The 57,887-nt window shown below is 39.5% G+C and overlaps 2 protein-coding genes across 5 annotated transcripts; one reads left to right on the top strand and one right to left on the bottom strand.

The window, feature by feature from the left end:
* Positions 1-14,256: 14,256 nt before the first annotated feature.
* sc5d (sterol-C5-desaturase) lies at positions 14,257-51,279 on the top strand. Of its 4 annotated transcripts, none has more exons than XM_082549423.1 (5): positions 14,257-14,363; positions 48,529-48,746; positions 49,262-49,394; positions 49,472-49,572; positions 49,684-51,279. In XM_082549423.1, exons 1-5 carry the CDS (start codon positions 14,261-14,263, stop codon positions 50,146-50,148), a joined length of 1,020 nt encoding a protein of 339 aa, XP_082405549.1. In that variant the 5' UTR covers positions 14,257-14,260; the 3' UTR covers positions 50,149-51,279. The 4 variants fall into 4 exon arrangements, with proteins under 4 accessions (XP_082405549.1, XP_082405552.1, XP_082405551.1 ...); XM_082549426.1 differs by lacking the exon at positions 14,257-14,363 and adding an exon at positions 29,645-31,717; XM_082549425.1 differs by lacking the exon at positions 14,257-14,363 and adding an exon at positions 46,965-47,055.
* Positions 51,280-51,740: 461 nt separating this feature from the next.
* On the bottom strand, positions 51,741-56,547 carry plekhb1 (pleckstrin homology domain containing B1). The gene is made up of 6 exons (XM_082549431.1): positions 56,350-56,547; positions 55,202-55,354; positions 54,785-54,887; positions 54,659-54,698; positions 54,462-54,552; positions 51,741-52,484 (listed from the first exon to the last, which is right to left on the bottom strand). The coding sequence occupies exons 1-6, from the start codon at positions 56,384-56,386 to the stop codon at positions 52,351-52,353; spliced, it is 558 nt and encodes a 185-aa protein (XP_082405557.1). The 5' UTR covers positions 56,387-56,547; the 3' UTR covers positions 51,741-52,350.
* Positions 56,548-57,887: the final 1,340 nt, after the last annotated feature.

Below are 57,887 nucleotides of genomic sequence, written 5' to 3'. Positions count from 1 at the left end.
CCTTTATAATAAGTGCATCCCATGCACATGTTAAGTCTCTAAACATGTGCATTTGAAGTTATTATTAGGATGACCAATTATATATTCATGAATTTATACATATTTAATAATAATATAAAAACAGTTTTTTCTTTGGTCTGCATAATCTGAAAAGATAATGCACAGTTATTGTGTGATTTCTTTACTGTGAGCTTTCCTTGAAAAGAGAACATTACTTTAGTAAATTCATGGCTAATTAGTTCTTTATTAAGCCCAAGGCAAAAGACAAAGATAAGAAAAACGGAAAACATAAACTATCTTTGTTTTTTCTGCTCGCTTCAATCAGAAAGCAGTGCTTTATTTAACAGCCGGTGTAGATTCATTTAACAAACACTCTTGGGCAGTCATTCACCTTTCCCTTTCCTCAGCCTTCTTCTTTCCCAGCAACCTTCACTTCCTTCATTCTGTTGACCAGTTTCTCTCTATAACTAGTGCCACTCTGTCTTTATTGCATCATCCTACTCACTCACTTCTTCACAAAGAAACCCCATCGTGCATCATGGGAGATTTAGACTATTTTAGGATATTGCATCTTGGAAACAAATTAGAAAAAAAAAAACCATACTTTGAGCAAATTTAGCTCCAGGCAAAACAACCAGAGCATCTGAGTAAATCATAAATCATGATCATTCCACTCAAGATAATGTTAAGATAGTCTGGCAAAGTAGCAACTGCAGTAGTGCTAACATCAACCAGAGCTGTGGTTCAGTTCATTGCAGCAGATGTATTTTAATAAAATACATATATATGTGTGAATGTAGGTAATCCATTACTCCAGAACCAAAGGATTTCTCATTTGTTTCACTACTTCTGAGCTCTTTCAGTAATCAGTGAGGAGCTCCACAGCTGAAAGCAACTGAATAATTCAGTGTTATTATTCTGTGTACTGAAGATGACCAGAAGAAACAGTTAATATGGTAATTTTTTTTTTTTAAAGACACACACCAACACCTTATTTGAGGGTGTCAGGTTCTTCTGTCAGATGCTGCTGGCATCATGAGGTGGTGTTTGGTGTTGAGGCTTTGACACACCAGCTGTGGCATTATTAGACACTCACAGAAACCAGCCACATCTGCAGACTGCAGGGTGGTTAAGTTTCATCTCAAGAGACCTGGGTTTTTGGACCATTTGCCCTGTCTGGTTGTTTTCATGTAACTTCTGATCCTTGGTTAAGTACAGTTTTGGGAAGGTTACTTTTAAGATGTATTCCACTACAGATTACAGAATACATGCCCCAAGATGTATTTTGTAATGTTACAATTACTCATTGAGAGTAACCTATTCTGAATACTTTGGGTTACTTAATATATTATCATGCTTTTTACAACTTCATGAATGTACTATTGCCGTGTGATTTATTACTATTACTGAAGGCAACTCGCCATACCAATAGCAACTAGATTTTTAAATCTTAATATAAAATGAGTAACAGCAGGGTGGACATTAGGTAAGGCTGCACTTTTTGCAACGATCTCGTATAGAAAACTATGTATATAAAACAGGTTCGCAGCTCCGAACCATAGTAAAGGGACCGCTGGCTAATAGGTCAGGTTCCATGTTGGGCTCGTAGCAGAAAACTAGCTTTACTTTGTTGTGTGGGTCAACTTTGCTAGCGAGAGACAGAGAGAGGCGTTGAAAGGCTGCTCCAACGGAACTTGTTGTTTCCGAGGAAAACACGAACACAGTGTACAGCCGAGTCTTAATAGCTTACTTACAGCTGGGCTCGTCAGGCACTCTTTTTGGCTGCAGTGGTTATTATTATATTTACATGATTCCAGCTCCCGTTTCTGCTCGGTGACAACTCGTACTGTTGGACTCTACTTTTTCTCCCTCCTCGCGCTCACAGACACATGAGGGGTATGGCAGTGAATTCTCCCTGCAGCACGGACTACACTGCCCATGAGGCTACATTCTTTAAGGCGATGCCTGTAACACTCTGCCTATTGCCTTCATATTGAATAATTTTTTGAATAATAATTTTAAAAATATTTCTTCACGTCATTATGCGGGCCGCAAGTCGGGGTGACATGGGCCGTGAGATTGACACACAGACATGAGAGCCTCTTAGTGCGTGTTTTGTTTGGGTTTCCACCAGCGTGGAATTGCCAAAAATAGAGAGGGGACAACTTAACAAATGAAACAGGAAAAGACCGCCGTGGAATCCATTCATTTCAACAAAGTAACTGTATTCTGAATACTACCTTTTTAAATGGTAACCGTAACAGAATACAGTTACTCATATTTTGTGTTTTAAATACGTAACGACGGTACATGTATTCTGTTACTCCCCAACACTGGTTAAGTGTCAGAAGATGGTGGTTTGGAATGAACCTGTAGGTGATGCTTGATGAGTGTAGAGCATCCCATTACAAGCGCATCCCAACCAAAAGTAGAACCAGAGGAAATGCCCTGGAAGATGTGCAGTCATTCATCTATCTCAGACGTATCATCATCAATCTTGGGGGCACAGATGCAGATGTCACAGCAAGGATTGGCAAGAACTCAAGAACATCTGGAATTTCTTATTTTTGTCACAATGACAAAAAAAGAGAAATCCATCGTCTGAACTCCAACATCAAGTGAGTGCTTTTATATGGAGCTGAGATATTAAGGATGACAAAGACTGTGCTCAACAGAGTGCAGACGATTATTAATAGCTGTCTGAGAAGAATCCTCCAGATGTCATTCCCAGACAAGAGTAACATCTGCCTTTGAAGAAAATTCTCAACAAATGCCAGAAACCGGAAGAAGAATGCAAGGATCGATTGGGCACACGCTGCAACCAGCATCACAAGACAGGCCTTGACATGTAATCACCAAGGACAGAGGTCAAAAAACACCTGGCCAAGATGCCTCGAGGCAAATACCAAGAAAATGGGCCTTACTTTGGGCCAGCTGGAGGCAAGGGCACAGGGCAAAAGACTCTGGAGGGCTCGTGTTGCCACCTATATCATGTAGGGGGTGAAAGGGTAACACATGTGTGATGAGTTGGGAAAAACAGTCCTTTCCATCTCTCTCTGTGCTCCTGTGAGTCACAGCCCTGACACCACAGGAGCAGCGGCTTTAAGCAGTTTTTGATTTCCCAGGAGAAAATATAGGCTGCAAAAGTTCTTAAAAAAAAAGAAGCATAAAGTCATACTAATGTCCTCATAATGTTGTAGTCCTCAGTGTCTAGTTCTTTAGTTCTTTTCCACTCTTTTAGTACTTCCTTACCTATTTTTACCTATTGTTTCCTGGTCTGTTTCCATCTTTTCTTCTGTATGTACTTTCCATGTCTCAGTCGTATTCTCTTCCTATTATAGTCAGGTCATCATTTGGTCATGTCCATCTTTTTTATCCCCTCCACCTTTAGGATGACGCTTCATTTTCACCTGTGTTTTATTATCCAGTTGCATCTGTGTGTATATAAACTCCCATCTTCTCTCTTATCTTGTTCGCCAGCCTCTATGCAAATCTTCTTTCCTGCCCTCCTATATTAATGTTAATTAAGGTTTTGTGTGTTTTCTCCCCTTGTTGGAATTTTACACCCATACAGTTTTTTTGCTTGGAGTATTTGGTTATTAATCATCATTTTAATGTGATGCATTTTGTGTCTTTAAAATCCCACATAGCATAGAAAAACACACCATGATGAAAATCTTGATATTTCTGAAGTCTTGCCAGCAGCAAGCCAGACTTTGGTCTGTCGCTACCTCATGAGTCATTACAAATTGTAAAACATCAATTATAAGTGCCTTTTAGATTCTCTTGTACATGTAGAAATGCTTGTAAAAAGCAAATTGGTCCACATGGAAGAACATACATGGTACTGTGCAAAACTCACAAACCACCCCTCAGTTGCTTGTATTTTGCTTCCAGTGAGCATTAGAATTTATTAAAGTAGATTTTCTTTAGACATTGGCCAATTTTTCAGTCATTTATTGTCCAACCCTCATTTTCATGAAGGGTTTTTTTTTCTTAAGCCTCTTAAAGCTGACACAAGTTATTCAAGCATAAAACACCTAACTCAGGGAATCACCTCGTGTTGTATCTGCACATGTAACAGTAAATTCAGCAAAGAACCAATTTTAAATTGTATCTTTTGATACTTTGTTAGTAGCAGCCTGTCACTAAAACATATAATTATATATTTTAGCTCCAACAAGATGATTCAAAATGGAAAGCAGACAAGTGAAAGACAAAACAAGGAAGGTCTGAACAATTATCTACAGCACAATAAAAGCATCTTAAAGTCGCGTTCTGAAGAAATAGGAAATTCACTTCCAGTGCAGTAAAAGGATACCTGGATAGAAAAACGCACGATTGAATATGAGTCATGGATTGCCCGCCTAAGAGCCTGGACCTCAACATTAATGAAGCATCATAGGATCATTGTGACAAAAGCCAAAACAAAAGAAACCAACATCTGAAGAAGAGTCATTGTTAGCCTCCAGAGCTACTCTTGAAGACTGCTTTAAAAAATTACAGGAAAGCTGCCAATGAGAGTTCAGACCGAATACAGAATCTCAAGCTCATTAGTACAGACTCTGCTTTTGCCTTATATACTGTACTTCCATGTATGTTTGCACATGCTTCAGTAAATCACTTTACCTAGTTCCCATTTCCTTGAAAAATATAAAGAAGCGTTGCTCAAATTGTTTGCACATTATTTTTAACCATAACTGCCTAAAGACTGGCTGTCTTTAATGCCAGTGAAATTGCAGCTTTTATGTAACTGAGTCAGTCATCGAGGTCTTGACCTGTGTAGTTTTTTCATTTGTTTGTTTTAGTAAACAACTAGATTAAAACAAAAACAAATCACTGCTCTAAAATGAGCACATGCTTCATTCAGTTCAGGCTTTTGTCGTGTCTGTATAGTGACAGAGGGCAGAGGTCAGGTTCAGCTCCTTGTATCATCAGCACTTTCACTTCCCTCTGTAAATACGTTCCCATAAACAGACCAAACATGGCTGCTAGCAGCTTTGTTAAAAAAAGGATTCATGATGAAGATTCAGCTATTTATTACTATTGCTATTTTTAATAACAGGCTTAGGTTAACTAACCTTTCACACAATGGCAATGACAATCAAAAAACAGCACAAATGTATGATAAGTTAAACCCAGCCACAGCCCTGAAGCTACCAGTAGGCATCAACAGAGTGTAAATTTGTTGCAAGTTGTTCTTAATCAAACAGGAACCACCTGAGCTGAAAAAGGTCTTAAATAATTAGGCTCCTTATCTTAAAGACCTCATAGAACCTCATAGTACCATTTTCCAGTTCCATGCTGTTTCCTGTTTTATTTTGAAAGTATGTGTCCTATGTCGGTGTAGTCGGCTCGCCTTGTGTTAATTCTAAGTCCCGTTTCACATTCTGGTTTTGATCTGCTTTTGGGTCCTTTATTCGTAATACATACAGTCTGCTTCTGCAGACTGTGACAAGGACTGCATCAGGTGACCCTGAATCCTTCCTTTGTTACACCATAATGTAGTTTTTCTTCTTTACCCTTCTTTTTTTTTTTTTTTTTTTAAATTGTTTTTGTCCTGTCTTATTATTAGGTATGTGTGTTTTTGAAGGGATGCCAAATGCTATCATTTTTTCTGTAAAGCAAATTTACCTTGCCCCTATGGGTATAAATAAAGTTACCTTGACCTAGTCCCCACACCCCCCAACCAGTCACGGCAGACGGCTACCCCCCTCTAAGCCTGATTCAGTTTTGTTCCAGTTCGAAGGGAGTTCTTGCTCTATCTTTGAGTCCTTATTAATAGATAGATTGTTGGGTTTTTATTTCTCTAATATTGTGGAGTATTTACCTTAACAAAACAAAGCGATTTGAGGCAAGTGTTGTGATTTGGTGCTATATAGATAAAACTGATGGCTGGTTCCAAAAGCTGTAGCCTATCACTGCCTGATCAGCCTCAAAGCCACTACTAGAGTTACTGTACTGGACCTCTCAACGATGTTTGTGTCATTGGTGCCTTGCTGCTGTGTGGTGCAGCCCATGTTTTTGTTTTGTTTCTGGAATTTTTTGTTATTTTAATTGGTGTGTTAGTACTAATTAAAAGGTATTTGAAAGTGATTTACACCTATATATAGATTAAAGCAAGATTTTTAACCACAAAATTTTTTTTTCTCCTGGTTAAATAAAGTTTTAAATGTAAAAAAATAAAAAAGAATCTCAAAAAGAATTTCCAAATATGGACATTTTTGGCTCCACAAACCAACATGGCTGCAGCTTCAAAGCGCAGACTATAAATACGCAGTGGGTGACGGCTCCTCGGCTACATCCATCTTTTTTTATACAGTCTTTGGGCCTCATTCATCACAGGTGCAGCAGTGAAGGCACCACCTGTTGGTGTGTAGTTAAATTCATAGACATGAAGTCGGTATCGATCGTGTCGGCCAACGAGTGAAAGAGAACAATGATGCCTGCTTTCCTCTTTGCTCTTGCTGGTTCTCTCTTTGTATTTTAAATCCATTCACCTGAAAATGTTCCCACCTTTGTCACCATATCTGGAAAACAAAACAACTTTCAGTCACTTTTGATTTCAGACATTGTTTAATGCATTACCCTTCTGTCACACGCATGCTTGTTTTATAGTTTAAATATAACTTCCATTCAGCCACAAGTCCCTTCTCTTTGAGTTGTTGTCATTGTTGGATTTGTGAGCAATAGCCACTTACTGGGTAAAACGGCACCTCTATTTATTTGACTCCCCCAGAAAATTGCTCTGTGACATTCAGCGTTTGTTATGATTGTTTTGTTTTCAGCTGCAATTTGTGCTCAGTGGGTCAGTTTGATTTTCAGGTGGGCATCTTTAAAATTTATATTTTGTATTATACTGCAACAAAAAAATCCATGTGGGGCTGGTGTTTGAGTCCCATTTCTTGTCGATGTGTATATAAAATGTGTTAAATAAATTAGATTATGAATGCAGAAAGCCTTGCTTTGGTTTTATGTTGCTCAGTGACAGCTGGGCTGTTATTGGATATCTGTCTACATCTCTCTGTCGTGGTTCCTATCTTTTATGAAACAGCCAAGTGAGAAGAGCTAAGCTGGTTACTCGTCCAGTCTTTATGACCTAGCACCGACCCTGGGTGGCAATGTTAGCGCAGTGATGATGTGAAGGAGGAAGGGGAGGCAGGTTGTTTTCAAGTACCAGACAGTGTTTTGTTCATAACGCTGTGAATCACTAACATTTTTTTTATCAGTTTTATTTTTTATTAGTTCTTTTATCCCCATTTTTCTGCCATACCTGTGAGGCAACATACTAGAGCATCTCAGAATATTATGAAAAAATGAAATATTTCAAACCTTTTTATTGTTTTAAGTTTGTTGATTTTGATGATTGTGATATTTAGCTCATGAAAACCACAAGTCAAGAACCTTAAATTAATAGAATAATTAATTTTGAGTTTTAGTAAATTACTGTTGCAGCAGTATAAGTATCTTCAGTACATGCAACCACAAAACTGCTGAACTGGCAGTCATACAGAAGATGAGCAGTGACACCCTCCAGAAGGAAGCTAAAACACAGAAAAGGCTGGTTGGTGTTCATTCCTTCAGTGACCTACCTGTGAGAAACCATCATGCAACTGCTACGTACTGACTGGAACAAATAAGTTTGATTAATATTAGCTTATTCAATGAAAATGACTATTTTATTTAGCACATTTCATACTATAAGCCAGTTTTGGAAGCCGAGGATCAGAGCGGCAGGACCTCTGCCTCTGACTCCCACCTGAGGATGCCCATGTTGCTTTTTCAGACTGAGTCCACGCGAGCAACATGTGCCAGAGCTTGGCCACTAGATGTTTGCCCTTGAGACTCTACCCTGGGACTCAACCAGGACCAATCTGCTATGGAAGACCCTACCAGGGGAAAGTCGCCCCAGAAAACATCCTGGGATCACTGGGACACACAAATCCCTCCACCAGGCTAAGATGGCGATTCGTGGAGGGAACGAGTCAGGGAGGAAATACTGCCCCAAGTGGATGAGTATAAGTATCTCAGGGTCTTGTTCATGAGTGAGGAGAGAATAAGATGCGAGATTGATAGACGGATTGGGGCAGCGTGCGCCAAGTGAGGCCCATTTTCTTGATGAAGTGTAAAAGTAAAACTGTCACTTTACCAATCAATCCACATTCCTACCCTCACCTATGCTCACAAACTCTGAGTAGTGACTGAAAGAACGTGATCACGGATCCAAGTGTCAGAAAAGAGTGGCTGGGCTCTCCCAGCAGAGACAGGTGAGGAGTAGAGCCGCTGCTCCGCCACATTGAAAGGAGCCAGTTGAGGTAGTTCAAGCATCTGATTAGGACACCTCCTGGATGCCTCCTAAGTGAGGTATTCCAGGAAAGTCCTACCACAGAAAATAATTCAAGTTGTTTATTATGATTATTTTTGTTGGGAATCCTGTACGCCTCAATGATAATTTCAGAGAAAGCAACACCAGAGCAGGGACTCAAACTCGCAACCTTGTCATCGTCTCTCTCAAGTTTCAGTGTGACAATGAAAGGAAATGTTAATGACTAAAATACTGTCCACTTGCTTTTAACTCCTCTTCTGCTACTTTTAGCATCTGTAACTTAAATGAATTACGATTATCATAAAATCCCGAAAGAAATGCTCAAAACAACGACATGACCAATGCAACTTGCCCTTCACTTTGATCTTTCAAATATAGCTTATTATCATCTTGGGGCACTTTTCAAAGCCTGTGTTAAAAAGTGCTTCGCACGACGCAGCAGCCTCATGAAAAGCTGTCTTCAGTGAAGCGTAACGTTCATAGTTCAGCTGTGTGTTTAACAAATCGCTGAAATTTCATAACATAGCTGCACATTAGCAAGTTATAGCACAAGAGAAGGAGCACAGCAGCCATTTACTCAAAGATGGTGCAGTGTATCCTCTGCTATAGAAGGTAATAGAGGAAGCACTGAAGCACCTTTCTTAACAGTTAGAGAATTCGACCAGCTCTTTTTATGACTGCCATTTAGACACTTTCTGGTCAACCTTACCGGTTAGAAACCTTCCTAAGCAACCAGCTATTCCACCGCAACCATGACCTCACCGCTAACACCCCCAGATAATGGTATTTAAATGTTCATGAAGCTGTGAGAGCAATATCTTTGATACAGTAGACCACACTATTCTTTTAAACAGACTGAAACACATGGTGGGCCTCTCTGGTGCTGTACATAACTGGTTCACTTCCTATCTCTCTGACAGAACTTTTATGGTGAGTATGGATACATGCTCCTCTAAGATCCATAAAATGACATGTGGTGTGCCTCAAAGGCCCTGTACTTTTTAATTTGTATATGCTCCCTCCTGTCATCAGGAGGCATGGAGTGAACTTTCACAGTTACGCTGATGACACGCAGCTGTACATCTCCGTGTCTCCTGATGACACCAGACCAATGGATGCCCTTTTTAACTGTATTTTAGATATAAGATGTTGGATGGCAGAAAACTTTTTACAGCTTAACCAGGACAAAACTGAAGTTTTAATCGTCGGTCCCGAGGCTCAGAGAGAGAAACTCTTGTCTAAATTACAGGCATTTTGTCCTTCGCTACAAGTGAAAAACCTGGGTGTTATTTTTGACTCTGAGCTTGGTTTTATCCCACATATTAAACATGTAACCAAAATTGGATTTTATCATCTAAAAAATATAGCCAGAGTCCGCCCTATTCTCTCTCGGGCCAACACGGAGATGCTGATGCATGCTTTTATTACCAGTCGCATTGATTACTGTAATGCCCTGCTCTCTGGTCTTCCTAAGAAGAATATTTCAACTTTACAACTTTTGCAAAACTCGGCAGCTCGTGTGCTGACGAAGACCAGAGGGCGGGCCCACATTACACCGGTTTTAGAATCGCTGCACTGGCTCCCCGTGTGTTTCAGGATCGATTTTAAAGTTCTTTTATTGGTTTTTAAATGTCTTAATGGTCTTGGGCCTTCTTATCTCTCAGATCTGCTTTTACCATATGAACCCTCGCGGACCCTGAGGTCCTCACGTACTGGCCTTTTGATTGTCCCTAAAGTCAGGACACATACTCACGGAGAGGCAGCTTTTCAGTGGTATGGTCCTCGTCTGTGGAACAGCCTGCCAGAGGAGCTCAGGGCCGCAGAGAACGTACATGTTTTTAAGAACAGGCTCAAGACCCACCTTTTTAATTTAGCTTTTACTTAGCGTTTATTTATTTTATGCTTATTTATTCTATCCTGTTATTCTATTATTAATTTAGACTTTACCTAATATTTATTGATTTTATTCTTATTCATTTTTTAATCTTCTTACTCTATTTATATTTATATTTATATTGTATCCCGTTCTTATTTATTTTATCATTTTACCTTGTATATATCCTATTGTGTCATATCTCCAGTGTTTCCTCGGAGGGGGCTCTCTGCACCGGGGCTGTGATCGACCGTGGCTGCTGGGGCTCTGGGGTCCTCTCAGCCTGGCTGGGGGGCTCCTTTGCCTCCCTCCTGCTGTGTGCCCAGCCTGGAGGCTGCAGTCTGTGACCGGCTCCCGGTGCAGACGGCTCCCTGTTATAGTGTTTCCTCACTTGGCTCATGCGAACCCAGCCCAATTTTTACTCTTTAAGTGTGCGCGTGTGTGTGTGTGGGGGTGGGTGGGGGGGATATGTGTGTATTCACATCATTTATGTTAATGAGAGTATGGGGAGTGAGTTGGAGGGTGGGGTGGGCTGCTTTTAACTATGTAAAGCACTTTGTGCTACATTTTTTTGTATGAAAAGTGCTTTATGAATAAAGACTGATTGATTGATCTAATAGTAGTAAATATATATATACTCTAGGATGGGTCCTGTCGACTGCTTTAGTTATTCAATACCACTGGTGCTGCTATAACCTTAAAGGCACCCTGTGGAGTTATCTTCAGAACAAACAAAAATTATCTTAACATTTAGCTTTGGTCATACTGATGTACTGCCTGATGATGTTAGCAGCGCAGAGTTGTGCAAACCTTTGTATCTGCTACTGAATCCTTATGACCTCTACACCATCATAATACTTTGCTTTTAAAAGTTTTGCTATTGCTGTATTTTTCCCAAAAGCTTGCCAGAGTGCAGAAATTCCCTGCAGGATTCAGCTGATTGTGAGCAGGGTTGCGGTCAAATGGTGTTCTTGCAATGAAAGGTTTCTGACTATGTGAATTATTACAGAAGTATCTCAGTGGCAGTCATGATAAGACCTGGTAAAACTCTGCTTTGGTGCTTAATTTCTGATCCCCTTGAGGAAGATACACTGGACCGACGTCTGTGAAGGGAAGCGAGATAATACATTTACACATTCGCTGCTGAAGCGATGTTTAACAACCTTCATTACATAATGACACAGCCTAGTGTAAGAGCAATCGGATTTTCTTGAGTCTCCTTGTGAACTTCTTTTTCACTTCAGCTTGATGTTTTTCATTATGATCAAAGAAATGTTTTTAGGAAAAGACATGGCATGCATTTTTTATAAACATCCTTCAAACAAGGTCTCATTGACTTGTAGTCCTCCACCGTGCCTCAAACATTTCCAAGACTTTTAGTGATAAAATGCTTTGTAAAATATCTACAGAACCCAAACTTTTGACAACTAAAGTTTTGCTGAATGACACAACTGGTTTTTTTTTTTTAAATTATCATTTATTTTTTAAGGGGTTTCTCCCATCTGTCTAATATTTTGTGAAGATGCCTCAATTTTGTCTAATGTTAAAGGTTTTTTTTGTCCTTTTCTTTTTTTCTTTTATTTCATCCAGGATCTGATGTGGCCCTTCTCATTTGATTGGTTCCCTTGTTGCCAGATTAGGGAACACAGCCTGGAAAGGTGGAGGTATGCACTGGAGAGAGGAAGAAAAAGCAAGTGGTGGAGTGGGTGGAGATGATCTCTGGGGTGATTTGTGACATAAGGGTATGGCAACAGTGGAAGGGAAGGTTTACAAGATGGTAGTGAGACCTACTGTGATGATGCTTCGGTGATGGTGACACTGACAAAAACATACGAGGCAGAGGGTTGAAATGATCCGCTGTGGCAACCCCTAAAAGCAGCACCAAAAGGGGAAAGATTAATGTTACTACCATGTGCAAATTTTCCCTTTTTTTTCAGAAAAAAAATGGGTTTTTTCCAGGAAAATCATGAATGTATGTATGAAATGTATGAAATCAGGAATGTAACAATTAAAAAGATATAATATTATGCATTGTACATCCTCGTGCTGATTAAAGATGCAAAACGATACATATTTAAGTTTTGGACAACATAGTCCCCTCATATCCATCGCTGCGGCTGGGTTTAGTGCAGCCTTCTAACAGTTTAAGACTAACAAATTACTCATCATTTGCTGTGCACTTTAATTTGGAGTTACAAACAGATGATGTGTGAGACATTTGTGTTTATTTTTTCAGTTTAACACAGAATAAAACAAACTTGAGGCTTTAATCACACTGCATGCTGTTAGCACCACTGCCTCGCTGTCGAGTCTTTTGATTCTTTATGTTCTGAGATTTGCCTCTCTCCTATTTATCTGGGACCAGAACAAGAACCAACAGGACACAAGCTTCTGACCCTCTGAGGGTGTATGTGTCTTGAATTGTTTAAACGTAAGGCAAATAGGGTTAACCACTACACAATCATAGAGCTGCTATGCTTTAATGCATCTCTGAAATGGTTACGGAGCTGTCTCCTAATATGTTCATGGAGGCAAAATGTCTTTTTACAGTTAAAATTTTTACACATTTTTCAACCAGTTTTAAATGGTTTGGTTTCACATTTTCCCCTCAAATGTCAGACAAACTCCTGGTTCGCTGCCGATCAATTATCTCCACGAGGCTTCTACATCAGGTGGAGTAGAGTGTTTGTCCTCCTTTGTGCTGATTGGGTAGGCGCCTGTGCACTGGTGGCTCAAGTGATATGGAAGTCGGCATCTCCTAATTTTAGCAGTAATGGATATCTGTCGTCTGATTGCGATTGTTAGAAAGGATGCAAACCACATGAGCAGCTGGATAGGCTCAGATAAGGGTTCTTTCTTTAGCTCTGGCATTTTTGAATTCCAACTTTTGTTTCAAGCACTTTGTTGCTCTGTGGGTAGTAAGTGCTTGAGATTACACGATTAAACCACCAAGTTTAAGCAAAAGCTCTAAAATTCCTAAAGGGAAAATGCTGGTAACTGTGAATGTGAGAACATACAATAAAAATTTACAGAGCAAAAATCATGAGCAGAGAGTCTAAAGGAGCCAACAGGTGTTCACTTTGTGTTGAGGTGTTATGGTGCCGGGACTTTTGTGTATCTGAGTTTGATTTTTTAAGAAATTACTGAATTTTTGATTTCTGATTTTATATTCTAACCAAACACATGTAAAACCCTGCCATCTTCTCCCTGGTCAAACCTGGTCGCTGTACAAATTCACAGATGTACAGATGTTGTTTTAACACACAGAAGTTTACAGTCGCTCATAATGGGCAAAAATGTCATGGTATTGTTGGGCTCCAAAATAAATAGATTTGTGCAACCCAGTTCTTGTTTGTTAAAGTCATTAAAGATACACGCATTCCAACCTGGAAAAAGAACAGTTCAGAGAAATTAACGAAGGCCCCAATTTACTACGATGGTTCTGCACATAAAAGTGCGTGTAAACCATAATTGTGGATTAGATGTTGCATCACATCGTGTTTTACCAAGTGAGTAATATAGATCAGATTATTTCAAAGATGGAATGCATTTGTGAAAATGTTTTTGTCTTTTTTTTAAACATTAACAGCGAATGTGCTTATTACATGGCTGCACATGTCTTTTCTACATACAGATAATATTAGTAAAAAAAATAAAAATGCTATTTACAGTTTTGTACATCTAAAGTCCATTTAATTTGTTAAATGTTGGATGTAATATATCAAACTCTTACAATTAAGTATTAAAAAGCTCCGGAATGTCATTTTTTCCATATAAACAATTTTCTCCTGAAACTAAATTGATATACTTTATTTTATTTTATTTTAATCAATTCTTGAACACAAGCTTTCTCTTGCTTGAAAGTCTAACAAAGACATGGAAGCGATGTTTTAGGCTACGTCCACACGTACACGGGTATTTTTGAAAAAGGAGTTTTTCCGTTTTTGTGTTTAAAAAAAAAAAAAAAAAATCCTGTCCACACGTAAACGCCAAAAACGAAGGAAACGCTGCCAGAAACATACCAAAGCAACAGGTGGCGATATATTCCTAACCGTGTAGAAATGTTGGCCAATCAGAAGTCTAGAAGCTGGGTGGGAAAGAGTAAACAAAGATGGCGCATAGAAGCAGAACTGAGTCCTATGTGTGGAGGGACAATAACTGTGTGTAAGTATTTAAACACTGCAGAGAGTAAAATTACCAGTAACAGTATTTTGTCTTAGTTAGCCATTGTAGAAATTCATTTCACCGAAACAATAACGTGGCGCACAGTGTGACGTCAAAAAAGGCGCACATCTTTGGCGTTGCGTTTTCTCCGTTTTCCTCGTCCGCACGTAAACGCAAAAACTGAGTTTTCAAAAAGCTCCACCCTGGCAGGCGTTTTTAAAAATCTGCATTTTCAGTGACCGAAAACGCCGTGTACATGTGAACAAAAGGTGCAAACGCATAGAAAAATCTGCATTTTCAAAAATACCTGGGGATGAAACACCTTGAACAAACGGTGAAGTGACGTACACGACACTGGCTCCACTTTCATTTAGGAACTGTTTAACCACTTAATAGTTTATAATAATTACTCTGAATGTTGGCAGGGTTTGAGTCCCTTCCCAAGACTTGCTTTATGGTTTCTTGTAATTAGCTTTGTGGTTTCCAAAGTATTTATAACTGACTTGTCTGTTAGTTGTCGTACCATGTTTTTATGTGTATTCCTTCCCCGTCTCAGCTCTTTGTTTCATATTCATGTCAGTATTCACATCATTTTTTTTGTTCTGCTTAATTTGGTCATTTTTCTCAAAGGAATCTTGTTTTGTTCAGTTCTAGTTAGAGGTGAAATACTTTATACTAGGTTTTTCAGGTATTTTACTTTTTTTCTCCTTTAGGATAAATGCATGTACTGTCTACTTACATTTTTAAACAGGTTCATTACTGTAGTTTTTAACACAACCGAGGGGGAGTTATTGATTATTTCTTCCAGCATCAAACAGATTTGTAAATGGAGGAAAAAGCAATACATTAAAGATAACTTTATTGGTGGATTCACCACAGGAATTTGTTGCATTAACTTATGTTAATCATACAGAGATAAAAAGGAAAAAAGGGGGGGGGAAATGTTGGAAACAAGTGCAAAGCAAAGGCATGGTGACAGAAAATGACACTGGACAGCTGGCCTTGCACCAAACACACAAGTATCTGTACTTCTACTTGAGTGAATATCCACATCTTCATCGACTTGTTTTATAAACACTTGGGATCTAAGTATGTAAAGATAGTCATGCCTGCTACTTTATTCTTCTTAATTTTTTTCTTCTAGTCTCCCTGTTATCCAGTATATGTTCTTTATGTGCTAGCCATGTTTTTCTGTGGTCCACGTCCACTTCTGGATTGCTGTTATTAGGACTTCATGGAATAAGGAGGGAACTGAACAAGAGAATCCAAACATTGGGAGGGAAAAAATTAAATATAAACTCACTTGAGACTTGCAATAGGGAGAAATAGGCCTAGGCTACACACAATATGAGGACGATACAACAAATAACAAGTGCAGACTGCAGCAATATATGCACACGTATGATAACAAGGGGATCGATAAGAGGTGGGATACATGGCTGGAGACAGACATAATGAGATGGGGGAAGTAAAGTCAAAAGAGACTGAGAGAACAACAGTTACCGAAATAAAACAGGAAAACACCACTGACTGGGGAAGCAAGGGTTAAGTTGACACTGGGGAAGACAGAAAGACTAGACATCGAAACACTAAGGGATAAAAGACAAACAGAGATAAGACAGAAATAGAAGCAGAAAATGGACATGCATATGTGATCTAACTAAATACAACCCGAGGGTCACACAACTAAAAACAGAAGACTCAAATAATAGGACTAGAAAACCAATCATGAAGAATACAAAACATGAGACGAACAAGACTTGTCAACACAACGACAACAGAAATAGCAAGAAATCTAAATATGGACTAACCAAGAAATACAGAAACCCAAATCACAGATAACCTAAAAATGAAGGAATTCAAACAGGCTGGGGAAAAAAAATACATTTTTAAAAAATTACGGTACTAAATTTCAAAGGTAACAAAACATATCACAGAACTTGAACATAAATCACTTTACAGGAAATAAAGAACAAGAAGAAAACCCCAAACCAAGGGATGAATATATCGGGTCCTTTTATCTTACAAACAATCTAATCTATCCTACTATTTTACAAACCCATGCAGTTTCTGAGTAAACCTTTTCTCTTTCATGAATGCCAGTGTTCACATTATAGACCAAGAAAACAGGTGGTTTCAGGAGTAGAGGAGGCTATCTAAGTCCACTGTGAATGGCCTTCACTGAACAGTGTTGGCAGCTTCCAAGACCAGCTATCAGCCACCTACAGGGCAGTCTTGAGATCTCTTCCCAGGTGCTTCAACCCTCACACCTTGCTTCAGGTGACCTAAATAGGTCACATGATAGGGTAGGGCAAGGTGTCAATGGTTTTTGGCCTAGCCCTCAGTGATGGTAATAAACCATGCTCACTTATGTGGTGACCCCCATGATCAATAGTGATTTAACAACCACCTCCAAAGGGAGCAACCCCCACTAGGGGTTAGATACCTGGGACTATCCACTTTTTGTTTTGGGAACTAAATAAGTCTCTTGAGGTGAAATGTCTTCACAAACGTAAAGAAGTCCAGTTTCCCCCTTTTTTTTCAACCTCTTAAAATGTACCTACCATTTCAGAAACGTGTGCTCAAGTTTTACTTACCATGATGTTTGTTGTTTCGGTCTTCATTTAAGCATCATACTTTAAATCAAAACAACAATGTTAAAGATAGTGAACCATTAATGATTGAGCATAGACATTTACATTTTTATTGGTCTTTCTACCATGAAAATGGTAGATGTAAGTGCAACGGCTTGCGGCTGGTAATTTTTTTCTCCAAGGCATCAGCATTTACAAGATAATGTACAACTATATTGAACAATGATTGTACAAATTTGCTCCGTTTTTAGAGCAATTTGTTAAATTGCATTTACAGTTTTTCAAAAGAAAAGCTTCAGTACTTAAGATCCTGTGTGTGTGTGTGTGTGTGTGTGTGTGTGTGTGTGTGTGTGTGTGTATATATATATATATATATATATATATATATATATATATATATATATATGTATGTATGTGTGTGTGTTTCTTAAAAGTGTGGTGCTTGCAAGATATGCTTTGCACAGCCTATACTCTTACACTCACTAAACAATAGTTACATCAGTAAGAACCAAGTCATAGAGTAGCACAGCCCTGTGGCAAATATTACCTTTGTTAGACTAAATATTCTAAATTTGTTGACACTCTGTCTGAGTAGGTTTATTATGGAGCCTGGAATAAGTGTTGGTGTTGTATTGAATTATATTGCAGTGCACCCAGTGTCCCCCCCCCCCCCTTACATAAGGGAAGTGTGGGTGCAGTTAAAGAGACAAAACATATGAACATCTTAGAGTTGAAAGCAATTACACGGTGTCTTGTGTTAGACTGAACATGTTCTCACCCACTGAAAGTCTAAATTAAGCCGAATGGTCTTGGTCACAGGTATGAAATAAGGCTGTACAGTTCAGTCAGTGCCATCTGTGTGTTTGAACTGCCTTTATGGAATTCAAGACAGCTGACACGGTCTTGAACATCCATGTTTAATCCATGGATTTCATTCGCCCGTGGGTTTAATATATCTCTGCTCCTTGCAGTGGGGTTGCAAACAAAATGGTCCCAAAGGTTGCGATCCTCACAGGAAGTGTATCTGTATTTGTTGCATACAGACTTTTAATGATATAAGTCATGTTAAAAGAGCACTTTTGCTGTTATAGAGAAGGAAAAGAAATCCCGAGACATGCTTCTATGATGTTGGAGTGAGATGTAGTATTTAACCCTCAGGTCAAACTTAATCCAACAACAAGTCAGCTGTCAGCAGTCTGTCCTGAGGGTTCTCTTAATGAAGGAAATCTGAGCTACTCTGTCTACACTAATTGAAGAGGAATCTTATTTAAGCAGATGCAATTCCACACATTAGCATGGTTAGCCAAATGTGTCATTCTGCACTTAAACTCTCATTGATATCCCTCCAAAAAGGAATAGTTCCTAATTGCTGACTGAACCTTTTGTTTTTTTGATGTGAAACCAACTAGACAAATTACAAAAATGACCAAGCAACTAAAATAAACAAAAAATGCAATTAATAACAGCTGTAGCAATTAAATGCATACCATAATCTTATTTTAATTAAGAGCAGTTGCTGAGGCTTTTTCCCTACAGTTTTCCTGTGAGAGATTTTACCTGACGCTTGTCATTAATGACCCTATTTTTCAGGGTTTTTTTTTTTTCATTTGTATTTTTGTAATGCCCCATCTAGATCACACCTCTGGGATTTCATGTCTGCTAGATTAGGGGAATTATTTTTTAAGAAAACCTCTGTGTCTCCAGTGAAAACACATTGTTAGTGTTAAACTCAGTGGATTGATCAGTTTGAATAAAAGTAGATATTTTTAAAAAGTGGACTAACTTTTAAACACAGCGTACATTTTGGGACCTTGTTGTTTTCATCTGGTTTTGTTCAAATGTTGCAACCCTTCTTCTGCCTGTTAGACTTCCATATGAAATGCTTCTCCTTCTTTGACTCACAGATTTGCTCTGAAACAGGCGCTAGAGTGCCTTTTAGTGGACAAGTAGGGAAGTGCACAGCTGTGCCTTCACATGGATTAAATGTTATATCTAAAGAAGTATGGACAAAGTGGGGGAAAAAAAAGATCTGTGCGAGGTACAGTTAAAGCATAGCTCTAGCTTCAGTTTGATATTTAGAAATGCACAGCCACGTATCCCACCAAAATTCGGTGTAGTGATTGACATTTGAGAAAGTGCCATTTTCAGCACTAAATTTGTCTTTTTGTTTATTACTTGATTTATAGCTTTTACCAGCACCTCGCAGAAAGAAAAACCTCAATCTGTTAATTACCCACTCTGAAAATGATTGTAATTTGAGTTGAACATTACTAATTGGTGTCAGTAAATGTAAAGATTTTCATTAGCTTGGGTGTAATTAACCATTTTGAGTGATCTAGCAGATTTTCTTTTTATTGACATACAGCTGAAAACATGAGGATTCTGTATATCGATCCAATGGATCTTATTAGCCGCGTCCTCTAGACCAAGGTGAATTAATCAAAGCATACTTGATTTATATACCCCACCCCTTCCTTTCTTCTTCCACCTCTCTTCCTCTCTGTGTGTTTCCAGCTCTCTCGCTCTCTCTCTCACGCCGAGCTGGGGATTCATTTGTCTTGCTGATTAATGATGAGAACCATATCCTCCACAACACCAGTAAATTAAAAGAGATTGGGGACAGAGAGAAAGAACATCAAGGTCCATTCATCCCAATCAAATTTCACAGTAGGTCCAATTCATCCTAAGCTTTATTTGTATTGTCTGCTATACAAACACAGAAAGCACCAGTCATTCATGTTCTCCTCCCAGACTGTCTCTGGCAGTCTAGGGATTTCATTTGGCAACTTTCCAGGTGCATGCTCATTTTTTCCAGCCTTTGGGATACAACCGTACTCATTGCTTCAGTGTTTCTGTTTCAGACAGCAATTGTTCGAGAGCTGCAGCTTTGACTGGCTGTCGATGCTGCTATCTGTACTGGACGTGCAGCGTGCTTGGATTCATGACGCCATACAGTGAAGAACTGAGATACATGTAGCGTCCTGTTGCACAACGTCCGATGTAAAGTTGTACACCATGGACACATTTTTTTAGACCAAAAATGAACAAATTCTTTTACAGTCAGATGAAACATCGGTTTTTAATGCAGACCTGAGAAATAACCCAAACTTTGATGTTTTAGTAAATTCTTCTAAAACCCTTAAAGTACGTAAATGTAACACAGTCTCTGCAGATGAAGAGGTTGTAGCCATGATGTCACTCATTGATTTGTCTTGAGATTGGCATTAGGCCATCACTATTTGCATTTTTTGGAGGAAGAAGTTATATGAGAACTTGGACACTGTCCACATCCTTTCGGTGCCTACTTACAGTATCAGTCACAAGGTCACCATGTTCTAAAGTAAACTCTGCTTAATCATCTCTAAAAAATTACAAAATGAAAATCACTCTTAGTTGGAAACATTAAAGGAAGTTTTTCGCCTAACAAGTGAAAGATCCCTGGTTTGATCCTGAGTGGAGACACAGATCTCTCGGGTGTTGCATCAGGAAGGACATCCGACATACCACTGCGGCCAATCCTTGTGAATAACGAAGCAGCTGAATGTAGCTTTTTATCTTTCTAAGGAAAAGGGAACTTTATGGTAATCTCTCTAATAGTCACGCTTCCCAGCAACAATGCTTGTCAAAGTGCAGCCCAAGGACTGCCAGAGGTCTGCCACCAGCAGCCAAGGGCTCTGCTAGTTGCTATAAATCTTAAATCTGTATAATTAAAAGTGCATATACAGTTAGTTCCATAAGTATTTGGACAGTAGCACTTTATTATTATTCTTATTTTACTTTTGTAATAATAATGCTTATAAAGTTGTGAATGATGAATTTCGGCTTCAATGAAGGGGATTAAATAAAAGTATTGAATTAACTGTTTAGGAATTATAGCCATTTTTATACATAATGCTCAGGTGAAGCCTCTAACAATCTGGACCTGATTTAAAGTGTCGAATTCATTTGTTGGAACTCTTTCAATTTTTCATCCCCAAATTAAAAATCGATCCTTGTATTGAAAATGTTAGTTTGTACTATTACAGATCAGCCTCTGATAGGGTCTATGTTTAAAAATGACTGTAATTCTCAAACAGTTCATGGAAAATATTTGTAAAACCCTTATTAAAGCTTAAAGTCTGTCATTTGAATAAAAATGCATTGTGGTCAAATTACCAGGAAAAAGTCCTTGTCCAAATACCTGTGAACCTAACTGAATGAAAAAGGAAACATTCACACCAACGAAACAAGCACACAACACAACGAACCATGCTTAGTGTGCTGTAGCAGCTAGCTCGAGTTTGTTAGCCTCTGCCCTATAAAATCAAACTGTTAACGTACAGGTGGCTATAAAGAGAAAAGAGGAACATCTGCACAAAATGTTATTGCTGTCCATCCAAAACCTGTGAAGCTCATTCAGACTTCACCAAAGTATCTGACTGACTGACAGGCGGCATCTCTCGAGCCTCGCTGCTAGCATCATTGTTAATTCCAGAAGTGTAGCTTTAGATTGCCAAGTCTGACTCAATGAATGGGCCTGATAACAAGAAACAACAACAAAATCAGAATGTTTGCTCTCTGTTTGTTGTTGTTGTTGTTACTTCTTTCACTTTAATCTGATATTCGTGGGGATAGTGGCTCAAAAACCTATTCTCAATCTCCATCTCTGTTATAGATTTCTTCAACAGTAAACAAGATTAAACCCAGCTGTTATCAAAGAATCAGGGGCTTAAGCACAAGGGCTGAAAGCATTTATCTTTGTTTGTATGACTGTTGCAATTTCATGTTATATGTATATATATTACTGCGAAGTGACTCTTTGCATAACAAATTCCAGAACAATTCCTTACTTATTCCAAGTTACAGCTTCTGTCTATACGATCACTATCTGTAGTCATTTTTTTGTGTGTGGTTGCAGACTTTTCTTATAATTTAATGTTTTTGAAGCAGTAGCATTTATATCCTTTCCTTCCTTCTATATCACATTACTGGAGCTCTTGCAGCAAACCCCCTTTTTCCAGCATTAGGAATCAATAAGCCTTCATCTTCTCTTGTTTGGTTGGATGTAGTGACTGCTCAACTCTCAGCAGGACCTTGCAGTGTGTGGACAGTAATTCTACATTGTTCAGGGACTCAAACAGGCCCTAAAATTTTCAATTATCCCTGCAGTGTTTGGCAGCTTCCCAAAAGGCATCTCAAGTGACTGGCTTCCAGAGGAAATGGAGGGAAGTTCTGAGAAGCACTCAGGTCACATCTCCCTAATTAATGCAGCTTTCTTCTGCTGTTCTAAAATCAACTGTAGTTTCAGGTTTTTTGCTTTGGGGGTTGGTTTTTTGGATGTTTATTTCTTTCACCTGCCATTGCCTTCAGAGTCACCAAACCACATCTACTGGAGGGGGTTATTGTGCTGAGAGGTCGAAAATGTGCACCTCAGAAAAACTTTGTGCTGATTTGCAGTGGACTCTTAACCATGCCAGCAAATTTCTGACTGCAGCACAACACAAGCCATTGGAGCCCCTGAGGGGGTCAAGGTTTTAGGTTTTTCCTCTAATTTGTCACTGTTTACATATGTACCTCAGGTCTGGCTGTACCTCAGGTCTGGCTGAATCAGCTAATGCTGACTGTGACTTAAAGTTGCCCAGATGCAAAACTTCTGGTATAGATGGAAGCAATCTGTGGACGGCAGTTCCTCTAACAGCAAGCCGATCCTCTCTAAAAGTAGGGTTTGTTTTTTTTTCTTTGTTATGCCCCTTCAAGCCTTTAGTAAAAGCCTACTGTCATCAGCTTATTTAATAGCCAAAGACCTCGTTACCATAACTCCTGACAAGTTCAGAATGATGGGTTTAAAAATATTCATGCTTTTAATAATCACGAACATAAACTAGCCAGGTTGGTACTTTCTTTCAAAAGTGGACACAAGCACCAAAATTTGCATGTCTGTCACTTTCGAGCTATTAATTTGTAAAATCCCAAAAGCCACTTGAATTTTTAACATTTTAAAGTGTCTATCTGAGGAAACAGCTGTCTTACTACATAATTTGAACCTGTGGATGAAATTTAAAAGGTTTCACTCTTGATTTGTATCCTTTGACCATCAGAAAGTCACATTTATAGCTTAAAAAAAAACATCTTTAGAGCTTTGTGGTTTCAAGCAAAACATAGCAGGCACACATGCTTTACATGTTGCTCCACAGGTGCAATACGGTTAGAGCTGCACAGTGCTGTGCAGACTAAAGGTTACCCTTTTACCATTTTGATAGCACTATGATGCATACACCTTGGTTTGGGAATTTAACATTAATCTAGCCCCAATTTATTTTTGCGAGAGTCAATGAATTTTATGTATTTGTCTCTTTTATCCCTCTTTATTGCTCATCATGGCACATCTTATCCTCCAAACTAGTTATTTTTTAACAAGTTACCATGGAGAGGGAGAGAAAGAGAGAACCTTTTACTGTCCCATCAACCAATTTACGGATCACTGGTTAATCTGACAAGCAGGTCTCTGAGGAGGTTCAAACTTACAACAGTCTTTCTGGGCGACCAGTTACTTAATGTTCCATCCTCTAGATTAGTGAGTGTCAAGTCAAGTCGAAGTTTATTTCTATAGCACATTAAACATGGACCAGTTGAAGTGTTGTCCAGGTTGTGCAAGTAAAAAAGGCCTGTTTGCATAATAAAGGTCACGGGACCCTGGTAAACTATAACTAAAAACAAGCGATAATAAGTAGGTCTTTAACAGTTTTTAAAAAAAATGAATGACACCAGGCAGCTATTATACAAGAAATTAGGTTGTTCCAAATATTAGGAGCCGCCACGGAAAAGGTCCCGTGACCTCTGCTTTCGAGCCTGCATCTAGGAATATTCAAGATCATAGGGTCTGTAGACATCAGTGCTCTGGTACTGTGGGAAGTTAAGGTTCAGTTAAGTAAGATGGTGCCAAACCACTGAGACTCTTAAAAACAAGTAGTAAAATTTAAACTGGATACTCTAAATGGACTGGAAGCCAGAAAAGGACTGTAATGTATAGAGCACTTTCTCAAAGCTGCAAGCTGCACCCACAGACACATTTTTAATGCTCACATGCAAAACCAGATACTAAAAATGACCGTAGGAGTGCTGACAGTCACTGTGGAACAGCTTGACTTTTCATGGCTATAAATAGAACCTTCTTGATGCAGGTGACCGACCCAAGTGTTGCCGTACTAGCTGGATCATGACACTAATCCAAATACACTATCAAGTTTGTAAGGTTAGTCTCCCTCACTCTCCTTGTTGATTCCATGGGAAAATGGACTGCAACATATGCAAGACTTTTTTTTCTCTTCTGGCACTTTTCACACTTCACACACTCCACACCCACATGTTTAACATTGGGCACAATTGCAAACTGAGATGGAAACATCAGTATCTGGGGTTTAGTATCTTTTAAGGACGTTTCTTTATTCAAATCAGTAGAGAGCATAAGTAGCAAACAGGGGACAGAACATCGGGGACAGAAAATTGGCCCTAGCATACATATATATGTATATTACACATATTTTGTATATATTTCATATTGTTTGATTATTGATATTGAAACAAGTTTGTACAGTTGTTGTTGGATTAGGACATCTTAGATGTACTACACTGCAGCATGTGACAATTAAAAGCCACACTAGCTATTAGGAGTGACTAATGGTTTAATAAGTAACCATTCATTTTACCAGAAATCTCGAATCACTCCCTTCCTAATTATACCTCTCATGCACCTTGAAGAGCAGAGTCAGGGGAGGGCCTGGCTGCATTAAGAGATTTGATTGGACAATACATGTTAGGGCACCTGGGTCGTTGACCCAGAGTTTTGACTTTTACATTATTATTGAGCTTTTATTTTGTCATTATTTATCATTTCTAGTGTTTTGGTTTCTTTGTTAGAGTTCTCTGTCTTATGGTTTATGTCTCCGTGTTCCATGGTTGCTCTGTCTCCCCTGTCTGCTGTATCCCCTTGTCAAGTCTGTATCTCTGTGTTACATTTCCTGTTTTACTTTGAAAGTCCATGTCTCATGTTAATGTATCTGATTTTGCTTCCTTTGTTTCGTTAGCCCAGATTTATCCCAGCTGTGTTTCCCTCCTGTCTCCTATTCCCTGATTGCTCCCTCTGTGTATTTAAGCCCTTCGTTTTCCTTTGACTGTGTTGTGACCTACCATCATATTTGTCCTCAACTTTGCACTGTGTGCCATCCTGCCTCCCAGTTTAGTTAGACTGGGTCTCAGCAATAAAGCTGTTTGAGATCACGTTTTTGAGTGTCCGCACATTGGATCCACCGTTCCTGCCTGCACACAGCACATGACAATACAGTGTCAAGAATGAAAATGGACGAATGGGCTGCTGTCAGTGCTTGTACAGCCAGTGCACAGCGGCCCTTCAATTGACCAGTGAGCCCAAAAGCGTGTCGGCTCACTAGGTAAACATCAGGCATGCCAGATTACTGGTTGTATTTCATGGAGCTGAAAATGAGGCGTACATAAGATTTTAATCTAACAGCACTTTACTTTACTTAAGAGAAATCTGACTCACTTAAGAGGTAGTTACACTAAAGCTTATGATAGCAAGCTATTTAATTTCCTACTCAAAAGCTTCAGAGGAGCTTGCAAAAACAACAACTTGGACGGCACGTTTGGTGTGTGGTTTGATGGTCAATGACAAATTAAAGGGTAAACATCAGGCATGCCAGATTACCAGCCGAGTCCTGATTACATCACGAAATTACAGGGAGTGCAGAATTATTAGGCAAGTTGTATTTTTGAGGAATAATTTTATTATTGAACAACAACCATGTTCTCAATGAACCCAAAAAACTCATTAATATCAAAGCTGAATGTTTTTGGAAGTAGTTTTTAGTTTGTTTTTAGTTTTAGCTATTTTAGGGGGATATCTGTGTGTGCAGGTGACTATTACTGTGCATAATTATTAGGCAACTTAACAAAAAACAAATATATACCCATTTCAATTATTTATTTTTACCAGTGAAACCAATATAACATCTCCACATTCACAAATATACATTTCTGACATTCAAAAACAAAACAGAAACAAATCAGCGACCAATATAGCCACCTTTCTTTGCAAGGACACTCAAAAGCCTGCCATCCATGGATTCTGTCAGTGTTTTGATCTGTTCACCATCAACATTGCGTGCAGCAGCAACCACAGCCTCCCAGACACTGTTCAGAGAGGTGTACTGTTTTCCCTCCTTGTAAATCTCACATTTGATGATGGACCACAGGTTCTCAATGGGGTTCAGATCAGGTGAACAAGGAGGCCATGTCATTAGTTTTTCTTCTTTTATACCCTTTCTTGCCACCCACGCTGTGGAGTACTTGGACGTGTGTGATGGAGCATTGTCCTGCATGAAAATCATGTTTTTCTTGAAGGATGCAGACTTCTTCCTGTACCACTGCTTGAAGAAGGTGTCTTCCAGAAACTGGCAGTAGGACTGGGAGTTGAGCTTGACTCCATCCTCAACCCGAAAAGGCCCCACAAGCTCATCTTTGATGATACCAGCCCAAACCAGTACTCCACCTCCACCTTGCTGGCGTCTGAGTCGGACTGGAGCTCTCTGCCCTTTACCAATCCAGCCACGGGCCCATCCATCTGGCCCATCAAGACTCACTCTCATTTCATCAGTCCATAAAACCTTAGAAAAACCAGTCTTGAGATATTTCTTGGCCCAGTCTTGACGTTTCAGCTTGTGTGTCTTGTTCAGTGGTGGTCGTCTTTCAGCCTTTCTTACCTTGGCCATGTCTCTGAGTATTGCACACCTTGTGCTTTTGGGCACTCCAGTGATGTTGCAGCTCTGAAATATGGCCAAACTGGTGGCAAGTGGCATCTTGGCAGCTGCACGCTTGACTTTTCTCAGTTCATGGGCAGTTATTTTGTGCCTTGGTTTTTCCACACGCTTCTTGCGACCCTGTTGACTATTTTGAATGAAACGCTTGATTGTTCGATGATCACGCTGCAGAAGCTTTGCAATTTTGAGACTGCTGCATCCCTCTGCAAGATATCTCACTATTTTTGACTTTTCTGAGCCTGTCAAGTCCTTCTTTTGACCCATTTTGCCAAAGGAAAGGACGTTGCCTAATAATTATGCACACCTGATATAGGGTGTTGATGTCATTAGACCACACCCCTTCTCATTACAGAGATGCACATCACCTAATATGCTTAATTGGTAGTAGGCTTTCGAGCCTATACAGCTTGGAGTAAGACAACATGCATGAAGAGGATGATGTGGACAAAATACTCATTTGCCTAATAATTCTGCACTCCCTGTATTTCTAAATAAATTAAACTAGTTATTTCACATTCCATAATAGCATTAAAAAAATTAAATCTAGTTTATGGGAGAAAAATCTATTTTGTCAATAGCCATCACAAACGTCGTGCCATCTTGGGTTTTCTAATGGTCTTTATCACAAAAGCAGTCATAACACAGTTTACATACAAATTTTGGTACTTGTATCCACCTGTGAGCAATTTCCCAGTAATGTTATGAGTTATCTGCTGCACCACACGGATGGCTCCAGCTTGTGTGTCTCTCTAAATGTATGAGATGAAGTAAAGTTTGAACCTATGAGTCCTTGTTAGGTTTATTTTTGAAAACAAGAGAGTGAGCTAAATTGGGGGAAAAATCAGTTTTGAATGTTTGGACGTAAAATTTATGGAAATTGTTTTCTCTAAAAGCCAAACATGTCAAACTGCTGGTGGCATTAGTGGATTCACCCCGTGGGCAATGCAAAACTGGCAATCTATCCAATAGTTGTTGACATATTTCAGCCTGGACCAACCAACAGACAGAGTGGGGAAAAACTGGCGCCACTATTTTCAGAGCCAAGATTGTTGTATGGCTGAAAGTACGCAGATGCTTTGTATTCATACTGGCTATTACTGTATGTCAATAAATCATTAAAGATTATTTTCCCTGCCCGTGTTTGTCACTGAACAATTACTAAACCCTTAGTTCTTTACCAAATAAAACCTACTTTAATACTTTGAGTGCGGTGGTATTTGTCACTTCTAAATTCACAATATATGGGGTAGTTACAGTTTGTACAGTCTGTATACCTGCATCATAAATCCTTTAAATCCATTTAAGTCTTTTAGATAAAACTATGCACCTATTATCAGATTTGCTGTCATTTATCATGCTTTAATTTATTTAAGATTCTCACAACTTACAGTGTGCATATAATTTGCATCTCATTTGTCAGCACACATTTTTCTCCATTGAGCATGTAAACAGCCCTTGGACTTAGCTGCCACCTTTTCAATTACTAAGCCAGTTCATTTGTGGGGTATGCTGTTGAAGGATTTATCAGCAAAACACACATTGAAACTCCTGAACAAAGAGCCTTTTCAAACATTTTTCTTAAAGGTTTGCTACTTTGTCCACCCTTTGCCATTTCTGGAACCTTCGCCACCTCATCCTTCCATTGTTTGGATGTTGATTTGACCTCTTCTTACCTCTATTTCGTTTTGATGAAAGTAACGAGCGAGATGTCAAGGAGGAGGAAAGGAACATTTCATTTTAGAAAAAAAAAAGAGTGCCCTTTAAGTTGTGGCCTGAGGAAGTTCTTTCAGTGTGAAGGGCATCACTGCTGCACTTCCTCCTAACCCAGGGTCATTGTGAGAAATCGCACAAAGCCGGTCCTTCAAACAATTTCCGTACTGTACATGCCGCTTTTGTCAAAGACCATGCTTCCACTTTCACTGAGAAAAATAATCGAAGCTTCCAACTCAGGAACAGCAAACTGTATGTGTTACTCAAAGCAGTCGCCGTATTCAGATGTCGCTGGCTACAATGTTTGGAGTGAGTAATGTGTTCTTTTTACGTGCTCACAAATTCTAAAACGTAATTTAGAAATGACAGCATAGGTCATTTTTTCCTCCCAACTGGATTAACATAATGCTGACTAGTGTGGCATTGTGTCAATAACGTAACTCATGTGGAGTCGGTGTGAGATTCTCCAGCAGATTATTTTGCATTAATGTATTTGACTGGTTGTATTTCATGGAGCTGAAAACGAGGCGTAAATAAGATTTTAATCTAACAACACTTTACTTTAGTTAACAGAAATCTAACTCACTTAAGAGGTAGTTACACTATAGCAAACATTAGCTAAAGCTTATGATAGCAAGCTATTTAATTTCCTACTCAAAAGTTTCAGAGGAGCTTGCAAAAACAACAACTTGGATAGCACGTTTGGTGTGTGGTTTGATGGTTAGTGACAAATTAAAGGTTAATATCTTATAAATGCAGCCTGTTGCAGGTTTGGTCAACTGTTTTACACACTCTAGATGCACAATTAGAAGGCTGTTGGATGCAGTAACTGCAGGTCAACGACAGAGCAGCGATATATGCAGACATGGAGCAGGAAAAGAAAAGAGACAAAGTTAATGACATGCAACAGCGTGGTATTGAAAAGTAGAGCACTTTCACCACTTAGTCACAAAGTAGAGAACTGCACTGTTTTCAGTCTGATTTTACATCTTGCTTGTTTATATCTCCCTGGCTAGTGGTGGGTGGCTGGATACAATCTTAGAACCAACAGTTAATTTAATAAAGGGATGATGTCATGGAAAGGGACTCAAATGCAGACTGAGTCATACTTGATAAACAAAAACAACAAACCTTTTATTAAGGTGGAGAAAGAAATCCAAAAGGCAGCAAATAACAACAAGTCCGTGAAGCCAAAAGGAAGGGAAAACAGGAAGACATTATGACTCGACAACAACAGATGCAAACTGAGGCTTTAAATACACACAGGAGTTAATCAGGAAATGCAAACATAAGACCAAGAAAACACAGATTAAACTAATTAAGATAAATTAAAGGACAAAGGAAGTAAGACAGTGACCAAAGGTCTTTATGACTTAGGGTCTGTCTTTAGGGTGCAGGAGGCAGATATCCTATTTTTAACCCGCATGCTTTTTATGGTCTAATAATAACCACAGATGGATGTCAGATCATAAAGCCAGGTTGTTAGAGATTTTATAAATGCATTTTACATCTGTCACCATGACACACATTTGGGAAAACAGCTTAGTAATACATGCCATTTCTAGGACAACAGCTATTATCAACCCAAATATTCTTTGGAACGAGATGAAATGGCCTTTACTCTTCACTGCACAGCATTATCCTCAGTATGAAACAAATTCCGTTTCTGACCCATCTCCTGTATTACAGCCTTTAATGACAGCATTGTGCTCATTTCATTAAATTTTTGGACATAGTCTCATCCGAGCAACTGGTGTTTGGCTCATGTTGCCACAGCAATATACCATCAATTCATACCAAGAGCAGACATGTAGTGAGTGAATGATTCATTATCAGATGTGTTCTCATTTGGTATCTGCTTCTAGCTCACTATCACAGCCAGAAACACTAATTCCACAGATGATGGTGCAGCACTCAAAGCCCAGCAGTACAACAACAGGGTGTCGGGGTTGCAAGCTCTACAAACATTGGCTTCTTTCTACCGGCAGAACACACACATGGAAAGACACACACCCCTCCACCATCATTGCCGCCGCTGCCTCCAGCATGTGCTATTTTGCCAACTGCAACCCTGGGCAAGATAATAAGATGGCTAGCAGACATTTTGTCAATATTTCTGTCTTGGCTCAGAGTGTGCCTGGCCCACTGCTTACCGATAGATGTGTTGACTATTTTTTGTATTTATTTTATTTTTTTTTTTCACTGTAGCTCTGCCCTGGTTTGCTGGACTGCGAGAGAGCAAGTCAAGGCAAGTGCACAGGGAGGAGAGAAGCGCTCGCTAATGCAAAGCAGTTCATTAAAATCAGGCACAAAGCATCTATCAGGGGGGAGGGATGCTGCTAATCAGTGCCTGTGGTTAGTCCAGCAATATGAAAAAAGGAGACAGTACACTTCTCAGCTGTGCTGTCTGGGGAGCAGCAGAGTTGGTTGATGCTAAGGAGCCGTGCAGATGATTGATTTTCCAGAAGGATGCTTTGAGACACTGCTCTTGGTCTGGCATCTGATTAACATACACGGCATTATTCATGTCATGAATATACAAGGAGGCAAGGAACAAATAAATACTGACATGCATCCAGGACCTGATAAATATTAAATGGAGCACACATGGCTTCAGATTTTACCATTTCATAATTTGAACATTCATGCTGTGAGGCCTCTAGCCAAGGTCTAATCTCGGGTTTGAACAGGTTGAGCAGCCAAGTGAGGACACCAAGAAACGTCTTCACAAACATAATATATTTTTGCTGTGGTTCGGTGTCATGAATTCAGTTTCTGGTTAAAAGTTTGTTGTTGATCCAGAAACTTCAATAAGTAACACCATAAAACAGCCTCTTATTTGTTTCCATGTGGGTTTAATACAAAAAATCTTCATAATGATTAAGTAGTTAAATAGACTGATATGTGCAGCTGTGCTTCACATACTCCACAAAACAAAGCTTAAATTTAAATGAACTCTACGAGGCAGTCCTATACATGTAGGCTACACAACAAATTAAAGGAAAAACAAGCAACTTTAAATCACATCATGAATTGGTGAGCATGATTACAAACACATTTGCACAGTATTTGACCTGCACAGCCCCATTTGCCCCAAAGTCAGCCTCCTCCTCAATCATGCTAGCAATAGCAGTTCTCGCAGCCAAATATATCAGTAGAATTCAGGTGAGGGAGCATAGTTATGTCTAAGGAGTTTTCTGGACCCCCAAAGTCTCCAGTAATGCAAATGAATTGCTAGGTAAGTATTAAAACACACTGTACTCTGTGAAGGCATTTAGAAAAATAATGAGGCAGTTTGTGTTATCAAATTTGACCTATTTTTTTTTTAACTGATTTTTTTTTTTTTAAATTACGGTTAACATAAATGGCTAAGAGTTTTACTTCTGAGTTTAATCTTAGCTAACTGTCACAAACTTTGGTAAAACAGTAGCCATTATCAATGCACTGTACTGCAATGCACAAAAAATTAAGAAAAACAACAACAAAGAACAACAAAACAATTTAACAGCTAAATAAACTAACATAAGCAATAGTATTTGTGTGAATGATTTCAAAAAACAAAAATATTTTACTACCCATGCAAAGCTAGCTGTAAAGCTAACGTAAGCTATCTGTTAGCAACTATCGTCTTTGATAGCTAGCTTAGTTAGCAATGATTCTTTCATTGCTAATTCTTTCATTGCACTGATTAGATAGATGCTTTGTGCCTGAACCAAAACATGTATGTATATTCTAGATATCTGTAGTATTATTAGAATCATATTATTACACCACATTTACCTCTCCTCCACTTCTTTGAAGTGTCTCCCAGTCTCAGCGCACTTGTTAGCATGTTTTGGTCCGTCGGGTTATTGTCTCCCCAGAAACATTTTCATTGTGTTTTTTCCTATTTCCGTTGTGTTTTGTGTGCTTTTGCAGCGTTTTTCTTTTTGCAGCGTTTTTCTTTTTGCAGCATTTTTCTTTTTTTAGGTGTTTTTATTTTGCAGCGTTTTTCTTTTTGCAGCATTTTTCTTTTTTGCAGGTGTTTTTCTGTTTGCGGTGTTTTTCTTTTTGCAGGTGTTTTCTGAAGTTGCAGTCCGTTTGGCCTCTCAGGGCCACCGTACAAAAGTCACAAAAGGCTGTACAATAAATTTACTGATAGGAAATAAATATAAAAAAATAATAAAAATAAATAATATCAAATATAACAAATGAGTGTCAATACAAAGCCTGATGAAGCCGAAAAGTTCCTGTTTTTTTTTTTTTTTAAAGACTCCACAAGGTCAGCTAAATGGAGCTTTGGCCGTAAACTGTTCCAGTGATCCCTGCGCTTGTGATGCTTGTATACCACACAGGGGTACTGAAGTGTTCTCCTTCTTTTTTTTCAAGCCATCAGAACTGAAACAAACAAATTCCTGCAAGATTGGGAGTCTACAGGTACACTAGCTTTGTCAGGTTGCTAAAGTTCATAAAAATAATATTCATCAACCATGGTACATTTTCATGATAACGTTTGTTAATTAGTGTTAAACCCAATATACCGCTTCATTTAACATGAGTATTTGGCAGACATATTTTTAGAAAATACCAAGTTAATAAGAGTTCTATTTTTCTTTCAAGCACATTAAATGATCAAACTTAAACAATAAAAACTTTCACAAACTCATTAAAACTCAAGTGCACTTTGTAATGTAACGGAAAGCAGGGGGAAAAATGGAAACAACAAAATGGTACGAAGAGTGACAACTGTTTATTCTTACTGTTTAAATATTGCTTCTTTTGCACAAACAGGCACAAACCACACACACGGAGCCCACTGGCAGATGATCCAGCCGTGCCTGTGACAGTGATTCAGATAACAATTTCACGTTCATTAAATGTGTTTCTTGAAATCGCCCTCTTTTTTTGGCATCCTCCCACTCAAGACTCCGGTAAGGTTGAGAAAATGACAGGAAATACAAATGAGATGCCACCAAGTTGTTACAGTTGAAAAAGAGTTCATTTAGAGAAAATTTGTATCACTTTCTCTTATCACGAGTAATTAAGGAGATATTGACTACAGCATTACCATGTAATTTTAAGTCTATTTGCACTCTCTTAGATTAAGCCACTGTTAAAGTATTGAGTTATATCAGGATCTATCAAAAGGTATTTGCAAATGGCATATTTACTTATATAAGATAAGCAGAGACGCTCAGCTTTCTTTCTATTGCCCAGATTTTTCCTTTACTTCCTCTCTGATAATTACTATGAGAAGGGTGTGATTTGGAGAGATATAACCAGTATGTAATCTGTAGAAATAATTGATGCTGTCTTTAACTTTTGATGAGGGTTGTGTCCCAAAACTGTGCTTCAATTAAAATATCTCTATCAAAAAGTTGGGAAACAAATTTTTTAGAGGATGAAGTTAAACACTACAAACAAATAACAAAAAGCTTGAATAATTAAATGTATTATATTATGATATTTATGGTAATTGAGCCTGTGTGTGTTTGTGTCATATATATAGTGTGTATTAAACAGGCTTGTTGGTAAATAGACTATCCACAAGGAGGAAATTTACATTTAAGGTTTGTTGAAAAGTAAAGCAAAGTTGGATCAGCTTTTAACTGAGCAGGGTCGAAGTGCATTTAAAAACAAAAAACTTCTCAGAAAGCTGTATTTAACACAAGAATCCTCCTCGGAATGCAACTCTAGACAGGAACTGAAAGTAAAGTATTTGCCGCACTTGCCTAGGTATCTTGTGTATGCATCACAGAGGTTATTAGCCCAAAGTCTGGGGTTGTTGCCTTTGAATCATTAAGGAAAGGGTGAGTGTTTGAAGCTCCTTGATATAATGATCCTTGGCAACTCTGAGAGTTCAAAGTAAATTGGCAAGGGTAAAAAAGGCTTTTCTGCCACTGAACAAAATAGAGAAATCAGCCAGCTATGTTTAATAGAATTTTCATCAGTGCTCAACCAGTCTCTCAAATGGGTTATCTAAGATAATGGCTGCATGGGTTCATTACCTCCTTGTCAAATTAAATTTCTTTTTCTCCTCCAGGCAGATTGGATAGTGATTACAGATCTAACCAAAATACGGCTCTAACTTTCACGCTGTAAAGCTGGGAAAGGGCCGCCATGACAGCAAAATTAGTCTGTTTCATCCCAACCCTTTGTTGTAAACTGACCAGACCGCATCACAGAAAGAATTGGTTTCTGATGCTGCACCACTGTGGATTGTCTTTGTTTGCCTTCTTTCTTTCCTTCTTTCTGACTCTTGTACCTCTTGATTGAAATGTCTTTTGTGAAAATGAGATAATGCATGCCACAACAAGCAGTATTTACTTCAACAAAACAATCAAAGGAATCATCTCACTTGGTTTTAATCATTGTTCTTGTCGTGATTTGATCAAGTAAATGAAAGTAAATGGCGTGATTTTATATTCTGCTAAAAATACCAACCGTTCCTTATCAGAGTCCAGGTGGCAGGGCCAGCAGTCTGAGCAAAGATGCCCAGATGTACTTTTCCCCAGCCGACTCACCCAGCTCTTCTGGGGACACGGAGGCATTTCCAAGCCAGGTGAGATACATAATTTCCAGTGTGTCATTGCACTGCCTTGGGGCCTCATCCCAGCGGGACGTCCAAAACACTTCGCAGGTGTCCTGGTCAAATGTCCGAACCACCTTGAGGAGTAGCAGCTCTATTCTGAGACCCTCTCAAATGACCGAGCTCCTCACCTTATCTCTGAGGCTGAGCCCAGACACCCTTCAGAGGAAAAACTTGCAAACCAAAGACGGAAAACATACGCCTTCAAAGTAAAAGTTTTGCCTTTTGAAATATGTTGGCAATACAACACATTTCAAAAGGCACAACTTTGTGAGTTGTACCAACTTAAAGTTGTGCCTTTTGAACCTTCAAAGTAAACTTTACTTTGAATGCATCTGGTTCCGATTTGCGTTGCACTTTTCATCTGGCGAATAGTTTGCAGCCAGGTCAGCAGCTGCCGTGCAAATGGCAACAACTTGTGACAACCAAAGCAATCTCAAGAGGTCTTAGGTACAGCGCCATGTACCTTTATGATCAGTTTCATGCTAGCAATGCAAGCGCCAGAAATCAGCAGGAATTCTTTTTTTTTTTTTTTGATCGCTAGGCCTGCTAAGTTTGCTAGCTTAGTAAACAATAGATTTCTCAGTTAGTGAACTTTCCCACACATCAAACTTGTCTAAAACTGTTTCTTTTAAAAAGGACTAAAGGAACAAACATGACAGATACAGTAGAGAGTCCTTGCTAAGGTCCCACCTGACAAGCAGCTAGCAGCAGCTAAGCCATAGAGACCAAAACTTTTACTATTAGGCTGTAAACATGTTTACTTCTGCTATAAAGTTGGCCAATTTCAAGTTAAAGGAAACTGAAGAATTCTCAAAGAGCTGATTGGAGAGCAGTAAATAGTGTTCAACTAGCAAAGTCAATTTTAAATATAATTCACTAAATCAAACATTTGCTTTAAATGACTAGGAAGATTCATTACATCACAAACATTTGTTTAACTACATAAATGTGCAGGATTTTTTTTGTTTACCTATTTTCTGTTTAGTTTTTGAGGACATACAGTCTATGGTAGAGATATGTGAGCAAAAATAACTGGAATATAAATGTTCTCTCAGGTGCTTTTAATTTCCATTTCAGTTAGTATTTGTTGGCAGCACCTATTTCAAATAAATGAAAAGTCCAAGGCTTCCTTTCCCATCTAAAGGAATGGTAACACTTTTCATTTAATTTGCTCGTCCGAATTGGAGTGAAAACAAATACCAACGTGTTTGGTTGTGAACTGGCCTTCACTGTTAGAAGAGTTCAGAGGAGAGCGAGCAAAGCAACTTAAAAGCTTGAGAGAACCCCCTTCAAAAAGCACCTTCCTTTACCCCTCCGTGAGGAAGAATTACATCAGACTGTACCTCTCAGGATGTGCAGGATCTACAAATAGATAGCTTCAAAGAGATGAAAGCGCTACCTGTGTGATGAGTGAACTTAAATCATCAAAGTGGAATGGGTGGAGCATGCTGTGTCTTGAAAGGTAATTTGCATTTAAATATGTTTTAAGGCGTTTAATTCAGTGGTCTGTGAATATTTTCAGGCAACCGTTCTCATCACTGGAAAAACTCAATCACTGAAGAGTTCACTAATGATAATAATCTACAGCATGCTGAAAAATGCTTAGAAAGGCTTATAGCGCTTTCGCACAGGCTCATTGTATTCATGGTGTTGAATATATGAAAATGTGCAGATTTAACAAGTAAATTTTTCACTTTCATTTATACAGTAATTACAGATGCTTATGAATATGACATGTTCTTTCCTTTGTTCTTATTTTTATTTTAAGGCTCTGAAATGTAAGAAACCTCAATCAGTTTACCGTTTCTGAAAAGGGAACAAGGCAAAGTTCACTTTTGATTGCCAGTCACCTAGCAACAGTGATCTCACAACTTAAACCAACTGAATAGAAAGCGTATCATGCTCTTGACCTCTCATGTTGAAAACACAACCTCACAAGTTTCACCTGAAAGCAGCCTTCGTCATCTATGGACCAGGGTTCATGAAGTGATATTAGTGGGGGGAAAAAAAGCTTGAATACACTGATTTATTGCTATTTAAAAGTGGGTTTCAATTTAGTAGGATATCTTGTGTTTTTCTTTACAGTGGTGCTGTTTTAGTACCTTTAATAGTAAGAATAGAGTTCATTACCTTCTTAAAAAGAAAAAACACGTGGTTGCGCAAAGAGATTGTAGATGAAAACCCCTCATGCTACTAAATAAAAAAATAAAACATTTTAAAAGGCTAAAGTGTGTAGAATGATGTCAATAATCTCATAGCCCGAGGAAAGAAACCTCTCTGAAATCTGGTGATGCAGCAGCACAACCTACTGCATCCGCTTGCCAGATGGCAGGAGGGTGAACATGCTGTGGCCCGGATGGGTATTGTCTTTTAGTGTCCTTTGGGCTCTCTGCAGACGCCTCTCCTTGGTGTCGGTGATATTCTGTGCACTGTTAATCACCTGCTGCAGAGCTTTGCACCATGCACATCCCATCCCAGTTTATAATGTTTCGAGTTAGGATGCTCAATAACTTCACACTGAAGTTTAGCCTTCTTTAGTGCAGAACAGGGCTTGAAAGAATATCTCTGACCTTAGACTTTAAATGTTTTGGCTGGAAAAAATCTTTGTTTTAATTGGATGAATGAGAGGAAAGATAGATTTTTTTCCGCGTATACAGCAGGCATCTTCACTTGATCACTCCCATTACCTGAACCATCTTTAAAGATTAAAGATCTCATGAGATTAGAGTGCTTTAACAAGGCATTGATCAGCATATCTCTAGCATACATAACATCGGCTAGTACATCTGTGTGCCCTGTGCATGTTAACTAAGGTGTCTCTTGCTCTTTAAACCAACACAAAAGGTGCTGTTAACTCTCTGAGCCCCAAACACAACCCCTATGTTTTGGAAGCAAAAAGGACCAGTAGTTTTTGATGCATGTTAGTTACAAGGATTAGTCTTTTTTCTTTTTTTAAAGAATACATTTCAGATCTTTCTAAATGAGAAAGACTGGCTCCTCAATTGCTTAATCTCCTCTATTAGTAACAAATCACAGCAAAGTAAGAAGTCCGGGGTTTTTTCACCGAGTGTTTTTGAGTTGTGGACTTGGTATTGTTCCTGAGCTTTCTTTTATGACTTCTACAGATCAGGTTTGGTGTTTTTATGGTAATCTTGCATTCTGTGATTTATCTTTTGTCTCGTTACCCTGATTCAGTTTAGGCGTGTCACATTCCCCATTAACTACCAGTGTCTGTGTCATGCTGTACCGCTGGTCCATTTGTGCCCTGAAATCATTCTAAACATGACACAGAAACTTGGATTGACAACCTTACCTTTATCCCTTTAAATTTTTAAGGTTTCAGAATATGAAGCCGTGTGTTTGTCATGTAAATAAGAGTTTTTGTTTAAACGTATGCGTGAGCACTGTGACACAGTAGTGATGTGTGCAGTAGGAGTGACAGATGGGTTCAAGGTGGAGGTGGGATCACACCAAGGGTTGACTCTAAGAACCTTTCTGTCGGCAATGCTGATCAGCAGGCTGACAGATACGATCAGGCAAGAGCCTGCATGAGCTATATGTTTGCAGGTGATATTGGGATCTGTAGTGAAAGTGGAGCTCCTGGAGAGGTGGAGAAAAGAGGAATGAAAAGTCAGCAGGAGCAAGACAGAAAACATCTGTGTGAATGAGAGAGAGGAAAGTGAAATGATGGGGATGCAGGAAGCTGGGGTATGAAGTTGGTTAAGTTTAAGTCCTTCAGCTTAACCGTCCAAAGAACGAGGGTGCAGGTGAGAAGTAAAAAAGCGCAGACAGCATAGGATCAGTGAAACCATCGTATTGTTACACATATATAAGTTAGGTCCTGTGATGAAGTCTGTTTAAAATCTTAATGATGATGGGTGTTAGAGTGAGCGAAATCTGGATAATCCTCCTTTTTGTTTGGAAAGATGACCAAAATTTACTAAAGTAACTTCATGTTATTTGACATGAAACTCATGACTAAACCAGTAAAGTCATCTGGAGCATAATTACTGAGGTCAGAGAGCAAAACAAATTATAAAACCAGACGTCTTTTGGCAACCACAGGAGTCACCTCCTGCAGGCCACCCCGCTTTGGCTTCAGTTTTCAGACCCAGAGACTATGGCCATCTTTTATACAGTGTATGTAAAGAACAGAGTGAAAAAAAGGTTTAGAAAATGGTAGTGAGAGCAGGCAAAGTACATGGGTAACAGTGCTGATGAAAAGGGAGGAGGTGGAACCAGTGGCTGCTGTGTTAAAGATAATAAATTTGCACTGAGAGTGACAAAGACTGACAGGATTAGGAATGAGTACATCAGAGAGAAAGCTCAGAGATGGACAATATGCCCCAAACCAAGCTTCAGGTGAAACATTACCTTAAAAGGGACAGCAAACCTCCCTAGACATCTGATCTCTGAGTAGTATAATTCATTTTGATGTTATTAGGTTACTAAGTTGATACTTTGTTAAATCAGTAGACATTTTTTTGTAACTTAATAAATAGGATGTTACAAGTTCACAGAAAGCCTTATTTATTGTAGAACATAGCTTGTGTACTGCTAAGTTAAAACGGGAGAAGTGTATCATTTATCAAACCTTTTTAACAAGACTGTTTTAGGGATTTATAATCAAGTATATGTGTTGTTCTTATTAGGATTTCGCCTACTTCAGTATCAGTTTAAATGTATTAGTAAGACATACACGCAGCAAGGGGCAAAGTAACTGAACTGGGCATGTGCAGAGAAAAAAACGCCAGGTGTACTGGGAAAAGGATGGTGAGGCTTAAAGCTCCCTCGCAAGAGGAAAGAAAAGAAATAAAAGGGAAGCAAAGAAGAAGGTTATGGATGTGGTGAAAGAATCTTATGTGACAGAAGAAGATGGAGAGGAAAGGAAGAGATGGAAACAGATGATCTCATGTGGTGACCCCCCCCTACAGGAACAAGTCTACAGAAGAAGATTTGGACATCATTTAACACAGTTTAACTGGAACATTTATCACCAGCTCATTTGCAAAGTGCTTTTAATTATGGGCCATCTCACACAGCATACAAAGTCCTTGGTCTCTGCAAAATCCTATGTTGTAAATATGTGCAGTAAAATTGTACCAATCCACGGAAATGTGTTTCCTGGCCAGAGAACGAGCAGTCAAATGTCCCGCAAGCCAAAGAGTTTGACACTTCCCTCTAAAGCTGGCAGACCAAACCGGGGCTAAAGCACCACTGAGTACTTAATTGGGATTCAACAGGTGAACAGAGGACGCTCTAGCGTAGAGGCGATGACAACAAGCATAATTTTTATGTTACAGCACTTTGTTTGGTAGTAAATAGTTAGCCGCTGCGAGAGTTTCACACTCTTTAGTGCAGGCCTGCCCAAGCATTGTTTATTAGGTTAATAGCTCAGCAGCCACCCATCTGTAACTGATTTATCACAACATGATTATTTCTATGGCTTTTGCAGTCTTTCAGATAGCTTTTTGAACAGGAATGTATTACGCTGTACATTACAGCTGAGCTGACAAGGGCAGTTTGGGACTCTCTTCAAAAAGGTTCCAATGCAAAACGAGTCCGAGTTGGTCAATAACAATAATGGCTCAGAATAGCTGGTTCAGCTGAAGATTCAGTTTGTGGACACTTTCTGAATTGAAATGCCAGGAACACTTTAACGGGATGTGAGTAGTTACAATATATCAAGACTCTTTCCTCCAGGCTTGTTGTTATATTTCTGTTGAACCAGCTCCAGATTTTTATTTGGGAGCCAGACACCCTCTCTACTTTTAAAACCAGGCTCAAAACTTTCCTTTTTGATAAAGCATGTAGTTAGAGCTGGATCAGGTGACCCCGAACCCTCCCTTAGTTACGCTGCAGGAGCTTCCCATGATGCACTGAGTGTTTGTTCTTCACTCACTAGTGTCTACACACCACTCTGCATTTAATCATTAGTTATTATTCATCTATGGCTCTCTTTCACAGTGTGTCTTTTGTCCTGGCTTCTTCACATCACTCCCAACTGCTCACAAAGATGGCCCCTCCCCTCCCTGAGCCTGGTTCTGTCGGAGGTTTCTTCCTGTTAAAATGGAGTTTCTCCTTCCCACTGTCGCCAAGTCCTTGGTCATTTGATTGTTGTGGTTTTATATTGTGGGGTCTTTATCTTAGACAGTTGTGATTTGGCGCTGTATAAATAAAATTGAGCTGAATTATTTCTGTCCTCCAGTCATTTAAAAAAATATTTTAAGCCAAAGTTGCAATGTGCATCATTATGAATGGTAATGATGAAAAATGCTTTTGTCATCCATTCAAAAAGTAGAGGAAAATGATGTTTGCAGTATTCATACAGCCTAATCCGTGTGTCATAGTTAATTCTCATTTCATTAAATTTTATGAGACTGTGTTATTTATGAGCAGATGCAGCCACAGTCCCAAAACTGCCTAAACAGCAGCAGCTGTGGCCTGCAGTAACCAAATCCAAAAGAGGAGGTGAAGTGGTCCTCGTGACCGTTTGGATGGTTTACGCTCAGGACGGTCTGATCCAACAAACCTCTCGACGAATATGACCAAGATGTGGATTCATTTGGTCAATAAAGACACGTCATTCACAAGTGTTCGGTGGCGTGTTCTTCTGGGAATGATCTGGTGTGCGCTTTAACCTGAAACTCGCAGGCTGACATGTTGCTAAGTGGCTCTCGTGTGTCAGTATGAAATATATCCAGTTTATTCGGGCTCAGGTGCACTCGGGTTTATATATGCAGCTTCGCCAGTGTGACGCTGGGAGCTGCTGAAAAGTGTTAAATTAATCTTTCTGAGTAAAAAAAGAAAAAAGTTTGTGATTACTGATAACGATAATGACAATTGCTCACTGCAGACATGAATTGTAACCAGTGAAGTGGCAAGACAATCAAATATATTATGACTTGAAACATTAATCTGTGACTGTGTTGCAGCAAGTTTCTCCAGTTTTTGATTACATTTCTCAAAGTGACACATCCACTGTTTTTGCCTACTGAGGAGATGATGAACAGCAGGTTATCTGGAGCTCAGCGTGATGGTTGCCTCTCTGCAGATATCCTGATTGGTGCGTGTTTTTCTGCACACAGAGGGAGATGACTTCACAGCCTGCTAGACAACTCTTGGTGTATTTAAAACAGCAACTTCCCTCTAAAGTAGAGTGAGTTCCCCTCAAATCGACTCAGTCTCTTAATTCATACACGCAACATATTATTATTGATGTATTCGGTTCAAGCAGGCACTGGTTGTATCTGTCAAAACATATAAAAAAAATAATAATAATAATAATAAAAGAGGGATGTTGGAGTCAGACGTTGGGGAGTCTGCTGAGAAAACAGGCTATGGCCTACTATGACAGCAGACCCAATGAAAGAGGTTACACACAACAAAGTCCAACGTCAACACTGACCAAGAACCAACTGGCATATCAGTGCTTTAAAATCAGTAACACAAAGGGAACAATTCTGAGAGGTGTGGACACAATGAGCTGACCCTGGCAGAGGAGAGCAGTGTTAAAGACCTAGATGATGCTCAGACACCTGCAATGTCTGATACATCCCTCCAGCTGAGGATGAAAACTGCTGTGGCCGTGGCTTCTGTGTAAACTGTCACTTTGTTGCACTGTCCACTGTGATATACTGAACTACTTTGTTGCTGTCTCTCCTACATTTACTGAGACATTTTTAATTCTGCTTTATCGTCTTTGATGAATTTTTATATATATCGCTACTCCACAACTGTGTTGCATTTAAGCTATTTGTCGTGACACACAATAAGACTGACCTATGAATCATTCAAGCATAAAAAAAGGACGTAACTCAAGGGATGAATCGGCATCGTGTCCACAGATAACAGAAAACTTAGCAAAGAACCAGCTTTGATTTTAGTCTCTTCAGGCATTTTGTTACTAGCAGCCTGTTACAAAAACACAATGTGTTCCCATTTCTTTTGTTGAAAGTGCAACAATGCCAATAATCACACTTTGACAGGCATAAAAATAGTGTTTTGCACCCACAAGGTGATTCCCAAAGAGCTATTAATCGAAAACCTGGAATATCTCGGCATGCTTGGTAGGGTGTCGTAAAGTATTTCAGAAAACTGGACGAAACAAAGTTGAGTACGAAAGAAGGAGCAACAGACCAAAAAATTAAAACTTCATCTACAAAACTTGAACAGTATCTGAAAGTCACGTCCTTAAGAAACAGGAGAAAATCCAGCAAAGACTCAACACGAGATCTCAGAGGTGTATCTGGTCCTTCCACTGATCCATCTACTGTTCGCATCCACCACTCTACTCCTCATTGAAATGGTGGATGTTGAGAAACCATTCATAAGAAATGGAAACAGGGAAAAGGGTGAGGTATGCCAAATTACACAAGAACTGGACTGAAGCTCAGTGACTCATCACTGCAAGCAGTAAGACATGGTGTTATTTGTGTTTATATTACACAAATAAATTCTTAATATTGTATATAAATTTGAATATCATGTTATATAACATGCAGTAATATAACCATAAAGATGTATGATAAACATAATGAAAACTAAATGGAAAATGGCAGTGTGCTCTGTTAAGGTGTATGTCATGAAAGCAAAACAGCTGAATTTGAACAAAATCACAACTAAAGAAGAGACACGTAACTCCGATTCTCCATTTGTGGCTTATTTAAAATTAGATATCTTGATTAAAAAAAGTGACCCACTGGATATAATATAATATAATATAATATAATATAATATAATATAATATAATATAATATAATATAATATAAAAGCTTTTATGAAGGGTTATGCTATAACCATTTTACTGCTTTTTCCTATAATAATCCTGTACTTTCACATTGAAGGTAATAGTGTGTCCAGTAATAAATCCATGTGTTACACTAAAATACACTAACGTCCAGTGGTGCTACCATAAAATCTCTGTATATTCCCATAGTGCCTGCAGTCATGAGTAATATATCAGTAACGGCTGAGGCTGCTCTCACTTGTACATTAGAGCACTGCTGACATCTTGTGGTTAGACAGGCGTCAGGGTTTTGTTTGTTTGTTTCTGTCACAATAAAAAGGAATTTGTCACCACTGACATTAACATCAAACTGCATCATTTTGTATACTTTTTTTCCATTTCAAGTTAAATTTGAAGGCACAATACTCATCTGGAAGGAGAAAGCGTGGCTTACATCCAGTAAGCTATTGTTAACTCATTTTGACTTTATCACATATTTATGTTATTCCTTAATGTTTATGAATATGTGCTGTAGGAATTCCCCACCTTTGGGACAAATAAAAGTTGCTATATTTTATCTACTGTCACAGTCAGACAAGAGAGGTATAAAGCTGGGAAAGTTATTTTAAAGACAGTGCAGCCTAAGGTATTTCTACTGTCCCAGCAAGCCAAATGTAATTATTTCATATTGGAATATAATTTTGCTTTTCAATTGCATTAAAATACTTATCTGTCTGGGTTTAATTTTAATCAAATCAAATCACTTTTATTGTCACATCACATGTGCAGGTACATTGGTACAGCACATGTGAGTGAAATTCTTGTGTGCGAGCTTCACAAGCAACAGAGTTGTGCAAAATACAACAATGTAAACAAGCAAAATACAAGAATGGCTACATCTGAAACTAATAAATATATGTACAATATATAATAGTATATGCATTTCTGGATGTGTATACTAAATATTTTTCTACGTGTGTGTGTGTGTGTGTGTGTGTGTGTGTGTGTGTGTGTGTGTGTGTGTGTGTGTGTGTGTGTGTGTGTATACACATATTTTACAAATTAAATAGAGTAAACAATAAATAAAATATATATATAAAAAAATTAAATATACAGAGTTGAATATGTGCAAAACAGTGGCATTACTGTACAGTATGGAGTGCATAATGTTAAAGTTCCAGTAGTGAAGCTGAGGTGTCTATGAAGTGTTCAGCAGTCTGATGGCCTGATGGAAGAAGCTGTCTCTCAGTCTGCTGGTTCGGGACCGGATGCTGCAGAACCTCCTTCCTGATGGAAGCAGTCTGAACAGTTTATGGCTGGGGTGACTGGAGTCCTTGATGATCCTCCCCGCTTTCCTCAGGAACCGCTTCCTGTAGATGTCTTGGAGGGAGGGAAGCTCACCTCCAATTATCCGTTCAGAGCACCGCACTACTCTCTGGAGAGCTTTGCAGTTGTAGGCGGTGCTGTTGCCATACCAGGTGGTGATGCATCCAGTGAGGATACTCTCAATGGCACAGTGATAGAAGGTCCTGAGGATGCGGGGGCTCATGCTGAATCTTTTCAGTCTCCTGAGAAAGAAGAGGCGCTGCTGCGCCTTCTTCACTGTTTTGTTTGTGTGTACTGACCACGTAAGATCCTCAGCCAGATGTACTCCAAGGAACCGGAAGCTGCTCACTCTCTCCACAGCAGCGCCGTTGATGGTGATGGGGGTGTGTACTTCTCTGCACCTCCGGAAGTCCACTATCAACTCCTTTGTCTTTGCGACGTTGAGGGTGAGATGGTTGTCTTGACACCAGTGGGTCAGGGCGCTGACCTCCTCCCTGTAAGCTGTCTCATCACCGTTGGTGATAAGACCCACCACTGTAGTGTCGTCCGCAAACTTCACAATGATGTTGGAGCTGTTAGTGGCCGTGCAGTCGTAGGTGTAGAGTGAGTACAGGAGAGGGCTCAGTACACACCCCTGTGGAGCACCAGTGTTCAGTGTGATGGGGGATGAGGTGATGCTGCCCAGTCTGACCACCTGGCGTCTGTTAGACAGGAAGCTAAGGATCCAGCTGCAGAGGGAGCTGCTCAGTCCTAGATCCTGCAGTTTCCTGTCCAGCTTCGAGGGAACGATGGTATTGAATGCTGAGCTGTAATCTACAAACAGCATTCTCACATACGTGTCTCTCTTCTCCAGGTGTGACAGGGCAGTGTGTAGTGTCAGGGCTATGGCATCATCAGTGGACCTGTTGTGGCGGTATGCGAACTGTAGAGGGTCCAGTGAGTCGGGTAGTGCAGAGCAGATGAAGTCCCTGACCAGCTTCTCGAAGCATTTGCTTACGATGGGGGTCAGGGCTACAGGTCGCCAGTCGTTCAATGAGGAGATGGTGGAGGATTTGGGTACAGGGACGATGGTGGCCATTTTGAAGCAGGCTGGGACTACAGACAGAGAGAGGGAAAGGTTGAAGATGTGCGTGAACACTCCAGCCAGCTGAGCCGCGCATGACTTGAGGACGCGGCCGGGAATCCCGTCCGGACCAGTAGCTTTGCGTGCGTTCACCTTCCTGAAGCACCTCCGCACATCCTCCTCAGACACAGTGTGCGCACTGACGTCATCCGCGGTGCGCACACTGTCCGGTCTCATGGTGTTCGCTGTGTCGAATCTAGCGTAGAATACGTTTAGATCCTCACACAGAGGATGCTTTAGTTAACGTGTCGTCTCCAATTATGTTGTGCATGTCACAGTTTAACAGTTTCTCAGTGCTGTATCTGGGTTTTGTCTTAAAGCAAACTAGTGTAGTCATGGAAAGACTACTAAAAGTCATTTTTTAAGGTGCAGTGCAGATGCTGGAGGATGCCGAATTGCAGCAATGGCTCCCATATTTATGTAATCCTTCCATTTAATACAAGGGAAGTGAAAAACACTGAATGACTTTCAGTACCTAAAGTTTGTAAATTAATTTTGCTACTATTGTTCTGTAGTTCTGAAGTTATAATGGAGCGCATTCGGGGCGTTTTGTCGTTCAGGTAAAACTTCCTTTAAGGTGTTTCATCTTCTGTCCTGATGATCCAGCTGTTGCAGGACATTTAGCACAGATTCAGTAACGCCATGATCAGATCCTTCGACTAGCCAATTGGAAAACACAACAACCCTGCCGTGATGAAAAACTCGTCGCTCATTGGTGAATCTTCGTGTGACGTTTTGGGAAACTAGCTGTTAATTGGTCGTCTGCCCGACTTTAGTTGAGTGAGCCTCCCTCCATCGTTGTTCCGGGATACCTGCAACCAAGAAAAGGTACAGTGCTATTTACATGGCTGTAACTTTATATTAATAGTGTGACACTCCAGGTTAGTTGTATTTAAACCCGATTAAGCCTTTTTGGAGTCCCTTTAGTGAAGCCAAATTCTGCAAAAAATGGGGTTTCTACGCATAACGAGTAGTTATTGTCATGTTTTTGCGTTCATGTATGTGCTTTGCAAAACTTTTCAGTGTACATCCATCCAGCCTTCATTTTTCATGTTTCAAATACCCATTTTTAATTTTCTTAGAGGAAAGTGAGCGATGTGGAGCTGTGACGAAATACGTTACGCGTTTCGGTTGAAACGGAAACGGTAATGTTAAAGACGGACAATGCAGATGCTTATTCGGTTTTTGTGATTTTTACAAACTCCGGGCTCTTTCACTTACCGTTATGTGTATGTGACAGTTAGGCTATGTTATCTGATCTAACCGGTTCAGGAAAGTGATCAAAAAAAGGCGGCCGACGGCACGCTTGGTGTCGGTAAATGCCACCGTCAGGTGTTTCTTTTGGTGGAATTCCAACTATGAGTCTGATTTACACGCCTGATGGGCACCTGCCGTTAAGTCTGTGGGAGAAATGCAAACTGCAAAGAAGGTGGTAAAAGTACCACTTTCAGATGGGGGGAAAAATTAAAGCCTTATTTATGAATTTAAGAGTTTAAGCGTTTTTCAACAAATGTGACTTTATACATGCACTTTTTAAAAAATCCACTAAAATAAAGTTTAAGTTGGATAATGACACAAAGGAAGTGCCAGGAGGCCTTCCAAGATGACTGCATCTTGGCTACATCTGTCTGATATTTATTGGAAAACTAGTTATGAAATTCCCGAGCTGCCAGACTAACTAGTGCTGTGGTTGCTCTAACATTTCCAAAAAAAACATGTAACCCAACTACGAGGAAGACAACAGTAACTCAGCAGTCTGTGACTTTAAGCCCATTTGCTTGCCTACATTGCCAGTTAAGACTGAACCTAGAGGAGTAGCAGGTTTGGTGTTAAATTTGAATATGTTCAGTTGGCAGCCAAGGGTATCAGCATTAAGCAGGAGGTGTTGATGGAAAACCACCAACTCACTACCTGGCAGCAACAGCACGCCACTGTATGAATCACCATATTTTACTGAACCAGGAGTGGCATACAGTCTGTGACTTTTCCATCTCTGCATCACTCTAAGATGGCAACGGCTGTAAAATTTAGAAGCTATGAAAATGAGCAGTGGAGGTGGAGGTTCGGGCACTCGGCTAGGAACTTTCTGTGCACCCTCCATTGGATATTTTATGGGCAACTGGGAAGAAGGATTTGTGAAATGCCTCAGTTAGCATACTCAATATGACCTGACACCAGATAAGCAAAAGATAATGGATGGCGAGAAAATTAAAGGTGAATAAGGGAGACTAAACCTCTCAACACTCTCAAAAGGAAATGCTCTGATATAAATATTGACTTTCTTTTGTTGTATTTTTACAGATTCAGCCATGGATCTTGTGCTGAATGTCGCTGACTACTACTTCTTCACGCCGTACGTGTACCCAGCGTCGTGGCCTGAAGACGGAGCCCTGCGGCAGATTATCAGCCTGCTGGTGGTGACGAACCTCGGAGCTGCAGTCCTGTACCTGGGCCTGGGAGCCATCAGCTACTACTTCATCTTCGACCACAATCTGATGAAACACCCACACTTCTTGGAGGTATAAAGCCCATATCTTGTTTTTATGACTGAGTGTTGGCAGAGCTAAAGCCTGCAATCAATTGACCTTTGTATCTGCAAAAGGGTGTACAGATTTATAGGAACACTTGCAAATTACTGTCGTGTGCACACTATGGCTTCAAAACCAAGAATTAATAGTGTTTTTATTGCGAAACTAACTGTATTTTATAGTTGTTTATGTTACTGGTTTCACCTCCTGTAGTGTTGTTAATGCTTTTCCTGCCTAACGGACATGTAGTGTCTACATGTAGTGATTTAATTGGGCCATTTAACTGGGGTGAGGGTCTCTTCATGAAAGCCTTTGTGTGTCTTTTAAGGCTGGGTGAGATTAATTTTTGTTTTTTTTAGCCCCCAAACTACTTTGTTTGAAATGCGCTTTGATAATTTTGTCCATCAAAGTTAATAACAGGAATTCCCCACATTGGTTTCATTTTTTTTTTCATTCTTATTTATTTTATTACATATTAAAAAAATGTTACTTATTGTTATTTGTAGAATCAAGTATGGCGAGAAATCAAATATGCGATGACCTCTCTGCCCGTGATCAGCATTCCCACTGTGGCTTTGTTTTTCACTGAAGTCAGAGGCTACAGCAAACTCTACGATCATGTTGCCGATTCGCCCCTCGGTAAGCTGAAGAAGCAGCAGAAAATGTTTCAAATTCTCCTAAAGTTTTTGTCGGTGACATGACCTCTGTGCTTTCAGGTTGGCCCGGCCTTTTCCTGAGTATGATTTCATTCCTGTTCTTTACTGACATGTGCATCTACTGGATTCACCGCTTCTTACACCATAAGCTTATTTACAAGGTGAGGACACTTGTGTTTTTTCGTACTGGCAATATACAATTGCTGAATAGTGGAAATGTCTTTATCGTGCGTTAAACTTTATTGACCTCACTGCTCTCTTGTCCCCAACAGCTGTTTCACAAACCACACCACATCTGGAAGATCCCCACTCCCTTTGCCAGTCATGCTTTTCATCCAGTGGACGGCTTCCTGCAAGGAATGCCCTACCACATCTACCCGTTCCTCTTCCCCCTCCACAAGGTGCTCTACTTGGCTCTTTACGTTTTCGTTAACATCTGGACCATCTCCATCCACGACGGCGACTATCGTGTACCCGGAGCTCTGACGAGCGTCATCAACGGCTCAGCTCACCACACTGACCACCACCTCTTCTTCGACTACAACTACGGTCAATATTTCACTCTGTGGGACCGCCTGGGAGGCTCCTATAGGCACCCGTCAGCTCTGATGGGGAAAGGTCCCCATGATCTGATCAGGAAACTTCAAGCAGAGGGAAAGTTGGGAAATGACGAAGCGAAGCCTAACGGGCAAGTGAATGGACGGGCTCAGAGGGGAGTTACCTGTAAGGAGGAGTAACAGTACGCGGGTTATGAATAATTTCAGAAAGTGATCTCTATTTTTTTGTAAAGACAATTTGCTAAAGCCCAGCGTATTGGAGAGTAATTGGAGTTCATGTATGTGCCAAATAAGCCTTTGTAAGAATTGAGTTCTTGTGGAGCAATGAGTGAATGTGAAACGGCTGCCCCTGGTTGGACTGCACACACATACCAATCACAAACTATCGACTAACATCCGGAGATGGGGTGTTGTTTTGTAGTGTAACAGATTTTTGCGAACCGCGCAGCAAAGAGACTTGAGGATCACCAGAAAGCTGGAGCTGCTGGAGCTACTGGAGCTTCTTCAGTCACAAACCAGACCTGAGGCTGATTTCACAGGGCTCTACTAAAGCCAGAGGTTTTTATTTGACAGGTTATAAATCAGAGTAACCCAAAAGTTGAAACACTGGCTAATCAGCCATGCCTACTTTGCACTTCCAGCTTTTATTATTATTCTTTTTTTTTTAAGAGTCATAAGAAACGTAAGAGAAGAGCAGCAGAGGCCTCATTAACTTTAATTTTTCAAAAGTCGTGTCTTCTGTTGCAATTTAATTAAAATATTGAGAAGATGGCAATTATAAGTAACCGTTAGAAATTACGTTGCCAACAGAAGTGTCAAAGAAATTCTGAAACATTTAAAAAATCTTAGAAAATGTGTTTTATAGATATATACTGGGCAGTTTCCTCTCGGTAGGGAATAAAGTTTGTGGGATAAATATGGGTGCCACATGTGGTTCATTTATTCTTAAGCCCTCACATGGATCATACCTTAAACAGACCTGCATTTATACATCCATCCCCCTCAAAGCACTGATGTGGTGTGATGCATACAACTCCATATTCTTGGTTCTTTCTTTTCGAGCTCTGCAGGATTTTTTTTCATGTGCACTGATTCTGGTTATAAAGACAAGAGAATAGTTGAACGCGATCATTTAATACATGTTTTGCATTTTAATACTATAGTTGTAGCATGCGACATAGAACTGCAATAAATGTATGCACCGAAAGATCACACAGCTCATGTCAGTCTTTGCTGAGATTACATTAGCATCATTGTCAGTGTGTTGATGGATACAGAGTAGAAATGCTTTGTGGATATTTTTTTTTTTTTTTGAAATATTAATACAATAATAAATTTGAAATATATTTTGGGGAAATAGTGTCTCTTTATATTTTATTTTAAGAGCTTGTATTTTATGGAAGCTTGTTTCCACTTCCAAAAACAACTTCTTTTTTTGCTTGGGATTAATGTCTCAAAATTTCAACTAAATAACTCAACTGACTCATGGGTGTCAAATGTTTTCCTTATTGGTGGACTCCTCAAACTTCCATAGTTGTTGGACTTGCAGTTGTAGTTTAAACCCATGGTTTCATCAAACACTTTGACCTAAAGGCAAGCTGACTGCCTAAGACGCAGTCTTCAGTCCCTTGAAGTTTGACCTGCTGAGCTTTTGGGTCATCCGTCCATCTTCAGGTAGTCGAGGCAGCGATACTGACGAGAGCTATGAAAAATGCTAGTTAGTGGTTGTATAGCTAGGACTGTTGTGCAGTGAAAACAAAAGTGAATTTCAGTGTATTATAATTTATTTTTAATATATCTACTTGTTTTCTAGTGAGGTGCTAATATTTTAATATTTCTTACAAACTACACTTTGTCTAGAATTCCACTGGTAAAATAACTCGTATATAAAACCAACTTCCTGCTTTGCAAACGTTCATAAGTGGTGATGTAAAACTCTACAACCTTGGTGCTGTTGCAGTACAATGTGTAGTGTTATACCAAGAGTTTTGTGCATAAATCTAAACAAGTAATTTTTGGTGCTTAAACTTAACCAGCAAGTAAAAGCAAAACTTACAAAAGACAAGTGAGAACAAAGTGCACAAAGCTCCCAAAAACCACATTCTCGTATGTACGCTTTAAAACCGTAATGTTTGTTCTTCTAATATTGTGGCAGCCAGTATTTTTAAAACACAGACGACACAGGGGAGCAGCATCTGACAGTGTTTTACACGTTTAAGATGACAACGCAGGTTTTATATGCTCATAATAAAGAACAAAAGCAGCTTTTTTATCAGAGCAAGTATGATGGGAAAGCCTGTTCTACACATGCTCGTTAGATGTCCAACTCCCTTGTCTTGGTGACAGGCAGGCTTTGCTCTCCTGTCAGTAATGTCAGTCATCTCAGCAAAAAAACAAGGGCATCCAAAGGAAGGATCGCATGGCTGCCCCGGCTGCCATTCCTGCTAACATTCCCAGTGCTAGATGCTCCACTACGCCATCAAACGGGTCCCTTTGAACAACCACCTGGTGGGTTCCTAAAATATAGACAGAAAGAAGACACTTATACCATTTGTGTTAACATGACAGTCGCTTTGAATGTCTAGAAAAATAAGGGCAGATCAGGATTGTAAAAAGGGACAATGTCAGAACAGTCCGCAACTTGAAGATCATTGTGGTGCTGTGGATTGTGCACCGATGATGAACTGAACTCATTTATTGACAAAGGCCTTTTTCCTGGTCCCGAATTTAAGTATCAGCTCGTGTCAAATCCCAGTTGTGCTTATTAAAATGAACTTAAACTAACTGGCATACAGTGTGCCGGTATTGCAGTATCGATGGGCTTCTGTGCAAAAACTAACCACAGTGCATGCGCGTATCTACCACTTCCACTGGAAATTTAAACGCAAGATCGATGCATAAACAAAAAACATGAAGTCAAAACAGCATAAGCATCATTTCTGGATGAAAACACCTAAACATTCCCTGAGGTTATAAGAGAATGATCAGACTTCTGTTAGGAAGGCAACAGTAACTCAAATATCCACTGATTACATTCCAAGTTTGCAGAAGAGCATCTTTGAGTGTAGATGGGCTGCAGCAGCAGAAGACCACACTGGCCCAGCTAGGCCCAAGAAAATGACAATACAATTCACACAGGCTCAACAAAACTCTACAACCATGGGATAACACACCATGTCACAAACTGTTTTCTTGAACATGACCATAACTTCATCATGCTGAAACTTTCTCCACAGTCACCAGATCTCAATCCAGCGGATCAGCTTTAGGATGTGGCGGAGCAAGAGATTTTTACATCGTGAATGTGAAGCTGATGAATCTGAAGCATGTGATGCTATCTTGTCATTGTGGACCAAAATGTCTGAGGAATGTTTCTAGTACTTAGTTGAATCCATGCCTATGAAGAACTAAAGCATTGCCAAAGCCAAAAGGGCCTTTTAACCCAATGCTAGCAATGCAAACATAAGTGAAGTGAATGTATAAAACACATGGCATAATACTTTCAAAGTAAAATCCTATAGGCTTTTACTTTTAAAAGAAAATCATTAAAACCCAATTAAGTGAAGTATTTAAAGCCCCACTAATCTGCCTCTTGGCTCATTTACAGAGCAGGTGTGTGGACTTGTGTCCAGCTAAATGTGGACACAAATATAAAACACTTACAACATCATAAAGAAAAATTGTTATTAGCATACCAATTACTGTTATTAGTCTAAGCACTGCTCACTGTCACGTTTAAAAAAAGGTTGCTTTGTTCTACTTAATTTATTGCTGATTCAAAGCACCGCCCAGCAGGAGCATCAAGTGCCCTAAATCTAGCTCCAGAATTCAATTAGCTCACAAACTGAGCAGATGTGTGGAGGCAAACAGTGCAGCAAGAAAGAGTACTCAGAGTAACACATGTCGCATGTGGGAAACCTTACAAAAAATATGCATTATCACACATGATGAGGTTATACAGAGGTAATTGCAGTGAATGGTTCTGGGTTTTCTGACTGTTTCCTCACAGGCTACATACCAGCTACATCATAAGTGCTCAGTTCTTGTGGTGTGCCATGTTTTATAAAACATACTGCAGCAACCAAAGCAGTTATGGATTATTTAGATTACTGTTGAATTGTCTGCTTCTTTGGAAGAAGAAGACAGCTGCCATATTTCAATTCCCTGTTGTTTACAGGATTCAGAAAAGAGCCCTCATAAGCCAGCCTGTTTTTGCTCGATAGGATATGGTCTAGGATAATGAATGCAAATGAATGCTGTTGTTTTTGATCCAGTATATAGACCGCAGCATTAGATTTATTTAGTGTAGAGCTAAATGCTTCTTTAAAATGCTCCACTTGGTTAATTTTATTGTCCTAAAATTACAATATTAAAGGGAACTATTATAATTTTCCATACTTTAAAAAAATGGCTACATATTATAATATATGTACTATGTATTATATTAAGTCGATAATAAGTCTAGTTTTCTGTGTTAAGCTATGATATCTTACCTGGTCCTGCTCCAGGTGTTATGTAGACAGTGTGGCGGCTATTGAGGGGGACAGCCTGGTAGGAGTCATCATATGGGTCATATGTGAACACCTACAGTGAAAAAAGCAAAGCACTACTTTTAGCTCTGTGGTGGAAACACTATCTGAGAGCTTGCTGATCGTGTTTAAGCTTTTTACAGAAAGCATGAAGCACTCACCGGGTTTCTTCTGGTCTGCAGCAGAGTCAGTTTCCACGCTCTGAAAAATAAACAAGCAGGACTGAGAAACTGAGGGACGGTTGTGAAGTAAATCAGAGAATAATGAGGCGAAGCGTGAGTACCTACATTGATTCGTCTTCACTGTTTGCGCACAGGTTGAGTGTTGAGCCGTCCATGAGGTGAACCACGACGAGATTCTCCCTGGGATTGCTCTCTGGTGGAGTCACACCTGGAGTAAAATTAAAGGAGTAAATTACCCATATTTGTTAAAGGTAAACGAAAGGTGAGAATGAATGAGCTAAAGCTTCTTTCCTATTTTATAGCAAACTGCGACCAGGCCTACTGTAAGAATACACGTTTTTGCCATGGACATGGTAATCTATTATCATGAGATATTTTCTTCTAAACTTCTATACAGTCTGACCAATATGGTCTTTAAAATACTGCACATTTAAAGCACTTCTGTGTGTCAGCGTTCACACTTAAATAGTGATGGAACATGTTCGCTTCTGGGTATAATTGTATCACAGATCCGTGCCGTACCTCCACATTCCTGACCGGACTGCACATCTATGCATGCTAGTTTGAGACTGACGCGATGCTCCAGCTCTCGCCTGTTGTCTGACTTGTAAAAGCAAAGACTCCCATCGATCCAAAGGTCACACCAGTTGAGCTTCCAGCGTTTTAGGACAGAAGCTGGAGAGGAGACACATGCCACATTGTAAAATTAGTGCATGGTAAGGTGCTGGGATAACTTTAAACTTCAGTTTAACATCCTTCTGTTGCAGGCCTCACATCTCAGGTGATTTAGTAGTTGCTTTTGAATGTAGTCCCACCCCTACCCCTCCCACCAAGCAGGTGTATCTCCATTGAGTGTCCTTGATAAGCCACTTAAAGGCATGGCCAAGAACAAATAATGAGATTACAAGTTACAAAGGGTAGAGTTTCATAATGCGTGAAGTTTTCTAGAAAATCCTCAGTGTCGAGTTTGCAATCTGGTCACTAACACAAATACACAACACAACATACATGAAAAACAGCCCACATGTGTTAGCTATGATTAGAATAAAGCTAATAAATGATAGTAGAATTTAAAGCTTTAAAACTCTGGGATGTTGTTATGAACCAATGCAGTATTGGTCATCTGTAGACACAAAGCATCTAACCGAGCAGTTAGCAGGTTGAAGCAGGCAGCTGTATTTAGTGAGCTGCTTTAAAATTCAAAGGATAGCCTTCACAGAGATATGCAGCACACTGCCTGTCCCACGATAAAATTGTAATCTGCAAAAATGCAAAAGGTTTCAAATACATTTCACTGTGCTAAGTGTTATCACTTTATTCAACGCAGTTTAACATTTACCCAAAAAGGTGAGGTAAAATGTGCATGTAACATGCTACATGTCACATGTCTAGTCTAGATGTTGATGCTCATACTTAGTCAAACTCCTTAAAAACAGAAAAGTAAAAGAAAATGCAACGGCCCTTATCACTACACTTAACAAATGCAGGTGAAATGGGTGAATATTATTTTAATTATAAGTCTTGTCCTGTAGGTCTTGTCTCTTAAAGCACCCAAAAAATGAAGCCTACATGTTTTTATACATTAACTGAACCGAATAATCGAACCTTTAAGTTACTAGCACTAATTTTATTATAGAATTCCCTGAATTTGTGAAGAAAAAAAAACTTACTCTGTCTCCACAACCAGCTTGATTTCAGGAGCGCCATAATCCTCGGATGTTGTTCTTGTTATTAGTTTGCTTTGATAATAATCCAGGAGCAAAAGGCTTGCTTATGTCTAAGAGACTCTGCTGTTGGAGGCCTTTGCCTGGGTTTATATGGCCTCTGTCCTGCGTATATTGAGGTATTGGTAGATTAATCTGGCTCTCACCAGGACTGACACTGATTCAGAGGATCATTCTGGATTAGGAGACCACGCCCTCTCTCAACCCCCCCATCACTCTTTCTGAACTGATTTCTCTATCAGACACTTGCACTGTGGGCCACACAATGTTTAAGTTGTTGAACACTCTTATTACATGAACTAAACTCCTGTAGGCCTCAATCCACAGATTCATCTGCACATGCATGACATGCTTTTACAATTTAATCCCTGTCCTAAAATAACATCCAGAGGATTAGCCTAATATTACCCAGGTCAGTTCTGTCAGTCTTCTCAGAATGTCTGCAGGTGATGCATGATGACATCATTTCCTTTTCTAGCCTACAGAAAGTTCTGGTCTTGTTTACATCAGCTCAGTCTCCTGATGGTGTGTTTACACCAGTTCCTAAATTCTGAACTAGTTTTTGTTTGTTTGTTTGTTTGTTTGTTTGTTTTAACTGTGTGTCAATATGTTATGTTGTCACACCCCATACAAGCTCTGAAATGGCGGCTTTCCTCCCATTGTTGCAGTTTTTCCATGAACCACTTGGTGATTATTGTTGATGAACAGTTTTGAAACTCGGCATGAACTAAATATTAATATATACGATTTTATTAATAATAATAATGATGATACACTGAGTGTTAATGGTTTACTGGAGCATGCCTCTCTGTTTTTAAGGGACACAAAAGGACGTACCCACAGGTAAAATGGTAGAGAAGTTGCAGAAGTGGTTCTGTTTCTTTAGGAGTTGCTATTTGACATCCAGGGCATGACTTGTCTTGTAAACATTTCAATCACAGTGGGGATCGTGGAGAATCTTGACTGCCGCCTCTCATAATTCCCAGCAGGCGTCTTTATTTGAAAGCTCGGCTCACTGCAGTCAGAAGACGTATATGTGCTGCTGTTGTGTTTGATGAACAGAATCCGCTCTCTGATTGTCAAATTTTTCATTTTAATATATTTCTTCTTATCTAAAGCTTTTTTCCCCTCTAAGTGATGTTTCTCTCGGTCCCTTCATATAACTCCTGCTGTTTTATTTAAGAGTTGAACCCCTGAAATCAGTTATAATCTGACATTTTTCAGTAGCCAGCTTCCATCATGTTTGCCATAGAAATATTTTAATGTATACCCAAAATGTTGGCATTTAATACTCAGTCTAAAACATATACAGGAACTCAGTCAGACATCTTTCTTTGCCCAGTTTACCCACTATTACTCTTCTCCACATCTTCAGTTCATCTGAACCTTCCCTAATGGTCGCTACCAGTGAAAACCATTACATCTTCAGCTCTGCCACCTTTTTGTCAGTGCCACGGTCTCCAAACTATACATCAGAGCAGGTC

This window comes from Aulonocara stuartgranti (assembly GCF_965226115.1).
Source record: "Aulonocara stuartgranti genome assembly, chromosome: 10".
NCBI lineage: Eukaryota > Metazoa > Chordata > Actinopteri > Cichliformes > Cichlidae > Aulonocara > Aulonocara stuartgranti.
This window is presented reverse-complemented; position numbering and strand designations above follow the sequence as displayed.

Coding starts and splice junctions, on each gene's coding strand:
- sc5d (XM_082549423.1), top strand. CDS start 14,261: ATGTTGGCCAATCAGAAGTCTAGAAGCTGGGTGGGAAAGAGTAAACAA. Junction 48,747..49,261: donor AACACCCACACTTCTTGGAG/GTATAAAGCCCA, acceptor TGTTATTTGTAG/AATCAAGTATGGCGAGAAAT. Junction 49,395..49,471: donor TGTTGCCGATTCGCCCCTCG/GTAAGCTGAAGA, acceptor CTGTGCTTTCAG/GTTGGCCCGGCCTTTTCCTG.
- plekhb1 (XM_082549431.1), bottom strand. CDS start 56,386: ATGGCGCTCCTGAAATCAAGCTGGTTGTGGAGACAGA. Junction 55,355..56,349: donor AAGCTGGTTGTGGAGACAGA/GTAAGTTTTTTT, acceptor TCTCCTCTCCAG/CTTCTGTCCTAAAACGCTGG. Junction 54,888..55,201: donor GTCCGGTCAGGAATGTGGAG/GTACGGCACGGA, acceptor ATTTTACTCCAG/GTGTGACTCCACCAGAGAGC.